Below are 72,089 nucleotides of genomic sequence, written 5' to 3'. Positions count from 1 at the left end.
GTCTTCCGTCTGCACCCGAGCTGGCTAAAGACTTTATCCGCCACATCTTCCGTCTCCATGGTCTGCCCCTCCACATCGTGTCGGATCGTGGGGTTCAGTTCACCTCTCGCTTCTGGAGAGCCACATGTAAGCTGCTGGACATTACCCTGGATTTCTCCTCCGCTTACCACCCTCAGTCTAATGGTCAAGTGGAGCGGATCAATCAGATCTTGTCCAGCTACCTCCGGCACTTCGTTGATGCTCACCACTCGGACTGGGTGGATCTCCTACCATGGGCCGAGTTCTCTTATAACAACCATGAGAGCGAGTCCTCTTCCAAATCCCCGTTCTTTATAGTCGGTGGCCAACATCCCCGGATTCCACTTCCTGTCTCCGTTTCTGTGGACAACCCTGCTGCGGAGTCTCTTGTCAGCGAATTTTCTACTATTTGGGAGAGCACCAGGTCCGCTCTTCTTCTCTCCTCTGAGCGGATGAAGAGATATGCTGATAAGAGACGTCTGGATCCGCCCCAATTTCGTCCGGGAGACAAGGTTTGGCTCTCATCCAAACATGTGCGGCTCAAAGTACCCTCCTACAAGTTGGGTCCTCGATTCATCGGCCCCTTCGAAGTCCTCAGGCAAATTAACCCTGTGGCCTACAAATTAAAACTCCCGGCCACCCTACGGATCCCCAACTCCTTCCACGTATCTCTCCTCAAACCCGTTGTCTTTAACTTTTTTTCCAAAAATCCAGGTGCCCCTCCTGCTCCGGTTTCCGCTGATGACATCTTTGAGGTAGAGAGTATTCTGGCCTCCAAGAGGGTAAGAGGAAAAACCTTTTTTCTGGTAGATTGGAAGGGGTTTGGTCCTGAGGAGAGAACTTGGGAACCCAGGGAGAACATCAACGCCCCGCTTCTCCTTGAGAAATTTCTTTCTGGCCAAAAAAAGAGGGGGCCTAAAGGGGGGGTACTGTAGCATCGGCATCTCTGCCCCGTTCTAGGCAGAGACGCCGTCCCTCTCACCTCCCCGCTCCTGGCGCGGCGTCCTCCAGCGCTTCTCCCCCCGCTGCTTCCGGCACGCGCTCCTTCCCCGGCAGTGTGCTTAGGGCGCGCGCGCTCCCCCTCTCTTAAAGGGACCGCGCGCGCCGTCCTAAGGAGTCCCCGGCCAATTGCCGGAGGACCTCCCATATAAAAGGCACCTCCTCCAAAATGGAGGTGCCCGAGCAATGTTGTAGCACTGTTCACTACTCTGCTTCAGCCCTCAGGTCCCGTTGCCAGATACCTGCCAGATTCCTGCCAGTCTGCTGTCTAATTCCTGCCTGATATCCTGCTACCTGCCTGCTAGCCTGAGGTCCGACGGTCTGCCTTCCAACTTCTGTCAGTCTGTCTAAGGACCAGCTTGCCCGCTCACCTGGGAGCGCACATCTTCTACCTGCCTGCTTGCCTGAGGTCCGACGGTCTGCCTTCCAACTCCTGTCAGTCTGTCTAAGAACCAGCTTGCCCGCTCACCTGGGAGCGCTCATCTGCTGCCTGTCTGCTAGCCTACCAGGAGGCTCTGCCGTCACGTGCTGTGACCACCCGCCTGTCCAGAGACTCCTGCCCGCTCACCTGGGAGCGCTCATCTGCTACCTGTCTGTTGGTCTTCCTGGAGGCTCCGCCGTCACATGCTGTGACCACCCGATTATCCAGAGACTCTCGCCTGCTCACCTGGGAGCTCACGTCTATCATCTGCCGCCACAGGTCGTACCAATCCTTTACCCAGAGACTGCCCCGGTCACTTGCCGTGACCTCCTGCCCGTTCATCCAGAGACTGCCCCGGTCACTTGCCGTGACCTCCTGCCCGTTCATCCAGAGACTGCCCCGGTCACTTGCCGTGACCTCCTGCCCGTTCATTCAGAGACTGTCCCAGTCACCTGCTGTGACTGCCTGCCCGTCTACCCTGGTCGCCACCCGCTCCCTTACAAGGACCGCCCCCTTGTATAGTAGCTCAGAGGTTCCGCCTCCCAGACCCGTTACACTTATCTGGACATATGGTGTGTGACACATCATCAGACACATGCATACAGTGCTGAAAAGACATGGGAACAGCATGGGGAAGACCCCTGGAAGCATCTCTGACTCGGAGGTCACTGCCTAAAAGTGTGCCCATCATAAGTGATCCTTGACGCAGGCGAAGATGCCTCCCGCCATGCACCAGTCATTGCAGACTTGCAAAAATCACCGTCCAAGTTCTTGTCCCAGTGCAGCGTTCAGTTGTCCCTACCCTATTCCTTGGAATGCAAGCTCAAGTATGAAGCCAGCCACCCACCCACAGGCTGCAATACTATACTGCCAAATTTTTGACAGCTGCTTGCACTTGAAATGTGGCCTTTTAGGCTCGTGGAGTCAGAAGCTGTCCACAACCTTATGGCAGCGGCGAGCAGGTATCTATACTCGGTCCCCAGCCGCCACTATTTGTCCCGGTGTCGTCTCCACCTTCCACAAGCATGGGTCCTACAACATTACCCGTGCCTTCCCCAGTGAACTTACTGGGAAGGACCGCCTACCCACAAACACGTGGTCAAGTGAATGTGGCCAGGGATGGTAAGGAGCCAGTCCACAGCTTTTTTTGATGAGAGTTGTATTTCACCACAGCCATATTCTTTAGCTTGATGAAAGGACTTGGGAAACCATATCTACTCCAGCTGTCATTTCTCCCTTGAAGTCCTCTAAAGCTGCTTTCGCTTGAAATGTGGCCTTTTTGGCTCGTGGAGGCGGAAGCTTTTCACAACCTCATGCCGGCGGCGGTCAGGTGTCCATACTCGGTCCCCAGCCGCCACTATTTCTCCTGGTATCGTCTCCGCCTTCCACAAGCACGGGTCCCACAACATTACCCGTGCACTCCCCAGTGCACTTACTGGAAAGGACCGCCTAACCACAAACACGTGGACAGGTGAATGTGGCCAAGGATGGTACAGAGCCAGTCCACATTAAAAATGCAGCCATAGAGTGTCCAGGAACCTTCCCACACACTTTTCTTAGCCAGGACTGCTTCTCGGCAGGGTTGGACGGTCCTACAAGAGAATCCTCTGGCGTGCCCTGGCTTCTACATCAGGAGAGTTCATGATAGCGCTAACTTTGCAGCTGCTATGGGGCTCTTGAGCGGGGGAGAAAGGTGAGCCCTCAGAATCAAATCCTCTGGTGGGCCCAATGTTTTTCAATTTTGAAACAGCATCTCAGTGGGAGTTGTATTTCACCACAGCCATATTCTTTAGCTCGGTGAAAGGACTGGCATAGAGGGAAACCGTATCTATTCCGGCTGCCATTTCTCCGTCACTAGGTTTCGCCCATTGTCACACATGACCATGCCTGGCTGTATGTTCAGCGGTGAGAGCCACAGATCAGACTGCTGTGTTACAGCTTTCAACAACTCTGCAGCGCTGGGCGGTTTGTCACCTAAGCATTAAGCATGTTATCTTCAGCATAATCTGTTGCCGCTTGGCCAAGGCATTGCTGCAGTGCTTTCAGACTGTGACTGATGTGGTCATTTTGGAGATGGAGGAAGGGGTGCAGGAGCTGAACAATGTGATTACACTGTGGTTACATTAGCGACTCTGTTTTTTATACTAAAGAAAGATCCTACTGTTTTGATTTTTTTACGTTATTTTTTAAGACAAATGCATTCACCGGGAAATTTAATTTTAACATTTTACAACCTTATCTGGCCATGTGGTGTGTGACACATCATCAAACACATCCTGTTTCATTTATGATGGATGGACTCTGAAAGTCATAAAGCCTATTTTTATAGGGCCATCAGGCGGCCCTTACTATTCTTAAAGGGCCAGCAGTCGGCCCTCGCTATTGTTAGAGAGCCATCAGCCGGCTATGCTTTTTTGTTCCTATTATTAACGAGTGGGTCTCCTATACTGTTATTGCATATGCAGTGACTGCAAGGGCTGCCAAAAATTCGGACGCAACCCAATACCCATTTGAAGAGACATAGAGGAGGATCTCAGTAAAAAAAAATGTTCCCATTATAAAGTAGCACGTCTCCTATACTGGTAATGCCCATGCTGTGACTGCAAGGGCTGCCAAAATTTTGGAAAAACCCCACTAACAATTTAAAAACACATAGAGCAGGGCCACAGTAATGACATGTTTACATTACAAAGGAGCTGGTGTGCTATACAGTTATAGGCTAAGCAGTGAGTCCAAGAGCTGACAAAATTTAGAAAAAACCCCACTAACAATTTAAAGACACATAGAGCAGGGCCACAGTAATGACATGTTTCCATTACAAAGGAGCGGGTGTGCTATACAGTTTTAGGGTATGCAGTGAGTCCAGCAGCTGACAAAATTTAGGAAAAACACCACTAACAATTTAAAGACACGTAGAGCAGGGCCACAGTAATGTGACATGTTTCCATTACAAAGGAGCGGGTGTGCTATATAGTTATAGGGCATGTAGTGAGTCCAACGGCTGCCAAAAATTAGGAAAAATCCCACTAACAATTTAAAGACTCATAGAGCAGGGCCAAAGTAATATGACATGTTTCCATTACAAAGGAGCGGGTGTGCTATACAGTAATAGGGTATGCAGTGAGTCCAACGGCTGACAAAATTTAGGAAAAAACCCACTAACAATTTAAAGACTCATAGAGCAGGGCCACAGTAATATGACATGCTTCCATTACAAAGGAGAGGGTGTGCTATACAGTTATAGGGTATGCAGTGAGTCCATTGGCTGACAAAAATTAGGAAAAACCCCACTAACAATTTAAAGACACATAGAGCAGGGCCACAGTAATAACATGTTTCCATTACAAAGGAGCGGGTGTGCTATACAGTTATAGGGTATGCAGTGAGTCCATTGGCTGACACAAATTAGGAAAAACCCCACTAACAATTTAAAGACACATAGAGCAGGGCCACAGTAATAACATGTTTCCATTACAAAGGAGCGGGAGTGCTATACAGTTATAGGGTATGCAGTGAGTCCAACATCTGACAAAATTTAGTAAAAACCCCACTAACAACTTAAAGACACATAGAGCAAGGCCACAGTAATATGACATGTTTCCATTACAAAGGAGCGGGTGTGCTATACAGTTTTAGGGTATGCAGTGAGTCCAACAGCTGACAAAAATTTAGGAAAACCCCACTAACAATTTAAAGACACATAGAGAAGGGCCACAGTAATATGACATGTTTCCATTACAAACGAGCGGTGTGCTATAGAGTAATAGTGTATGCAGTGAGTCCAACAGTTTGGCCCCCATGAGTTGCCCTTCCTTGACATTTTGATACGGATAGGAAGGGATGGAGAGATAGGGACTAGTACATATAGGAAAAAGACTGCCTCGAATTCTTTCCTCAGGTGGGAAAGCAACCATCCAGTCCCCCTTAAGAGGGGCATACCGAAGGGGCAATTCATGAGGGTCCGGAGGAACTGTTCGGAAGATGCCATTTTTAAAGCCCAGGCTACTGACCTCTGCAAAAGGTTCTATGAGAGGGGTTATCCAAAGAAGGTAATAGCTGAGGCCTATGAGGGGACTTTGGCCAGGGACCGCTCCTCCCTGTTACACCCATCTCCAAATTTGGATAAGGATAATACTTTCTGCAGACTTAACACTACATTCACCAACCAGTCATATACGGTTCGTAGGATACTACAAAAACATTGGCCGATTTTATTAATGGACGAGGACATTGGTGACGTGGTGGACTCTAGACCCATGATAACCTACAAAAAGGGCAGATCCCTTAGGGACAGACTGGTCCACAGTCACTATATGGGCCATTTGGGAAACAAATGGTTGAAAAGTCCCACAACTGGTTGTTTTAGGTGCAGTGGATGCGTATCATGTAAAGTTATCACGCAAGGAAAAGACTTCACAAGCAATGTCACCGGGAAAACATTTGTTGTCAAACATTTCATTAACTGTAGATCCAAGGGAATTATCTATATGGCTAAATGTGTCTGTGGAATGGAATATGTAGGGAAAACAAGGAGGGAATTGAGGAGAAGAGTGGGGGAACATCAAAGGGATATTGTCCTGAAAAGAGACACCCCCCTGGCGAAACATGTGAATAACGTACACCCGTACAGCAGGGATACAATACGATTTATGGGAATTGATAAAGTCATGGCCCCACCAAGAGGGGGCGACTGGGACAAACTGATTCTGCAAAGAGAGACGAAGTGGATCTTTAGACTGCGTACAATGGCTCCTCACGGCCTCAATGAGCAGTTGTCCTATAGGTCATTCCTATAAGTGCAGGGTGAACTAGGGAGAGGAGTGTAGGGACAGCCGTCGAGGAGTGGGGGCGCCATCTGCGCAGGTCTTTAGGGTGCCAACCTCCACTGTAAGGTAGGGTGACTTTGTTAGCTACTTAATAGGGCTTTTTATAGGTCCCCTGTCCCCTTACATTTATGTTTCTCTCTCTCTCCTTTTCTGTGATTTGCGGTCCCTCATAGTTCCCCTCATGGGTCCCCTCATACTCCTTCTTATATATGTTTTCATACCTCCCCTTTTTTCCATAATTTCATTTTCATCTCCATATATTTTTTATCTTCATTACCCTATTTGGGTTTCAAGTGCGCTCTTTGGGCTCGGCCGTGGCACCCACTGTGCGGTTTTGACCTATGAAGTATCTCCAGCTCCTGAACCACTGGGGCAGAACAGACGCGGTTAGTATATACCGCCGCATATATGGTATGTTCCTGGATGAGTGTCAGCTACTGTATGGTCTGGATACTCGCCCTGGTTTGGGGTATTTGGGGATGGGAGGGCTTCTTGGCACCATCCAACACAAGATGTTAGTTGGCTACCTTGTGTACCCCTTAATCGTCGCTCCGTAGTGTGCGGTTTCTTCCTTGTATGTGATGCACACACCGGAAGTGACGCTTGCGTGTCACAGCCGGCATCTGCGTTCCACATACCGGATGTCAGTTGACCGGAACCGGAAGTGACACGATCGCGAACATAGCGCGACCAGGATTTAAAAGAGGACTTATCAAAGTGTCGGATTGCGCTGTCTGATGAATGAGCTGCGCGATTTTGGGCAGCGTGCATACCGCATGTCTTCTCTCGTTTTCCCCTGATGACGAGCTAAGGCTAAGAAACGCGTCGGGAGCGGTATTTTGTGATGGGCTGGTGACCTTATGAGTTTTGGTCTGCCCCATCATATGGAGCTACTCTGAAGTCTGAGAGTGTGAACGGATATCAAAACTGGTGAGGATGTTCCATTTCTATATATAATAAGGTTAAATGGTCACCATTGATAGGGCTAATGTTTCCATGTTCTCACACTTCTGAGGCATAACCAGTTAGTATAGTGTACCGTAGGCTCCATTTTCTCTTATTGCCATTTTTCCCTTGGTTGTGTCAGAGATATAATATGCTTATATGACATATATCTTTATCTTTGGAAGCAACAATATATGGAAGTTCTTTGGCTATTGTATATCACAGACAGTTCATCTGTGTGTTTTTATGTCCTTGTATTTTTGCACATATTTTATCTTATGGTAATAAATGTTAAGTTTTAAGTTTCTACAACACTACACCTGCTTGCATATGCAGTGAGTCCAAAGGCTGACAAAATTTAGGAAAAACCCCACTAACAACTTAAAGACACATAGAGCAGGGCCACAGTAATATGACATGTTTCCATTACAAAGGAGCGGGTGTGCTATACAGTTATAGGGTATGCAGTGAGTCCAACAACTGACAAAATTTAGAATAAAGCTCACTAACAATTTAAAGACACATAAAGCAGGGCCACAGTAATATGTCATGTTTCCATTTCAAGGGAGCGGCCGTGCTATATAGTTATAGGGTATCCAGTGAGTCCAAAGGCAGAAAAAATTTAGGAAAACCTCACTAACAATTTAAAAACATATAGAGCAGGGCCACAGTAATATGACATGTTTCCATTACAAAGGAGCGGATGTACTATACACTTATAGGGTATGCAGTGAGTCCAACAGCTCACAAAATTTAGGGAAAACCCCACTAACAACTTAATGACACATAGAGCAGGGCCACAGTAATATGACATGTTTCCATTACAAAGGAGCGGGTGTGCTATACAGTAATAGGGTATGCAGTGAGTCCAGCAGCTGACAAAATTTAGGAAAAACCCCACTAACAATTTAAAGACACGTAGAGCAGAGTCACAGTAATATGACATGTTTCCATTACAAAGGAGCGGGTGTGCTATACAGTTATAGGGTATGCAGTGAGTCCAACGGCTGACAAAATTTAGGAAAAAACCCACTAACAATTTAAAGACTCATAGAGCAGGGCCAAAGTAATATGACATGTTTCCATTACAAAGGAGCGGGTGTGCTATACAGTTATAGGGTATGCAGTGAGTCCAAAGGCAGACAAAATTTAGGAAAAAACCCACTAACAATTTAAAGACTCATAGAGCAGGGCCAAAGTAATAACATGTTTCCATTACAAAGGAGCGGGTGTGCTCTACAGTTATAGTGTATGCAGTGAGTCCATTGGCTGACAAAAATTAGGAAAAACCCCACTAACAATTTAAAGACACATAGAGCAGGGCCACAGTAATAACATGTTTCCATTACAAAGGAGCGGGTGTGCTATACAGTTATAGGGTATGCAGTGAGTCCATTGGCTGACAAAAATTAGGAAAAACCCCACTAACAATTTAAACACACATAGAGCAGGGCCACAGTAATAACATGTTTCCATTACAAAGGAGCGGGTGTGCTATACAGTTGTAGGGTATGAAGTGAGTCCAACATCTGACAAAATTTAGGAAAAACCCCACTACCAACTTAAAGACACATAGAGCAGGGCCACAGTAATATGACATGTTTCCATTACAAAGGAGCTGGTGTGCTATACAGGTTTAGGGTATGCAGTGAGTACAGCTGCTGACAAAATTTAGGAAAAACCCAACTAACCATTTAAAGACACGTAGAGCAGGGCCACAGTAATATGACATGTTTCCATTACAAAGGAGTGGGTGTGCTATACAGTTATATGGTATGCAGTGAGTCTAACGGCTGACAAAATTTAGGATAAACCACACTAACAATTTAAAGACACATAAAGCAGGGCCACAGTAATATGTCATGTTTCCATTACAAAGGAGCGGCCGTGCTATATAGTTATAGGGTATGCAGTGAGTCCAACGGCAGAAAAAAATTAGGAAAACCCCACTAACAATTTAAAGACACATAGAGCAGGGCCACAGTAATGACATGTTTCCATTACAAAGGAGCGGGTGTGCTATACAGTTTTAGGGTATGCAGTGAGTCCAGCAGCTGACAAAATTTAGGAAAAACCCCACTAACAATTTAAAGACACGTAGAGCAGGGCCACAGTAATATGACATGTTTCCATTACAAAGGAACGGGTGTGCTATACACTTATAGGGTATGCAGTGAGTCCAGCAGCTGACAAAATTTAGGAAAAACCCCACTAACAATTTAAAGACACGTAGAGCAGGGCCACAGTAATATGACTTATTTCCATTACAATGGAACGGGTGTGCTATATAGTTATAGGGTATGTAGTGAGTCCAACGGCTTCCAAAAATTAGGAAAAAACCCCCTAACAATTTAAAGACACATAGAGCAGGGCCACAGTAATGACATGTTTCCATTACAAAGGAGCGGGTGTGCTATACAGTTTTAGGGTATGTAGTGAGTCCAACAGCTGCCAAAATTTACGAAAAACCCCACTAACAATTTAAAGACACATAGAGCAGGGCCACAGTAATATGACATGTTTCCATTACAAAGGAGCGGGTGTGCTATACACTTATAGGGTATGCAGTGAGTCCAGCAGCTGACAAAATTTAGGAAAAACCCCACTAACCATTTAAAGACACATAGAGCAGGGCCACAGTAATATGACGTTTCCATTACAAAGGAGTGGGTGTGCTATACAGTTATAGGGTATGCAGTGAGTCTAACGGCTGAAAAAATTTAGGATAAACCTCACTAACAATTTAAAGACACATAAAGCAGGGCCACAGTAATATGTCATGTTTCCATTACAAAGGAGCGGCAGTGCTATATAGTGATAGGGTATGCAGTGAGTCCAGCAGCTGACAAAATTTAGGAAAAACCCCACTAACAATTTAAAGACACGTAGAGCAGGGCCACAGTAATATGACATGTTTCCATTACAAAGGAGCTGGTGTGCTATATAGTTATAGGGTATGTAGTGAGTCCAACGGCTGCCAAAAATTAGGAAAAACCCCACTAACAATTTAAAGACACATAGAGCAGGGCCACAGTAATGACATGTTTCCATTACAAAGGAGCGGGTGCGCTATACAGTTAAAGGGTATGCAGTGAGTCCAACGGCTGACAAAATTTAGGAAAAACCCACAAACAATTTAAAGACTCATAGAGCAGGGCCAAAGTAATATGACATGTTTCCATTACAAAGGAGCAGGTGTGCTATACAGTTATAGGGTATGCAGTGAGTCCAACGGCTGACAAACTTTAGGAAAAAACCCACTAACAATTTAAAGACTCATAGAGCAGGGCCACAGTAATATGACATGTTTCCATTACAAAGGAGCGGGTGTGCTATACAGTCATAGGGTATGCAGTGAGTCCATTGGCTGACAAAAATTAGGAAAAACCCCACTAATAATTTAAAGACACATAGAGCAGGGCCACAGTAATAACATGTTTCCATTACAAAGGAGCGGGTGTGCTATACAGTTATAGGGTATGCAGTGAGTCCAACATCTGAAAAAATTTAGGAAAAACCCCACTAACAACTTAAAGACACATAGAGCAGGGCCACAGTAATATGACATGTTTCCATTACAAAGGAGCGGGTGTGCTATACAGTTTTAGGGTATGCAGTGAGTACAGCAGCTGACAAAATTTAGGAAAAACCCCACTAACAATTTAAAGACACGTAGAGCAGGGCCACAGTAATATGACATGTTTCCATTACAAAGGAACGGGTGTGCTATACAAGTATAGGCAGGGCCGGCGTCAGCACCCGGCGCACCCGGGCAAATGCCGGGGCCCTGAGCAGGCAGAGGGGCCCACTGGCGGTCGCGCACCCCGCTGGGCTATGGGCGGAGGAGAGCGGTGTCAGCGCCCGCCCTTCTCCGCCGCTTGCTCAGGGCCCCGGCAGCCCGATACTTACCTCTCCCCGTGCCTCCGCAGATCCGCTGTCTTCCTGCTCTGCGCTCCCTGTGACGTCTCAGGTCAGAGGGCGCGGTGACGTCTTTTCACCGCGCCCTCCCCTGAGCCGTCACAGGGAGCGCTGAACGGGAAGACGCCGACAACGCTGGAGTTCGGAGCTGAGCAGCGAGCAGCGGGCAGCGGGCAGCGGCAGCAGGTGAGGAGAAGGGAGGTGAGTATTTGATTTTTTTTTTTTAATGTATGGAGGCATGGGGCATTATAAAGAGGGGGGGGACATCCTGCATGGGGCATTATATAGAGGGGGGGGCAGCCTGCATGGGGCATTATATAGAGGGGGGGGCAGCCTGCATGGGGCATTATATAGAGGGGGGGGACAGCCTGCATGGGGCATTATATAGAGGGGGGGGGCATCCTGCATGGGGCATTATATAGAGGGGGGGGCAGCCTGCATGGGGCATTATATAGAGGGGGGGGCAGCCTGCATGGGGCATTATATAGAGGGGGGGGGACAGCCTGCATGGGGCATTATATAGAGGGGGGGGGGCATCCTGCACGGGGCATTATATAGAGGGGGGGGACAGCCTGCATGGGGCATTATAAAGAGAAGGAGGGGGGCATCCTGCATGGGGCATTATAAAGGGGGGGACATCCTGCATGGGGCATTATATAGAGGAGCGGGGGGAACAGCCTGCATGGGGCATTATAAAGAGAAGGGGGGGGGCATCCTGCATGGGGCATTATAAAGTGGGGGGGACATCCTGCATGGGGCATTATATAGAGGAGGGGGGGGGAACAGCCTGCATGGGGCATTATAAAGAGAAGGGGGGGGCATCCTGCATGGGACATTATAAAGAGAGGGGGGGACATCCTGCATGGGGCATTATAAAGGGGGGGACGACATCCTGCATGGGGCATTATAAAGGGGGGCAGCCTGCATAGTGCATTATGTGGGGGGGAACAGCCTGCATGGAGCATTATAAGGGGGGGCTGCCTGTATGGGGCATTATGTGGGGGGTAACAGCCTGCATGGAGCATTAAAAGGGGGGGGCCTGTATGGGGCATTATGTGGGGGGTAAGAGCCTGCATGGAGCATTAAAAGGGGGGGGGCCTGTATGGGGCATTATGTGGGGGGTAACAGCCTGCATGGAGCATTATAAGGGGGGGACAGCCTGTATGGGGCATTATGTGGGGGGTAACAGCCTGCATGCAGCATTATATGGGGGCCAGTATCCTGTATGGAGAGTTATAAGGGGACCGGTATCCTGTATGGAGCGTTATAAGGGGACCGGTATCCTGTATGGAGCGTTATATGGGGGCCAGTATCCTGTATGGAGTTTTATAAGGGGACCAGTATCCTGTATGGAGCGTTATATGGGGGCCAGTATCCTGTATGGAGCTTTATAAGGGGACCAGTATCCTGTATGGAGCGTTATATGGGGGCCAGTATTCTGTGTGGAGCGTTATATGGGGGCCAGTATCCTGTATGAAGCGTTATATGAGGGCCAGTATTCCGTATGGAGCCATATATGGGGGCCAGTATTCTGTGTGGAGCGATTCACCGGTTTCTGAGCTATTGTGGAATTTACAATAGATATCACTCATGTAATGTAAGAAGTGAAATCTTTGCATTGTACTATATATATATATATATATATATATATATATATATATATATATTTCTCCGCTGTATCTCTGCATCATGAATCATGGTATGTGTTAAAGGGGCCCACTGAGACTCTTTCGCCCGGGGCCCAGAAAAACCTGGAGCCGGCCCTGAGTATAGGGTATGTAGTGAGTCCAGTGGCTGCCAAAAATTAGGAAAAACCCCATTAACAATTTAAAGACACATAGAGCAGGGCCACAGTAATGACATGTTTCCATTACAAAGGAGTGGGTGTGCTAAACAGTTATAGGGTATGCAGTGAGTCCAATGGCTGACAAAATTTAGGAAAAACCCCAATAACAATTTAAAGACACATAGAGCAGGGCCACAGTAATATGACATGTTTCCATTACAAAGGAGTGGGTGTGCTATACAGTTGTAGGGTATGCAGTGAGTCCAACATCTGACAAAATTTAGTAAAAACCCCACTAACAACTTAAAGACACATAGAGCAAGGCCACAGTAATATGACATGTTTCCATTACAAAGGAGCGGGTGTGCTATACAGTTTTAGGGTATGCAGTGAGTCCAACATCTGACAAAATTTAGTAAAAACCCCACTAACAACTTAAAGACACATAGAGCAAGGCCACAGTAATATGACATGTTTCCATTACAAAGGAGCGGGTGTGCTATACAGTTTTAGGGTATGCAGTGAGTCCAATAGCTGACAAAAATTTAGGAAAACCCCACTAACAATTTAAAGACACATAGAGAAGGGCCACAGTAATATGACATGTTTCCATTACAAAGGAGTGGGTGTGCTATACAGTTGTAGGGTATGCAGTGAGTCTAACATCTGACAAAATTTAGTAAAAACCCCACTAACAACTTAAAGACACATAGAGCAAGGCCACAGTAATATGACATGTTTCCATTACAAAGGAGCGGGTGTGCTATACAGTTTTAGGGTATGCAGTGAGTCCAATAGCTGACAAAAATTTAGGAAAACCCCACTAACAATTTAAAGACACATAGAGAAGGGCCACAGTAATATGACATGTTTCCATTACAAACAAGCGGTGTGCTATAGAGTAATAGGGTATGCAGTGAGTCCAAAGGCTGACAAAATTTAGGAAAAACCCCACTAACAACTTAAAGACACATAGAGCAGGGCCACAGTAATATGACATGTTTCCATTACAAAGGAGCGGGTGTGCTATACAGTTATAGGGTATGCAGTGAGTCCAAAGGCAGAAAAAATTTAGGAAAACCCCACTAACAATTTAAAAACATATAGAGCAGGGCCACAGTAATATGACATGTTTCCATTACAAAGGAGCGGGTGTACTATACACTTATAGGGTATGCAGTGAGTCCAACAGCTCACAAAATTTAGGGAAAACCCCACTAACAATTTAAAGGCACATAGAGAAGGGCCACAGTAATATGATATGTTTCCATTACAAAGGAGTGGGTGTGCTAAACAGTTTTAGGGTTTGCAGTGAGTCCAGCAGCTGACAAAATTTAGGAAAAACCCCACTAACAATTTAAAGACAAGTAGAGCAGGGTCACAGTAATATGACATGTTTCCATTACAAAGGAGCAGGTGTGCTATACAGTTATAGGGTATACAGTGAGTCCAACGGCTGACAAAATTTAGGAAAAAACCCACTAACAATTTAAAGACTCATAGAGCAGGGCCAAAGTAATATGACATGTTTCCATTACAAAGGAGCGGGTGTGCTATACAGTTATGGGGTATGCAGTGAGTCCAAAGGCAGACAAAATTTAGGAAAAAACCCACTAACAATTTAAAGACTCATAGAGCAGGGCCACAGTAATAACATGTTTCCATTACAAAGGAGCGGGTGTGCTCTACAGTTATAGGGTATGCAGTGAGTCCATTGGCTGACAAAAATTAGGAAAAACCCCACTACCAACTTAAAGACACATAGAGCAGGGCCACAGTAATATGACATGTTTCCATTACAAAAGAGCTGGTGTGCTATACAGGTTTAGGGTATGCAGTGAGTCCAGCAGCTGACAAAATTTAGGAAAAACCCCACTAACCATTTAAAGACACGTAGAGCAGGGCCACAGTAATATGACATGTTTCCATTACAAAGGAGTGGGTGTGCTATACAGTTATAGGGTATGCAGTGAGTCTAACGGCTGACAAAATTTAGGATAAACCACACTAACAATTTAAAGACACATAAAGCAGGGCCACAGTAATATGTCATGTTTCCATTACAAAGGAGCGGCCGTCCTATATAGTTATAGGGTATGCAGTGAGTCCAACGGCAGAAAAAAATTAGGAAAACCCCACTAACAATTTAAAGACACATAGAGCAGGGCCACAGTAATGACATGTTTCCATTACAAAGGAGCGGGTGTGCTATACAGTTTTAGGGTATGCAGTGAGTCCAGCAGCTGACAAAATTTAGGAAAAACCCCACTAACAATTTAAAGACACGTAGAGCAGGGCCACAGTAATATGACATGTTACCATTACAAAGGAACGGGTGTGCTATACAGTAATAGGGTATGCAGTGAGTCCAGCAGCTGACAAAATTTAGGAAAAACCCCACTAACCATTTAAAGACACATAGAGCAGGGCCACAGTAATATGACATGTTTCCATTACAAAGGAGTGGGTGTGCTATACAGTTATAGGGTATGCAGTGAGTCTAACGGCTGACAAAATTTAGGATAAACCTCACTAACAATTTAAAGACACATAAAGCAGGGCCCCATTAATATGTCATGTTTCCATTACAAAGGAGCAGCCGTGCTGTATAGTTATAGGGTATGCAATGAGTCCAACGGCAGAAAAAATTTTGGAAAACCCCACTAACAATTTAAAGACACATAGAGTAGGGCCACAGTAATGACATGTTTCCATTACAACGGAGCGGGTGTGCTATACAGTTATAGGGTATGCAGTGAGTCCATTGGCTGACAAAAATTTGGAAAAAACCCCAATAACAATTTAAAGACACATAGAGCAGGGCCACAGTAATAACATGTTTCCATTACAAAGGAGCGGGTGTGCTATACAGTTGTAGGGTATGAAGTGAGTCCAACATCTGACAAAATTTTGGAAAAACCCCACTACCAACTTAAAGACACATAGAGCAGGGCCACAGTAATATGAAATGTTTCCATTACAAAGGAGCGGGTGTGCTATACAGTTTTAGGGTATGCAGTGAGTTCAGCAGCTGCCAAAATTTAGGAAAAACCCCACTAACAATTTAAAGACACGTAGAGCAGGGCCACAGTAATATGACATGTTTCCATTACAAAGGAACGGGTGTGCTATACAATTATAGGGTATGTAGTGAGTCCAGTGGCTGCCAAAAATTAGGAAAAATCCCATTAACAATTTAAAGACACATAGAGCAGGGCCACAGTAATGACATGTTTCCATTACAAAGGAGTGGGTGTGCTATACAGATAAAGGGTATGCAGTGAGTCCAATGGCTGACAAAATTTAGGAAAAACCCCACTAACAATTTAAAGACACATAGAGCAGGGCCACAGTAATATGACATGTTTCCATTTCAAAGCAGCGGGTGTGCTATACACTTATAGGGTATGCAGTGAGTCCAGCAGCTGACAAAATTTAGGAAAAACCCCACTAACCATTTAAAGACACATAGAGCAGTGCCACAGTAATATGACATGTTTCCATTACAAAGGAACAGCCGTGCTGTATAGTTATAGGGTATGCAATGAGTCCAACGACAGAAAAATTTTTGGAAAACCCCACTAACAACTTAAAGACACATAGAGCAGGGCCACAGTAATGACATGTTTCCATTTCAAAGGAGCGGGTGTGCTATACAGTGTTAGGGTACGCAGTGAGTCCAGCAGCTGACAAAATTTAGAAAAAACCCCACTAACAATTTAAAGACACGTAGAGTAGGGCCACAGTAATATGACTTCTTTCCATTACAATGGAACGGGTGTGCTATACAGTTATAGGGTATGTAGTGAGTCCATCTGCTTCCAAAAATTAGGAAAAAACCCACTAACAATTTAAAGACACATAAAGCAGGGCCACAGTAATGACATGTTTCCATTACAAAGGAGCGGGTGTGCTATACAGTTTTAGGGTATGCAGTGAGTCCAACAGCTGACAAAATTTACGAAAAACCCCACTAACAATTTAAAGACACATAGAGCAGGGCCACAGTAATATGACATGTTTCCATTACAAAGGAGCGGGTGTGCTATACACTTATAGGGTATGCAGTGAGTCCAGCAGCTGACAAAATTTAGGAAAAATCCCACTAACCAATTAAAGACACATAGAGCAGGGCCACAGTAATATGATGTTTCCATTACAAAGGATTGGGTGTGCTATACAGTTATAGGGTATGCAGTGAGTCTAATGGCTGAAAAAATTTAGGATAAACCTCACTAACAATTTAAAGACACATAAAGCAGGGCCACAGTAATATGTCATGTTTCCATTACAAAGGAGCGGCAGTGCTATATAGTGATAGGGTATGCAGTGAGTCCAGCAGCTGACAAAATTTAGGAAAAACCCCACTAACAATTTAAAGACACGTAGAGCAGGGCCACAGTAATATGACATGTTTCCATTACAAAGGAGCTGGTGTGCTATATAGTTATAGGGTATGTAGTGAGTCCAATGGCTGCCAAAAATTAGGAAAAACCCCACTAACAATTTAAAGACACATAGAGCAGGGCCACAGTAATGACATGTTTCCATTACAAAGGAGCTGGTGTGCTATACAGTTAAAGGGTATGCAGTGAGTCCAACGGCTGACAAAATTTAGGAAAAACCCACTAACAATTTAAAGACTCATAGAGCAGGGCCAAAGTAATATGACATGTTTCCATTACAAAGGTGCAGGTGTCCTATACAGTTATAGGGTATGCAGTGAGTCCAACGGCTGACAAAATTTAGGAAAAAACCCACTAACAATTTAAAGACTCATAGAGCAGGGCCACAGTAATATGACATGTTTCCATTACAAAGGAGCGGGTGTGCTATACAGTTATAGGGTATGCTGTGAGTCCATTGGCTGACAAAAATTAGGAAAAACTCCACTAATAATTTAAAGACACATAGAGCAGGGCCACAGTAAGAACATGTTTCCATTACAAAGGAGCGGGTGTGCTATACAGTTATAGGGTATGCAGTGAGTCCAACATCTAAAAAAATTTAGGAAAAACCCCACTAACAACTTAAAGACACATAGAGCAGGGCCACAGTAATATGACATGTTTCCATTACAAAGGAGCGGGTGTGCTATACAGTTTTAGGGTATGAAGTGAGTCCAACAGCTGACAAAATTTAGGATAAACCTCACTAACAATTTAAAGACACATAAAGCAGGGCCACAGTAATATGTCATGTTTCCATTACAAAGGAGCGGGTGTGCTATACAGTTATAGGGTATGCAGTGAGTCCAGCAGCTGACAAAATTTAGGAAAAACCCCACTAACAATTTAAAGACACGTAGAGCAGGGCCACAGTAATATGACTTCTTTCCATTACAATGGAACGGGTGTGCTATGCAGTTATAGGGTATGTAGTGAGTCCATCTGCTTCCAAAAATTAGGAAAAAACCCACTAACAATTTAAAGACACATAAAGCAGGGCCACAGTAATGACATGTTTCCATTACAAAGGAGCGGGTGTGCTATACAGTTTTAGGGTATGCAGTGAGTCCAACAGCTGACAAAATTTACGAAAAACCCCACTAACAATTTAAAGACACATAGAGCAGGGCCACAGTAATATGACATGTTTCCATTACAAAGGAGCGGGTGTGCTATACACTTATAGGGTATGCAGTGAGTCCAGCAGCTGACAAAATTTAGGAAAAATCCCACTAACCATTTAAAGACACATAGAGCAGGGCCACAGTAATATGATGTTTCCATTACAAAGGAGTGGGTGTGCTATACAGTTATAGGGTATGCAGTGAGTCTAATGGCTGAAAAAATTTAGGATAAACCTCACTAACAATTTAAAGACACATAAAGCAGGGCCACAGTAATATGTCATGTTTCCATTACAAAGGAGCGGCAGTGCTATATAGTGATAGGGTATGCAGTGAGTCCAGCAGCTGACAAAATTTAGGAAAAACCCCACTAACAATTTAAAGACACGTAGAGCAGGGCCACAGTAATATGACATGTTTCCATTACAAAGGAGCTGGTGTGCTATATAGTTATAGGGTATGTAGTGAGTCCAATGGCTGCCAAAAATTAGGAAAAACCCCACTAACAATTTAAAGACACATAGAGCAGGGCCACAGTAATGACATGTCTCCATTACAAAGGAGCGGGTGTGCTATACAGTTAAAGGGTATGCAGTGAGTCCAACGGCTGACAAAATTTAGGAAAAACCCACTAACAATTTAAAGACTCATAGAGCAGGGCCAAAGTAATATGACATGTTTCCATTACAAAGGTGCAGGTGTCCTATACAGTTATAGGGTACGCAGTGAGTCCAACGGCTGACAAAATTTAGGAAAAAACCCACTAACAATTTAAAGACTCATAGAGCAGGGCCACAGTAATATGACATGTTTCCATTACAAAGGAGCGGGTGTGCTATACAGTTTTAGGGTATGAAGTGAGTCCAACAGCTGACAAAATTTAGGATAAACCTCACTAACAATTTAAAGACACATAAAGCAGGGCCACAGTAATATGTCATGTTTCCATTACAAAGGAGCGGGTGTGATATACAGTTATAGGGTATGCAGTGAGTCCAACATCTGACAAAATTTAGGAAAAACCCCACTAACAACTTAAAGACACATAGAGCAGGGCCACAGTAATATAACATGTTTCCATTACAAAGGAGCGGGTGTGCTATACAGTTTTAGGGTATGCAGTGAGTTCAACAGCTGACAAAATTTAGGAAAAACCCCACTAACAATTTAAAGACACATAGAGAAGGGCCACCGTAATATGACATGCTTCCATTACAAAGGAGCGGGTGTGCTATACAGTTATAGGGTATGCAGTGAGTCCAGCAGCTGACAAAATTTAGGAAAAACCCCACTAACCATTTAAAGACGCATAGAGCAGGGCCACAGTAATATGACATGTTTCCATTACAAAGGAGTGGGTGTGCTATACAGTTATAGGGTATGCAGTGAGTCTAACGGCTGACAAAATTTAGGATAAACCTCACTAACAATTTAAAGACACATAAAGCAGGGCCACAGTAATATGTCATGTTTCCATTACAAAGGAGCGGCCGTGCTATATAGTTATAGGGTATGCAGTGAGTCCAACGGAAGATAACATTTAGGAAAACCCCACTAACAATTTAAAGACACATAGAGCAGGGCCACAGTAATGACATATTTCCATTACAAAGGAGCGGGTGTGCTATACAGTTTTAGGGTATGCAGTGAGTCCAGCAGCTGACAAAATTTAGGAAAAACCCCACTAACATTTTAAAGACACGTAGATCAGGGCCAAAGTAATATGACATGTTTCCATTACAAAGGAACAGGTGTGCTATACAGTTATAGGGTATGTAGTGAGTCCAACGGCTGCCAAAAATTAGGAAAAACCCCACTAACAATTTAAAGACACATAGAGCAGGGCCACAGTAATGACATGTTTCCATTACAAAGGAGCGGGTGTGCTATACAGTTATAGGGTATGCAGTGAGTCCATTGGCTGACAAAATTTAGGAAAAACCCCACTAACAATTTAAAGACACATAGAGAAGGGCCACAGTAATATGACATGTTTCTATTACAAAGGAGCGGGTGTGCTATACAGTTATAGGGTATGCAGTGAGTCCAATGGCTGACAAAATTTAGGAAAAACCCCACTAACAATTTAAAGACACATAGAGCAGGTCCACAGTAATATGACATGTTTCCATTACAAAGGAGCGGGTGTGCTATACACTTATAGGGTATGCAGTAAGTCCAGCAGCTGACAAAATTTAGGAAAAACCCCACTAACCATTTAAAGACACATAGAGCAGGGCCACAGTAATATGACATGTTTCCATTACAAAGGAGTGGGTGTGCTATACAGTTATAGGGTATGCAGTGAGTCTAACGGCTGACAAAATTTAGGATAAACCTCACTAACAATTTAAAGACACGTAAAGCAGGGCCACAGTAATATGTCATGTTTCTATTACAAAGGAGCGGGTGTGCTATATAGTTTTAGGGTATGCAGTGAGTCCAGCAGCTGACAAAATTTAGGAAAAAAACCACAAACAATTTAAAGACACATAGAGCAGGGCCACAGTAATATGACATGTTTCCATTACAAAGGAGCGGGTGTGCTATACAGTTATAGGGTATGCAGTGAGTCCATTGGCTGACAAAAATTAGGAAAAACCCCACTAACAATTTAAAGACACATAGAGCAGGGCCACAGTAATAACATGTTTCCATTACAAAGGAGCGGGTGTGCTATACAGTTATAGGGTATGCAGTGAGTCCATTGGCTGACAAAAATTAGGAAAAACCCAACTAACAATTTAAAGACACATAGAGCAGGGCCACAGTAATAACATGTTTCCATTACAAAGGAGCGGGTGTGCTATACAGTTATAGGGTATGCAGTGAGTCCAACATCTGACAAAATTTTGGAAAAACCCCACTACCAACTTAAAGACACATAGAGCAGGGCCACAGTAATATGAAATGTTTCCATTACAAAGGAGCGGGTGTGCTATACAGTTTTAGGGTATGCAGTGAGTTCAGCAGCTGACAAAATTTAGGAAAAACCCCACTAACAATTTAAAGACACGTAGAGTAGGGCCACAGTAATATTACATGTTTCCATTACAAAGGAACGGGTGTGCTATACAATTATAGGGTATGTAGTGAGTCCAGTGGCTGCCAAAAATTAGGAAAAACCCCACTAACAATTTAAAGACACAAAGAGAAGGGCCACAGTAATATGACATGTTTCCATTACAAAGGAACGGGTGTGCTATACAGTTATAGGGTATGCAGTGAGTCCAATGGCTGACAAAATTTAGGAAAAACCCCACTAACAACTTAAAGAGACATAGAGCAGGGCCACAGTAATATGACATGTTTCCATTACAAAGGAGCCGGTGTGCTATACACTTATAGGGTATGCAGTGCGTCCAGCAGCTGACAAAATTTAGGAAAACCCCCACTAACCATTTAAAGACACATAGAGCAGGGCCACAGTAATATGACATGTTTCCATTACAAAGGAGCGGGTGGGCTATACAGGTATAGGGTATGCAGTGAGTCTAACGGTTGACAAAATTTAGGATAAACCTCACTAACAATTTAAAGGCACATAAAGCAGGGCCACAGTAATATGTCATGTTTCCATTACTAAGGAGCGGCCGTGCTATATAGTTATAGGGTATGTAGTGAGTCCAACGGCAGAAAAAATTTAGGAAAACCCCACTAACAATTTAAAGACTCATAGAGCAAGGCCATAGTAACGACAAATTCCCATTAGAAAGGAGAGGGTCTCCCATACTGTTTGCCTATGCAGTGAAGCAACGGCTGCCAAAAATTTGGAGGAACTCCAATTCCCCTTGCAAGAGACATAGAGGTCGGAGAGCCTCCTAAAACAATGTTCCCATTATTAGGAAGTGGGTCTCCCATAGTATTTGCCTATGCAGTGAATGCAAAAGCTGCCAAAAATTGGGAGGCACTCCAATGTCCCTTGGAAGAGACGTAGAGGGCCTCATGAAAAAATGTTCCCATTATTAGGAAGTGGGTCTCCCATAGTGTTGGCCTATGCAATGAATGCAAGGGCTGCCAAAAACTGTGAGGTACTCCAATGTCTCTTGGAAGAGAAGTGGAGGAGGGCCTCATAAAAAAAATGTTCCCATTAGAAAAGAAGCGGGTCTCCTATACTTGTAATGCCCATGCACTAAGTGTATCGGCTGACAAACATTTACCCCTGGAGGGTATATATGAACATACTGTATAAAAAAAATTTTTACGGGCATCATAAACACCCTTTAAAAAAATTATGTGGGTGTTGCATCACGACCACGGTCACCTTGGTGATATGGTGGTGGAGGATGAGGATGAGGAGAAGGAGGAGGACAAGGGCAAATAGCCATAATCAGGAAGCGTATACCCATGTGTGGGTGTGAAAAGGTGAATGGGAATACATCTCCCAAAAAAAGACACTGGGTTTGAGTTTATGTTACGCTGCTATCATTCGGTGGTGTTAAGTCTGGCCCAATCCAGCCCTTGTTCATTTTTATAAGAGTCAGCCTGTCAGCATTTTCAGTTGACAGGCGGTTGCGCTTATCAGTTATAATTCCACCAGCGGCACTAAAACCCCGCTCTGATAAAACGCTGGCGGCAGTGCAGGCCAGGACCTCCAAGGCATAGAGAGCCAGTTCATTCCACATATCCACCTTGGATACCCAATAATTATAAGGCACAGAGGAATCACGGAGGATGCTGGTACGGTCGGCAAGGTACTCCCTCAGCATCTTCCCAAACTTTGCACTCCTTGTGAGAGTACCCCGCGCCTCAGGGCCTGTGCGATGGGAGGGTCTGAGAAAACTCTCCCAGAACTTTGACAGTGTTCCCCTGCCTCTGCTGGATTGGAGTTGTGTCTCTCTCGCCTGTACTCCTTGGTTGTCCAACGAACTGTGACCTCTGCACCGTTTTCAGATGGGAATTTTTTTAATAGTTACGCAACAAGGGCCTTCTGGTACTGCCCCATTTTTGTAGACCTGTCCGCCTCAGGAATAAGAGATATAAAGTTCTCCTTGTAGCGTGGGTCTAGAAGTGTCACCTACTAGTAATGACTGTCACCCAAAATTTTGAGAACGGGATGGTCATGGGAAAGCAGCGTGACATAAACTCAGCCATGCGTGCCAGACTGCTAACAGGCAAGACTTCCGTGTCCTCACCAAGAGGACGAGTGACCATGCTCTCCGCCTCCTCTTCTCTGTCCTCAGGCCATCCACGCTGAACAGACAGTATGACAGTTGTGCAGGTAGTACTGCATGAAACTAGCTCCTGTTCTTCCTCCTCTTCCTCATTGTCACCCAATCCATGTAGGATTGAGATGAGGCTGGGCTGTGTGTAATCACCCTGTATGGTTCCTTGCTCCATCTCATCATGCTCCACCTGCAATGCATCCTTTTTCATTGTGAGCAGAGAGCGTTTCAGAAGACAGAGAAGCGGGATGGTGACGCTAATTATGGTGTCATCGCTGCTCACCATCTTGGTGGAGTTCTCAAAGTTTTGGAGGATGGTACATATGTCTGACATCCATGTCCACTCCTGAGGTCTTATGTGTGGAGTCTGAACTGAATACCAACGGCCTTGTTGATGTTGGTACTCAACAACTGCCCTCTTCTGCTCACAAATCCTTCCCAGCATCTGCAGTGTAGAGTTCCAACGCGTGGGGACATCACACACCAGTCTGTGAGCCAGAAGCTGCAAACGCTGCTGAAACACGGCAAGGGCGGCGGAAGCTGTAGCTGACTTTCTAAAATGGGCACACAGGCGGCTTACTTTAACAAGCAGATCCCACAGCTCTGGGTAGGCTTTGAGAAATCACTGAACCACGAGGTTAAGCACATGGGCCAGGCATGGTATGTGTGTGAGCTCGCCTAGCCTCAGAGCCGCCACCAGGTTTCGGCCATTGACACACACGACCATGCCTGGCTGTATGTTCAGCGGAGTGAGCCACAGATCTTCCTGCTCTTTCAGAGCTGTCCACAACTCTTCAGCATTGTGCGGTTTGTCACCTAAGCATATTAGCTTCAGCACAGCCTGTTGCTGCTTGGCCAAGGCAGTGCTGCAGTGCTTCCAGCTTGTGACTGATGTGGTCATTTCGGAGATGGAGGCCGAAGAGGAGGAGGATGCTGAGGAGTATGAGGTGCAGGAGCTGTACACTGTGGGGGCAACACTGATTGACCTAGGGCTTGCAATCCTTGGCGTCGGGAGGACGTGTTCCGTCCCAAGGTCTGCCTAGGTCCCGGGTTCCACTATGTTAACCCAGTGTGCTGTCAGTGAGATGTACTGTCCCTGCCCACAAGCACTTGTCCACGTGTCTGTGGTTAGGTGAACTTTCCCGATAACTGCGTTGTTGAGGGCACGGCTAATGTTTTGGGACACATGCTTGTGTAATGCTGGGATGGCACACTGGGAGAAATAGTGGCGGCTGGGGAACGCGTACCGAGGAACGGCCGCCGCCATCAGGTTGCGGAATGCTTCCGTCTCCACGAGCCTAAAAGGCAACATTTCAAGTGCAAGCAGTCGCAAAATGTGGGAATTTAGTAGTGTGGCCTGTGGGGCATTGGCTGCATATTTGCGCTTGGGACAAGGACGTGGACGTGCTTCCTGATGCTGCTACTTGAGAGTGTGCAATGACTGGTGCAGGGCAGGAGGCATCTTCGCATGTACCATGGACAGGGGATTGGCTTGCATGCACAACAGAGGAAGAAGCAGTGGTGCCACCCGCAGATACTCTTCCTGGACCCTGGGGTTCAGCCCACAAAGTCGGGTGCTTTGCTGTCATGTGCCTGATCATGCTGGTGGTGGTCAGGCTGGTCGTTTTGCCACCCCTGCTGATGCTGGCCTGGCAGGTGTTGCAAATAGCCTTTTTGGGGTTATCGGCAGTCTTTAAAAAACAACCAGACTCGGGAAGACCTAACAGTTGTTCTGGCAACTTCTTTTGTGTTGGTGTTATGGGGAGCGGTTGCCTGTCTTCTGTCTGCGGCCACCGCACTGCTTCTTCCTGCCTGTTGGGGTGCTCTGCCTCCCTCCCCCTGTGTGCTGCTCTCCTCGCTCTGCATGTCCTCCTGCCAGGTTGGGTCAGTTACTATATCATCCACCACCTTGTCTTCCACTTCCGCACCCTGGTCCTCCTCCTGACTTTCTGGCAATTGTGTCTCATCATTGTCCACCTCTTGTGACACTTTCCCACCGTCGCCTTCGTGTGACCGTGGCTGCTCAAATTTTTGGGCATCGCTACATGCGATCTCTTCTTGCCCCGCTTCAAGTGGACCGGGCGAGAGGCCCGAATCTATAAATGGAGAAGTGAACAGCTCTTTGGAGTGTCCAAGTGTGGAATCAGTTGTCTCTGGGCACTCGGCATGGTGGGAGGAAGGAGGTTCAGGGTGAGGAATATGCGGTCCAGACTCACAGCTACTGAGACTTGACTGTGTGGAAGACAGGGTGGTGGTGGCTAAGTGACTGGAAGGATTATCTGCTATCCAACCTATAACCTTTTCGCACTGCTCTTTGTTCAATAGTGGTGTTTTGCGGTCCCCTATTAATTGGGACAGGAAGGTCAAGCGAGAAGATGTGGGTGTTTGTTGTGGCACAATTTCAGCTTGCCCACGGCCTCGGCCTCTACATGCAACATTACCATCGCATCCAGTTCTCCATCCCTTGTCATGTGCCTTGCCCATTTTAAATGGAGGACAATATTTTTCACGCTCACTACAAATGGCGGAATTTGGAGCGAACTTATATGTGATCCGTGTGACGGACAAACCACAGTTTTAAATACCTGGCCTGTAGGTAGCTATTTTGAAAAGCAAAATTTATGTCAATAGCTTCATTGACACAATGAAACTAATTTTTAATGGAGGCCAGAAATGGCAGTATTTTCTGAAAACGTATACGTGATCCGTGTGATGGAGAAAATACAGTATTAAATACCTGGCCTGTAGGTAACTATTTGGAACAGCAAACTGGTGTCAATTGCTTCACTGACTCACTGAAACACATGTTTAATGGAGGCCAGAAATTGCAGTATTTTCTCAAAACGTATATGTGATCCTTGTGACGGAGAAAACACAGTATTAAATACCTGGCCTGTAGGTAACCATTTTGAACAGCAATCTGGTGTCAATTGCTTCACTGACACACGGAAACATATTTTTAATGGGGGTCAGAAATGGCAGTATTTTCTGAAAACGTATACAGTGGTGGCCAAAAGTATTGGCACCCCTGCAATTCTGTCAGATAATACTCAGTTTCTTCCTGAAAATGATTGCAATCACAAATTCTTTGGTATTATTATCTTCATTTAATTTGTCTTCAATGAAAAAAACACAAAAAGAATTGTCCTAAAGCCAAATTGGATATATTTCCACACCAAACCTAAAAAAGGGGGTGGACAAAAGTATTGGCACTGTTTGAAAAATCATGTGATGCTTCTCTAATTCGTGTAATTAACAGCACCTGTAACTTACCTGTGGCACCTAACAGGTGTTAGCAATAACTAAATCACACTTGCAGCCAGTTAACATGGATTAAAGTTGACTCAACCTCTGTCCTGTGTCCTTGTGTGTACCACATTGAGCATGGAGAAAAGAAAGAAGACCAAAGAACTGTCTGAGGACTTAAGAAACCAAATTGTGAGGAAACATGAGCAATCTCAAGGCTACAAGTCCATCTCCAAAGACCTGAATGTTCCTGTGTCTTCCGTGTGCAGTGTCATCAAGAAGTTTAAAGCCCATGGCACTGTGGCTAACCTCCCTAGATGTGGACGGAAAAGAAAAATTGACAAGAGATTTCAACGCAAGATTGTGCGGATGGTGGATAAAGAACCTCGACTAACATCCAAACAAGTTCAAGCTGCCCTGCAGTCCGAGGGTACAACAGTGTCAACCCGTACTATCCGTCGGCGTCTGAATGAAAAGGGACTGTATGGTAGGATACCCAGGAAGACCCCACTTCTTACCTCGAGACATAAAAAAGCCAGGCTGGAGTTTGCCAAAACTTACCTGAGAAAGCCTAAAAGTTTTGGAAGAATGTTCTCTGGTCAGATGAGACAAAAGTAGAGCTTTTTGGGAAAAAGCATCAACATAGAGTGTACAGGGAAAAAAAAGAGGCATTCAAAGAAAAGAACATGGTCCCTACAGTCAAACATGGTGGAGGTTTCCTGATGTTTTGGGGTTGCTTTGCAACCTCTGGCACTGGACTGCTTGACCGTGTGTATGGCATTATGAAGTCTGAAGACTACCAACAAATTTTGGAGCATAATGTAGGGCCCAGTTTGAGAAAGCTGGGTCTCCCTCACAGGTCATGGGTCTTCCAACAGGACAATGACCCAAAACACACTTCCAAAAGCACTATAAAATGGTTTGAGAGAAAGCACTGGAGACTTCTAAGGTGGCCATCAATGAGTCCAGACCTGAATCCCATAGAACACCTGTGGAGAGATCTCAAAATGGCAGTTTGGAGAAGGCACCCTTCAAATATCAGGGGCCTGGAGCAGTTTGCCAAAGAAGAATGGTCTACAATTCCAGCAGAGCATTGTAAGAAACTCATTGATGGTTACCGGAAGCGGTTGTTCTCAGTTATTTTGGCTAAAGGTTGTGCAACCAAGTATTAGGCTGAGGGTGCCAATACTTTTGTCTGGCCCATTTTTGGAGTTTTGTGTGAAATGATCAATGATTTGATTTTTGCTTCATTCTCTTTTGTGTTTTTTCCTTGCAAGCAAATTAAATGAAGATAATAATACCAAAGAATTTGTGATTGCAATCATTTTCAGGAAGAAACTGAGTATTATCTGACAGAATTGCAGGGATGCCAATACTTTTGGCCACCACTGTATGTGATCCGTGTGACGGAGAAAACACAGTTTTAAATACCTGGCCTGTAGGTAACTATTTTGAACAGCAAACTGGTGTCAAGAGCTTCACTGACACACTGAAACAAATGTTTAATGGAGGCCAGAAATGGCAGTATTTTCAGCGCTATTGTATGTGATCCGTGTGACGGACAAACCATAGTTTTAAATAGCTGGATTTTTAGCACTGTAATATGGAAAGGAACTGGCTGTATTCTGCAGTGCCAGCAAGCAAATGGTGCAGAAAAATGGTGTTCCCTGGATTGCTTTTTAAGGAAATAATGAGGATGAAGATCTAAAAAAAAATTATTCCTGGCCCCTGAGACCTGGGCCTATTTCTAGAAATATCTAACAGCAGCAGCAGCAGACAAAACTGGAATGGAGCCTCTTGTGCTACATGCACTGCAGTCTGCTATATACCCTGCCTGCCTGCCTATATACACTGCCTGCCTGATATCTCTGCAGATGGATTAGTCCTCAGAAGGACTGTTAGTTGAGATGGATATATGTAATATACTACTGTTCTACCTACACTAACTAGAAACAACCAAATTTCTCCCTAGCTCAGAAGCACCTCTCCCTACACTGTCTGATTCCGGAGTCACTGTGATGAGCATGGCGGCACTAGGTCTGATATAGACCTGATGATGCTGTGAGGCCAGCCAATCACTGTAATGCCACAACCAACATGGCTGCATCATTACAGTGTGTGGCAGACAATCCCTTCATGTTCATTGGCTCTGTAAAGAGCGCCAAATATGCAGGGAGGGGACCCGAGCTCCTGCCCAAGCAACCCGGAAATACTCACCGAGCATCTCGAGCAGTGAGATGCACGGGCGAGCACCGAGCAGTAGCGAGCATGTTCGCTCATCACTAGTTGTGATGAAAGCCGGCCGGTGGGTGCAGCTCTCTGGCGCCCCCTTACCTCTCAGGTCAGTCAAGGTACTGCACCTAGAGAAAGTAGTGCCAGGAAGCTGCAACCAGCGCAGGGAACACGGTAGTGTGTTATCCCTTCAACGTCACTAAACCGTAACGTCACTACACAGCACAACTCGCTAGCGCCCTCTTAGCCTCAGGTCAGTCAAGGAACTGCACCTAGGATAAGCGGTCGCCAGGGAGACTGTCCTGTAACCTACTGGGTATCGGGGCCCTCTGTAGTGAGGGCGGTATATATATCTTCCTTGGCCGCGCCAGGAATATATATATCTGAACCTCCGACCGTCACTACCAGCCTTCCCCAATCCCCAGTTGGTATGCTGCCACCAGTCCCTATTTTAGATATACGCCCAGTCCGTGAATGGGCCTATATCGGGTCAGGAACCAACCCTGGGTAGCGTTTTTGGCTTGAGCCGAGCTCACACGGACGTGCGTTCGTTATGCAGAATAAAAGGCAGGCCCACAATTACTTGAGGTAATTGATTATAATAATACACTAGATACACGATATACAACTAAATATACACAGGTATAAGGTCAGGCTAAACTATACAACAATGGAATACAACACACAGAATCACCACAGCATATCAGTTACCGGTTTCTTGATTTTCTTGTGACGCAGGGAGAGGATTCTGCGGTCGCAGGCACGGTTCTTTGTTACAGGCTGAGGCCTACCACCGCATGGTCAAACTGCTCCTCCCCTTGGTGGCCTCAGCTGGTGCTCAGATGTTCAGCACACCACTCTTGGGTCAAAAACTGACTTGTCTCTTGTCTGTCCCGCTATCTTACCTGCCCCGTCCCGCCCACTGCTGGTGAGGTCAGCTGGCTCAGTCTCCACCCTCAGGTCTAACTTCGATCAGAAGCCCAAATTCTATGGAACCCAATAACTTCTTCTGGGATGGTCTCATGATACCCCCAGGGGTTCCCATGGATTCGGGCCGCCGTAACCGACCTTTTGATATCAATTATGATACCATACGGTCCTCAGGAATGGCTCCGCGCTATATCTTGGCTTCCAGAGCACGTACAAACGTCTACCGCGGAGGCTTGTGTGCGCAATGGCTCCGGGACGCCGTGATATTTTTTTATTGGCCCATCCCACGCAACATGCGTGTACTATTCATGTTTCTATATCTTATGCCTCCATGCTTGTGACAGACAAAGAAACTAGTCCTATGGGACAAATGGTCAGGTACAGATAGACGAAGCACCCCCCCCTGCTGGCTGTGTTTCCTCTCGAAGTCTTTGAAGCTCCTAGCATTCAAGTGTTAAGTAGGCTTCTTATCTTACAGGAGCCTGGATGGGGGGAAACTATCTAGTTGACGTTTTAACAGAAGGTCCCAAGGGTGGGGGCTGCTGAAGTGTGGCCATCCCTGGATATGATTTATCATTACCAAGATGGCGGCTACAGGTTCCTCACACCTCCCCCTATACGAGGGCGCGAGGGGGTAGCACATTCCTGTGTTCCCCCGTGCGTCCTTCTGCACCCTCCCCTTGCCGGGATAACCCGTCAGCGTTACCGTGGTCACGGCCTCTTCTGTGGCGAATGGAGAAGTGGTACTGCTGGAGAGCGAGGCTCCAGCGTAGCAACCTGCCATTCGACCCAGAGACCGTGTGTAACCAGCTGAGGGGGTTGTGGTCCGTCTCCACGGTGAAATGGCTCCCGTACAAGTAGGGCTGCAGACGCTGCAGGGCCCATACAATTGCCAGGCATTCTTTTTCCACCGTGGAGTAAGCCACCTCCCGGGGCAGTAGCTTCCTGCTCAGGTACAAGACAGGATGTTCCTGGCCTGTCGTGTTGACCTGACTTAGCACAGCACCGAGGCCAAAGTCACTGGCGTCGGTCTGTACCACAAACGGCCGGTCGAAGTCGGCAGCTTGCAGTACAGGGGAGCTACTTAGGGCGGCCTTGAGTGCCCCGAAAGCTGTCTCGCAGGCGACTGTCCAGTCGACTGCGACGGGCAGCTTCTTCTTGGTGAGGTCCGTCAGGGGCTTGGCCAGGGTGCTATAGTGTGGGACGAACCTCCTATAGTACCCGGCGGTCCCCAAGAAGGACATCACCTGCTTTTTGGTCCTAGGAGTGGGCCAGGATGCGATGGCATCCACTTTCCCCGGTTCTGGCTTCAGAACCCCCCCGCCTACCCGGTGACCCAGGTAGAGGACCTCACTCATGCCCAGCTGGCACTTTTCCGGCTTGATGGTCAAGCCTGCCCGGTGGATCCGACCGAGCACCTGCCGCAGGTGCTCTAGGTGATCCTCCCAAGTGGGACTGAAGACTGCAATATCGTCCAAGTACGCAGCCGCGTACCCTTCAAGTCCCTCAAGCAGCGTATTGACCATCCGCTGAAAAGTGGCAGGGGCATTCTTCATGCCGAATGGCATCACTGTGGACTCGTACAGTCCAAAAGGGGTGATAAAGGCAGAGCGTTCCCTTGCCGCGGGGGTCAGAGGAATCTGCCAGTACCCCCGGCTCAGATCCATGATGGTCAGGTACTTAGCCCCGGCCATCCGATCGAGCAGGTCATCGATGCGTGGTATGGGGAACGCATCGGTGGCCGTTACAGCGTTGAGCCCCCGGTAGTCCACGCAGAACCGTGTAGTTCGGTCCTTCTTTGGTACGAGGACTACAGGCGAGGCCCACGCGCTGCTGGATGCCTGGATCACCCCCAGCTTCAGCATCTCGTCTATCTCTTGGCGCATGTTTCCCTGCACCTCGAAAGAGACCCGATATGCTGAACGCCGGATCGGCGGGTGATCGCCAGTGTCCACGTCGTGGACAGCCATCTCAGTCCTTCCGGGCAGGCTGCTGAACAGCCCCCGGAAGGGGTGCAGGGTGGTCCCCAGCTGGGACCGTTGGTCCTCCGTGAGCTGGTGGCCAACCCCCACATCCTCGATGGACCCACCCGCCTTGGCTTGGGTGAGCAGATCCAGGAGGGTTTCTACCTCTCCTTCCTCGGGAAGGTTGCACACTGGGTGGGCAGTCGCTTCCCGCTCGTGATGAGCCTTCATCATGTTCACGTGGAAGGCCTTCCTCCTTCCACGGGCGTGATCCAGGGTGACCAGATAGGTGACGGCATTGAGTTTCTGGTGCACGAAGTAGGGACCTTCCCAGGCTGCCTGAAGCTTGTTCTGTGGTACGGGGACCAGTACCCACACCTTTTGACCCACCTGGTAGGTCCTCTCACAAGCATTCTGGTCGTACCACCGCTTCTGGTCGGCCTGGGCCTGGGCCATATTGTCCTGCACCAGCTTTGCCAAGGCCATCATCCTGTCCCGGTGGCGCACGACATACTCGATGACCGACACCTCGGGGGTGGCCAAATCCCCTTCCCATGCTTCCTTCACCAGAGCCAGGGGGCCCCGTACCCGTCGCCCGTACAGGAGCTCAAAGGGGGAGAACCCCGTTGAGGCCTGCGGAACCTCCCGGTAAGCAAATAGGAGGTGTGGGAGGTAACGCTCCCAGTCTCTCCCGTGGGAGTCGACCAACATCTTAAGCATCTGCTTTAAGGTGCCATTGAACCGCTCACACAGGCCATTAGTCTGTGGGTGATACGGGCTGGCCACCAGATGTTGCACCTGCATTTGCTTACAGAGGGACTCCATCAGCCGCGACATGAACTGGGTCCCTCGGTCGGTGAGCATTTCTTGGGGGAAACCCACTCTGGAGAAGATCTCCAGTAAGGCGGTAGCCACCTTGTCGGCCCGAATGGACGACAAAGCTACCGCTTCCGGGTACCGGGTGGCATAGTCCACTACCGTGAGTATGAAGCATTTCCCGGAGTGGCTGGGAGTGGACAGAGGTCCAATAAGATCCACAGCGACCCTCGAGAAAGGCTCTTCGATGATTGGCAGAGTTACCAGTGGGGCTTTGGGGCGCGGCCCCGCCTTCCCCACCCTCTGACAGGTGTCACACGAACGGCAGTAGGCACCCACCGCGGCTCCCATCCCAGGCCAGTAGAAATGCTGAGCTATCCTGGCCTTGGTTTTAGCGATCCCTAGGTGTCCGGCCATCGGAATCTCGTGTGCGATCCGCAACAATTCCGCCCTGAACGGATAGGGTACCACTAACTGTCGGTCCCTGGGCCACGCCTCCGGTGAACCCTGCTGGACCGTTACCCGGTACAGCCGTCCCTGGTCCCAGACCACACGCTCGCAATCTGACTCCATGGGAGGCTGTGCCGCCTGTTCCTTGAGAGCTTTCAGGCTGACGTCTGCTTCCAACGCAGCCTGAAATTCCTGACTTGATGTGGCCAGAATCGACGAAACTGCCACATCCTCCGTCAGCCCCTCCGGGCATGTCACCTGGCCGCTGTCTGACCCGGCAGACACTTGGTCAGAAGTGGGGAAGCCGTCGGACCTCTGCAAGGCTCCTTGGGCTCCGGCGCTCCCACTCCTGGTGACAGCGGCTATGACCGCTGTGACCGTGGGTAGTGCCTGCTTCCCCTCTGTTTCTGACCAAGCCGCCCGATCAGGCAGGCTTCCTAGGCCTTTGGACATCTCGGATGTGGGGAACTCCTGCCCTGGGGTCTTACCTGGCGGCTCCTCTCTTGGGACACCCCCACCTCCCATGGCCTGTTCCTCCCCCTGCAGTGGGCCTATACTCAGCAGCCTGGATACCCCTGGGAGCCCTACACTGCCGGTAGCTGCCCCCCTCTCCATCCCTGAGCTTCCCTCTACAGAATCCTGCCCGCCCCCTCCCTCACCGGAGGACAAGAGGTCACGGCACGCCGGCTGAGCACCTCTGCGGGCATCCCCACACTCCCCACCTGCTTTCACTAACCCTGTTTGTGTTGTGTCTGTGCAGGTGTTACCCTCAGGTTTCACTCCCTCCTCCTCAGCAGGACACACACTACATACAACATGGTTGGCATTAGCAGCAGACAAATCAATACACTCTTGGGGGGCCGAACTTGGGGGTTCAGAGGGTACATACTGCGATACTAGACGCCCCAAGTCGGTCCCTAATAAAACATTTGCGGGAATATTTGGCGTTACTCCCACCTCCCGCATCCCCCTTCCGGCACCCCAGTCCAAATACACCATGGCAACGGGAAGTGCCGGCTCCACGCCTCCAACCCCGGAGACGGAAAGAGTCTTTCCTGGTACCAAGTCCTGGGGGGACACCACCTCAGGCCGTACCAGTGTTCGTTCAGCGCCCGTGTCCCGCAGTCCCATGACCGCAGAACGGCCTATGGTGACGGGTTGGATGTTGTCCAGGGACCTACCACCACCCCCTCCCACACACAAAACATTGGGCGCTCTCTGGGACTGGGATGGGGTCTTTTGGCGCTGGGGACACTCAGCCCTAAAGTGTCCTGGTTTGTTGCATAGATGACAACGTCTTAAGTCTGGTCCTTGCCTGGAGAGGGCAACAGGGGGATACACCCCTTGTGTTCTAGGGGCCGGGGAAACAGGGGCATGACTGGGCTTACCCCCTCTCCAGGTGCTGCTGGCAGACTTCTTCAGCTCAGGCGCCCTGTTATTGGCATACTCGTCTGCCAGGGCGGCTGTAGCAGAAGCCCCTGTTGGTTTTCGGTCACGGAGGAACTGTCGGAGGTCCTCTGGGCAGTTCCACAAGAACTGCTCCATGACGAACAGTTCCTGGACCTCCTGGCGGGTAGTAAGCGCTAGACCCGAGGTCCAGTGCTCTGCGGCTCTCAACAGCGCCCGCATATGATCGGTCCAGGTGTCCTTGGGGCCACGCAGCAGGCTCCGGAACTTCTGGCGGTACGACTCGGGAGTGAGGTTGTACTGCCGGATCAGGGCCCGCTTGATGCAGTCGTAGTTCTGTACCTCCCCGGCAGGTAAGTCCCCCAAGGCATCCAGGGACTTACCCCTCAAACGGGGGGTCAGGTATCTGGCCCACTGATCCCGGGCCAGATGGTGCTGAAGACAGGTCCGTTCAAATGCCACCAGAAAGGAGTCCAGGTCCCCATCCTTCTCCAGTAGAGGGAAGTCCTCAGCTCGGACTTTGGACGACTTGGTCTCCTGATGGGTTGGTTGCTCTAGCGGAAGCCCCCGCTGGGCCAGGTCCAGTTGGTGCTGGCGCTCCGCAGCTCGCTCTGCACGCTCCGCAACCTCCCGGCGCTCTGCAGCTTCACGCTCCGCAGCCTCCCGGCGCTCCGCAGCTTCGCGCTCCTCCTCCGCTGCCTTCTCTGATGCTGCCAGGAGGGTTTTGTAGACGGCATCGCCATGAGACTGGAGACTTGCCATAGCCGCTTGTAAAAGGGCTTGTGATCTGGACAGGCTGGGCTGGGTAGGTGGTGGGCAGCCCACTGCGGGACCGTATACTGGGGACTGGCTCCCTGAGGTGCCCGGGCTGGACTCCTCCTCGCCATGAGTAACAATGTCCTCCCCTCCTGCCACACGGACCGTAGCATTAGCCTCCTGCAGGGTCTTGCTCCTGGTGCCGTCTGCCATCTTGGTAACCGACACCGCTGCAACCCTGAGTTTGCACACACCTTGTTATACTTTTAGCCTGACCGTCTAACGTTGGGCTGACCTTAAGACTCCAGCAGTGGAAGTTACCACTGGCAGTCTTTAGTGCCTGGGAGTAGGGGTCCCACAACACTATTATTCTGCAATCCCACCGCTCTGCCACCAATGTGATGAAAGCCGGCCGGTGGGTGCAGCTCTCTGGCGCCCCCTTACCTCTCAGGTCAGTCAAGGTACTGCACCTAGAGAAAGTAGTGCCAGGAAGCTGCAACCAGCGCAGGGAACACGGTAGTGTGTTATCCCTTCAACGTCACTAAACCGTAACGTCACTACACAGCACAACTCGCTAGCGCCCTCTTAGCCTCAGGTCAGTCAAGGAACTGCACCTAGGATAAGCGGTCGCCAGGGAGACTGTCCTGTAACCTACTGGGTATCGGGGCCCTCTGTAGTGAGGGCGGTATATATATCTTCCTTGGCCGCGCCAGGAATATATATATCTGAACCTCCGACCGTCACTACCAGCCTTCCCCAATCCCCAGTTGGTATGCTGCCACCAGTCCCTATTTTAGATATACGCCCAGTCCGTGAATGGGCCTATATCGGGTCAGGAACCAACCCTGGGTAGCGTTTTTGGCTTGAGCCGAGCTCACACGGACGTGCGTTCGTTATGCAGAATAAAAGGCAGGCCCACAATTACTTGAGGTAATTGATTATAATAATACACTAGATACACGATATACAACTAAATATACACAGGTATAAGGTCAGGCTAAACTATACAACAATGGAATACAACACACAGAATCACCACAGCATATCAGTTACCGGTTTCTTGATTTTCTTGTGACGCAGGGAGAGGATTCTGCGGTCGCAGGCACGGTTCTTTGTTACAGGCTGAGGCCTACCACCGCATGGTCAAACTGCTCCTCCCCTTGGTGGCCTCAGCTGGTGCTCAGATGTTCAGCACACCACTCTTGGGTCAAAAACTGACTTGTCTCTTGTCTGTCCCGCTATCTTACCTGCCCCGTCCCGCCCACTGCTGGTGAGGTCAGCTGGCTCAGTCTCCACCCTCAGGTCTAACTTCGATCAGAAGCCCAAATTCTATGGAACCCAATAACTTCTTCTGGGATGGTCTCATGATACCCCCAGGGGTTCCCATGGATTCGGGCCGCCGTAACCGACCTTTTGATATCAATTATGATACCATACGGTCCTCAGGAATGGCTCCGCGCTATATCTTGGCTTCCAGAGCACGTACAAACGTCTACCGCGGAGGCTTGTGTGCGCAATGGCTCCGGGACGCCGTGATATTTTTTTATTGGCCCATCCCACGCAACATGCGTGTACTATTCATGTTTCTATATCTTATGCCTCCATGCTTGTGACAGACAAAGAAACTAGTCCTATGGGACAAATGGTCAGGTACAGATAGACGAAGCACCCCCCCCTGCTGGCTGTGTTTCCTCTCGAAGTCTTTGAAGCTCCTAGCATTCAAGTGTTAAGTAGGCTTCTTATCTTACAGGAGCCTGGATGGGGGGAAACTATCTAGTTGACGTTTTAACAGAAGGTCCCAAGGGTGGGGGCTGCTGAAGTGTGGCCATCCCTGGATATGATTTATCATTACCAAGATGGCGGCTACAGGTTCCTCACACTAGTCATTACCTAATCACAGAGATTGGCACTCTATAGTTAATGACAAGTGGGTCCCTTGCTTATTGTCGTTTGGCCCTTCTACAGCCTACTCACACCCTCAATATACAGTTTGGCTCCAACAGAAATACTAATATAAACACTGATTGCGCACCATTTAGACCATAGAATTAAATGTGATGTCCAGATTTCCAAATGGTCTTTGAGATCACAAGTGAATCAGACCCTTATCAGGATTCTGCACAATAGTCCGCCAATACATGGTATACTTGCATTCAGCATGGTATACGTCATCAACGCATTTTCCTTCTAATAATAACATGTTCTTTAACCAGAGTCACAATGTAAATTACATACGAAAATGAAAAATTTTAAAAACTTTGTGTGCTGTTTTCTTCATTATTTGACTTTCATTTCCAGTATTTCAGGGTTATTAATAAAGTAAAGATGGTGAGACAATACTGTGAATCCATCTATCGGTCTATCTATATCCATTTGTTCATCAATCTTGTTCTAAATGTCTCCATAATACCTCAAGATTGACATTTCTATAATGCAAATGTTATGGGACTGTTAGGCCTCATTCAGTTATCAGTGATTTTTCTTATATGCAAAAAAATTTACCGATTTTTATCAAGGTTTTGTAAGTATGAAAGTATCATCAATTTTTCTTGTTTTCAAAATAAAAGCTGATGGAATTTTCTCAATCTTGTTCTATCAAATTGTGAGTGAAAAAACATTGGTGAGTTTGATCAAAATCGGACAAGTCTGTGTGTTTTGGTGCCCGATCTGCAAAAATACACACACATGTGAACAACCCTATAGACTAAAATATGTATGAATTGTATCTGATAAAAACACAGACAGAATTTGTTCATGAAAATCTGAAGTCTGAATGAGCCATTAGGTGGTAGTGTTAGTGTCACACAAAAGTTGTAATCCTCTGCAAGTTATTAGTGGTTTCTGTGTAGCAGGTGACTTTTGCCATTTGTAAATCTATGCAATCTATTAATGCACTTCTAAATGGTAATTTAGCAGAGATAAAAGCAATAATAAGCTACACAGTGTAAAACATAAAACACAAACAATCTGTACTACATTGCATTAATATTAATGGAGTCAGTGGGTGGCGTTCGTATAGCATATTCAAACTACACCGGCCTATTTGTCAGGACAACTCATGACACAGAATGCATCCATTAGGCCCCTTTTACCCATGATTTGCCATTTACACCAGTTTAAAGTGTGCCCTTATGGAATATATTTGGAGGCATGAGCTTGCAAATCGTTTTTCAACAATGCAAAAAAGCAACGTTGTATACAATTTTAACGTGAAGCTATTACCAGAAAATGACCTATTGTTTAAATCAGGTTTTTTTGTGTTACATGTATTTTTTTTTTACAGATCACACACAAACTGTATAAAAAATAAAAAAAAATAGAAATCCTGCAGTTTTTACACTGGTGCTTATTTAGACTCTAACCTCCTATTGTTTCAGGAAATAACACATGTATATAGCCACATGTATAACCCAGAATCAATCTTTGGTATTGAAGTGTCTAATGAGCCTGTTCAAAGGTCATTGTGAAGGGAGGGAGGGAGAGCAGGGTCAGGTGTGACATCGCCTATTATTGGCGGCTTCTGTGTTACTAGTTTAGTATAGAGGTGTTACCTGTTATTGTAATCCTGCCTCTGGTGATAAGAAAACTCCTGTAAACTATTCCTGAAAGGACAGAAGTATGAGTCTTAAAAAGCTCTATTGGCCAGTGGAAAAATTGCAAGATTACTAATTTTGTTTATTTTTTTAAACTTTGGCAAAAATTTCTATAAAATACATGTAATGCAAAAACCTGATTTAACCACTAGGTTATTTTCTGACAATAGCTTTCCTTAAAGTGTTGACTGCGGTATCGCACAAAGGTATGTGTAGCACCCTGAGGATTCGGCTGCTACAGGGGTATTGCACCTCAACCCAGAGGTGTGATATTCCACTCCCGGGTAAGGATGGAGTGTGGAACTGAGCTCAGTTAGCTGCATGCACTACACACATCCCATTTCCGGGGAACAGACCGATGGTACTCCCACTAGAGAAATGTGCAGGTACGACAGTGTCTGTTCCTGGCTGGAGTGGGAGGGGGGTGGAACATCCCAGTAGTGTAGGGGCAGATAGGGGGAGCAGCCTGGGTAAAGCTAGGAGCTCATTGGGTGCTGGTCACCTGAGCTCACACATAGAGGGAGTATTTAAGGTGGGAACCATCTTAGATCAGGGTCAGTCAGTCTTTTGCAGAGTGAGGTCAGTCTGTTAGAGCAGAGGAGAAGAGCAGCTCCAAGGCCAAGAGAGAGAGAGAGGAGAAAGAAAGACCCAGAGGGGGAGAAAGAAGGAACTCCAAGAGCCCAAATTAGACCAGAGGGTGAAGAGTTGGCAACAGGGTACCGGATCCCAAGCTGGCAGAGGCTACAGTACACCTTAGCCAGGAACCGGAGGTCGTGGGCAGGACTGATCTGCCACGATCACCCACTAAATCCACCCGGAAGGCAGACCAGGAATAGGGTCAGGGAACCCAGAGACAAGGGTTTACCACCAAGAGGCCCGAGGGAGCCGGACATAGGTGGATCCCTGGTGGGGAAGGCCAGAGAAGAGGACAGGACAGAAAGGGAGCTCAGGACCACGCTCCAGAATCACCTGGGGGTTGGCCGAGTCCAGGACCTGGTGGACGCAGCACGGCTCGGGTGGTCACTTAAGGCCGGAGTGACCAGAACAACTGCAGTAAGTAAACAAACCCTGAACTGCACAGCCCGACTCTGAGTCTCATTTCCATCCTCGCTGCACCACCACAACCCCCATCCTCTGCAACTGACCCCCTGAGGCTATACCCCTCCCGTTGGGGGTTATACTACCTGAGCTGCACATACATCACCAGCCTCAGCGGACCCTGCTGCAGCGGCGGCCGTATTGACCGCAATTCAACGGGTGGCGTAGTCGACACAAAAGAACATCTAGTAACATCTATAAGGACTGCCACACACTGAGCTTGACACCCTGGGCATGGACCGGGTCACAGCCACTCGGAGACTACAACCCCCATCTGATCCGGCTCCGGGTATCCCTAACAGCACTGGCCCAGGGGGCGCGTCAACTTTGGCGTAGTCGGCAGGATCACGTGCCCGCAACAACCGGGTACTGCGTGCCTGAAGAGAAGTTCACCGTTACCTTAAAAAGAAGTCTCCCGCCGGTTCCGGAGGGTCCCCGCCATCGGGCCCCATCACAGGTCGTTTCCCGCCGGTTGTCCGCCATTTGCAGCTTTTTCCCGCCATTTCCAAAGATTTCCCGCCTTGGAAGAGCGGACGCCATTATGGGCGTGCCAGAGGGTGGCAAGAGGCCACCTCCCATCGTGGGCCAGGTCGAAGAATGGCGCCAAAAGCGGAAACCGCGCCCACCAACAGAGACTGTGATGCTGGAAGTGTCCATCAGCGTGAGAGAACTGCCCCTGGAACTGACAATCACAAAGTTGCCCCGGGACCACCCTCGATGTGGGCGGAGACAGAACAAGAGAGCAAAGATGGGTGTCGCCTGGAGCAGTCTGGAGAGAGCGCACCCGGAGACAAGACGTCTGGAGGAGAGTCCAGAGAGAGCCTACCCGGAGATGGAGGGAGAGTCAGGCAGCACCGACCCAGTGGTCAGGAGCCTGTTGCAGGTCGCCACTCCAGAAGGCCTGCTGGAGATCCTAGCACAGCTCCCCCGAGACCGGGAGTGTGCACAGACCGCGCTGGAGGGCCTCGCACGGAGGATGGCCCGGGTGCAGCGAGAGACGTTGGCGGAGTGGAGCCGAGAGATGGCCCAGCAGACCGAAACCCGACAGCGGAGCACGCCGCCCGAGACGAGGAGACAGACCACCTCTGAGGATGGCGCAGGAGGAATGAAGGCAGGAGACGGCGCCGAGAAGGGAGCTGAACGGACGGAGGCAGGTAAAGGGGACGTCTCTACCCCGAGCCGGGAAACCGCGTGCCTGCCCCAGCTCCCCGTCGCAGAGCCCGAAATTCCCCCTGCCGTGCCCGTCGCTGCATCGTCACCGCCGCCAACTAGGCCTCAACCGGGAACCGCGGCCGCGACCCCTGTGACGTCACACGCCTCGACCTCGAGCGTGGCCAAGCAGGAAATACCACCGGCCTGGTCGCAAGGCCTAGTACCCCCGGGCGCCGCAATACCAACAGCGCCCCCTACCTCCGCGGAGCCACCGGCCTGGTCGCAGGGCCGAATAACCCAGGGCGCCGCCGTTCTTACGGTGCCCTTTGCCTTTAAGGTGCCCCAGGCCTGGTCGCAAGGCCTGGTTAACCCGGGCGCCGCTACCATCAACGCGCCCTCAGCATCTAGAGTGCCGCACCTGGGTGAAGATCTATTCGCCCAGCATACGTGCCCGGATGGGCAGCCCTTCATATGGCCCCAGGAGTACATTCAGCTGGAACTCCAGAGAGCAAGGCCCATGTGCGAGCCCCTGATTCCGGCTCCGAAGCCCGTAAAGAGGACCTCGCCCCCGCTGGAGGAGGCACAGTTCGAGTGGGACCCCACTGGAGAAGACCTCATGGGGTTCACTCAGGAGACTCGGGCGGCCGCAGCGGAGCGTGCAGAGTGCTGCCGCCAGCAGCTCGAGGTCTTCGAGAGGGAGCGGAGAGAGAGGCGGGTCCGGGAACAACAAGCGCAGATAAGGAGCGCGGAGCAGAAGAGCCGGAGCAGGAGGAATCCCCGTGCAGCTCATGGTCCCCCTTCCACCGGGACTGTGATAAAATTCAACATGCAGCACGGATGGGGCTTTATCAGAGACCATCATACCCCCGGCGACGTCTTTGTGACCCGCAGAGACGTAGAAAGCCATCTGCCGGAGGGACACAGAGGTCGTGACCTGTATGTAGGGGACGAGGTCACCTTCACCCGGCACAAGTGTGCCAAAGGACCCTACGCCCTCCATGTGCATCGCCTGACGGAGGAGGAGCTGCGGTGTGAGGAGGAGCAAGAGGACCCGGACGGGTCTGAAGAATCTAAAGAAGGAGCAGGAGGACGCCGTCGTTGAAGTACGGTAGAGAGAGACTGTATAAAGTTGCCCGTCGGGGTACCAAGAACTGTTACTTATTTAAAATATGTTCCCCGTTGGGACCAGCCAAGAGTGAACTGTTAACCCCGTGTGTCCCTAGTTCCTAATACCTGGCCGAGGACTGAGAGCGGCCATAATTCCCTTGTATATAGTTGCGCTTCCTAAAGCGCCCCCTACCGGTTTTATAGGAAACTGTTTTATTCCAAGAGAGACTGTCGCACTTTACCCGGTCACAAGTTGCACCGTGACCGGAGGAAACAGAAACAAGAATGTTTATATGAAAAGTTTATTGATGCTGATAATATATGATGTTTTATATGTTTATGTTTTATGAAAAAAATGTATGTTTGTGGATGTTTATATCTTACAGCCCGAGGACGTGCTGTGATTTACCAGGGGGGAATGTAGCACCCTGAGGATTCGGCTGCTACAGGGGTATTGCACCTCAACCCAGAGGTGTGATATTCCACTCCCGGGTAAGGATGGAGTGTGGAACTGAGCTCAGTTAGCTGCATGCACTACACACATCCCATTTCCGGGGAACAGACCGATGGTACTCCCACGAGAGAAATGTGCAGGTACGACAGTGTCTGTTCCTGGCTGGAGTGGGAGGGGGGTGGAACATCCCAGTAGTGTAGGGGCAGATAGGGGGAGCAGCCTGGGTAAAGCTAGGAGCTCATTGGGTGCTGGTCACCTGAGCTCACACATAGAGGGAGTATTTAAGGTGGGAACCATCTTAGATCAGGGTCAGTCAGTCTTTTGCAGAGTGAGGTCAGTCTGTTAGAGCAGAGGAGAAGAGCAGCTCCAAGGCCAAGAGAGAGAGAGAGGAGAAAGAAAGACCCAGAGGGGGAGAAAGAAGGAACTCCAAGAGCCCAAATTAGACCAGAGGGTGAAGAGTTGGCAACAGGGTACCGGATCCCAAGCTGGCAGAGGCTACAGCACACCTTAGCCAGGAACCGGAGGTCGTGGGCAGGACTGATCTGCCACGATCACCCACTAAATCCACCCGGAAGGCAGACCAGGAATAGGGTCAGGGAACCCAGAGACAAGGGTTTACCACCAAGAGGCCCGAGGGAGCCGGACATAGGTGGATCCCTGGTGGGGAAGGCCAGAGAAGAGGACAGGACAGAAAGGGAGCTCAGGACCACGCTCCAGAATCACCTGGGGGTTGGCCGAGTCCAGGACCTGGTGGACGCAGCACGGCTCGGGTGGTCACTTAAGGCCGGAGTGACCAGAACAACTGCAGTAAGTAAACAAACCCTGAACTGCACAGCCCGACTCTGAGTCTCATTTCCATCCTCGCTGCACCACCACAACCCCCATCCTCTGCAACTGACCCCCTGAGGCTATACCCCTCCCGTTGGGGGTTATACTACCTGAGCTGCACATACATCACCAGCCTCAGCGGACCCTGCTGCAGCGGCGGCCGTATTGACCGCAATTCAACGGGTGGCGTAGTCGACACAAAAGAACATCTAGTAACATCTATAAGGACTGCCACACACTGAGCTTGACACCCTGGGCACGGACCGGGTCACAGCCACTCGGAGACTACAACCCCCATCTGATCCGGCTCCGGGTATCCCTAACAGCACTGGCCCAGGGGGCGCGTCATATGTATACCATGCCTCTATGTTTCTTTTTCATACAATCTTGAAGGCAACACATAACACTGCATTGTATACAGTGGTGTACATCAAAGTTATACATTTGGAAGATTTCCTTGACAAATGCTCGAAGTGTAAAGACCCAACGTTGTGTGCACAGAGCCTTACAAATATGTCTCGATTGCAGAAAAAGAGGAAAAGCAAAATAATAGAAGTAATACACTGCTCTCCATGAGTCACACAAACCATCTTTACAACTATTCTGTGAAAACCTCCTTATGAAATGTACACTAGGATTAATAATTCAGTTCTCAGCAAATGATTATTTCTTAAGCTGTCTCTTGTCTTAACCTGGCTGTTTTTCTCTTGTCACCTAAGCTTTTACTGTTTATCTCTTTTTTCATTAACTTATTCCATCTTGAACTGTGAGCGCTATAACAGCAGCCATGAGGTGCCTACAATGCATGCTTCTTCAGTTTTTATGAAACTGCAAATCCCATCATTCATTCTCCATAGTTCCGTAATAATCAAGTCAGGAGTGGACAGTCCACCTGTCCACCTCTCTGCTTGGTCTTTAACTCCTTCAACCCCCAAGCCTATTTTCACCTTCATGACCAGGCCAAATTTTACAATTCTGACCAGTGTAACTTTATGAGATAATAACTCTCGAACACTTCAACAGATCCCACTGATTCTGAGGTTGTTTTTTCATGACATATTGTACTTCGTGATCGTGGTAAAATTTGGTCAACATGACTTGCATTTATTTGTGAAAAAAATCAAAAATTTGGCGAAAATTTAGAAAATTTAGCAATTTTCAAACTTTCAATTTGTATGTCTTTTAAATCAGAGAGTTGTGTCATACAAAATAATTAATAAATAACATTTTCCACATGTCTACTTTACATCAGCACAATTTTTGAAACATAATTTTTTTTTGTTAGGAAGTTACAAGGGTTAAAAGTTGACCAGCGATTTCTTATTTTCACAACAAAATTTACAAAAACATTTTTTTAGGGACCACATCACTTATGAAGTAACTTTGAGGTGTCTTTTTTCACAAAAATTTACTTTAGTCCCCAGTTTTTTATTTTCACAAGGGTAACAGGAGAAAATGAACCAAAATTTTTTTTGCGTAATTTCTCCTGAGTACGTCAATACCCCATATGTGGGGGAAAACTACTGATTGGGCGCATGTCAGGACTCGGAAGGGAAGGAGCACCGTTTGACTTTTTGAAGGCAAAATTGGCTGGAATCGAGAGCGGATGCCATGTTGCATTTGGAGAGCCCATGATGTGCTAAAACAATGGAAACCTCCCCATAAGTGACCCCATTTTGGAAACTAGATCCCCAAGGAATTTATCTAGATGTGTTGTGAGCACCTTGAACCCCTAAGTGCTTCACAGAAATTGATAGTGTTGAGCCGTGCACTGATCCGTGCATTTGTGTCACGGATCAGTGCTTGGCTGCTGCAGGACACACGCATAGAGGTGGTGCAAAGGGGGGGATAGACAGGGATAAAAAAGGTCTGGAAAACAGCGAGCACAAGTGACGATCAGTGATTTGCATCACTGATCAGCACTCAGCACTTCATTGCCTGAAACACTGAAAATTCTGTGATTGGCTGTTCAGAATTGAACAGCCAATCACAGCGATCATATTAGCGATTTCGAGGTGCCCTGCTGTAAGATTAAGCAGGCACCTTAATGCGATCACCGTGGTACCGCATTAAATATATGATGTATCCATACGTCCAAGGTCGGTAAGTACTCACCAACCTAGACATATGGATACGTCCAAGGTCGTGAAGGGACCATGTGCACACATTGAGTATTTGGTGAGTTTTTTACCTTAGTATTAATAAGCCAAAACTAGGAGTAGGGAAATACTCCAGAAGTGTTGATGTGTTTCTGTTATACTTGTCCTCTGATTGTTCCACTCCTGGTTTTGGCTTAGAAATGCTGAGATAAAAAAACTCACCAAATACTCAACATGTGCACGTGGCCTAAAGGCCAGGTTTTCCCAATATAAAGTACTGCCACCATCTTTACCCCCTGTATTACAGTATTCTAGGAAGGTGTATATGAGTCTCCAACCCCCTTTGCATAACCCTAAAACTATCTTGTATAGTGCCTCCATACAGTGAGGTCTGGTCCGATGGGCGTCTCTGCTAATAATCCAGCGTCCTCCTGCCCTGCTTCATATGGATGACGGTGTTTGCAACCAGCGAGGAGGGACCTGATCAAGGCCAAAGACACCCATCAGACTGGAACATGCTATATGGGGGCATTATATAAGATATTTTGGGGGCTATGCAAAGGTGGTTGGACACTCATATACACCTTCCTAGAATACTGTAAAACAGGCGGTAAAGGTGGTGGCAGTACTTTATATTGGTAAAACCTGATGACAGGTTCTATATAACTGACTGTTAACATAAAAGGTTGTTGCCTGGCAACAAAAGATTGGGGGAGAAAGTAAGGAAGATACAAATGATCAAAGAAGAGGTAAGGAGTACATGAAGAGAAAGAACACAAGGAACGGAACAAGAATGTGTTTGTAATTGCAGAGAAGGTTGCTGGAGTAGGAGAAGACAAGGAAGAAAAGGTGGGCCCTTAGGTCATGAACAATTTGGTTTATGGTTAGTATAATTAGCGTAACTGTAATTATTACAATTGAAGGGAAATAGGGGTGCATTACTTTTGCAAGCGAACAAATTTGCTGTATCTTGAAAAAAAAAAAAACAAGAACCATATGTAGCACGTATTTGGGCATGATACACTGCCAGAAATTGTTGATACACAACTCAGGTCTATTTGCGAACTATGATGGAAGTAGCACGACAATGGAGAACTAGTCACCCTAGATCACAGTAGAGTGAAGCAAAAGAAGCAATTCCCCTCTATAGTGTTCTGTAAGAAATGTGCTTTTCTAAAGCACAAGCTTTCTAATACCTACAGACAAATCGGCAGGAATTTCACATTTCTGGGGACCTATTGTAAATTCAACCTTCTGAACATATGTTGTCTTATAACAGCAGGGAAAGAAGAAGCGTCCATCTCGTACTCTCCCAGATGGCTGAAGTTGGAGGTAGTTATAGTGGGGCATTAGAGACAAGCAAGATGCGCTTTCCATTGCTGGAAGGGGACAAGGAGAGTAGAGGGGCCTGAGACCATATCAGAGAGCTTTATTCCAGGCATGTGTCGCTTACTAGGCTTTGTGCTGTTGTTTCAATACAACCAGTGCTTTATCAGCAGGAGATTATCATTGCCTGACTAAGTCTCACATGCCAGCTAGTCAGGTTAATTTGTGTAAGCCTTCCCTCACTGCTGATTGGCAGTTTGCTATGTACAGTGCACAAAGGAAGCTACAAATCAGGGGTATGGGTAGGGGTTATACTCAGAATTCAGAGCACTGCTACATTTACAGTAGAGAAAACAAGGATTGTATCAAAACTACACCAAGCAGCCCAGTGAGTGATACATTGCTGGAATCAAGTTCAATGCCCCTATGTCATGATTCTTTCAGAATACATAGCAAAAACCTCTGATAGGTTGCCTTTAAAGAGCAAAAGGCCAGTATTTATATGTATGGAGGAACTGCTGAAGTGTCACCAATGTGGGAGAAAGAGTGAGTCTCCTCACCTGATGACTCTTGATGGAGTGGAGATGGAGCTCCTCAGGTATAGCCACTTAGTATCTGGCTACCAGAGAAGGGCTGGTTCAGATAGAAATGGCTACTGTGACAGAGTGGTAAAGCAGTGAGAGATTGCATGGAGAAGACAGAGTCAAACGCCACACTTGAGTACCATTGCTCCTGAAGCAAGAAAGTCTACTGAGGGAGAGGAAGATACAGACAGTAAGTAGTTGAATAGTTGTGGCCATTAGCGACTGACCTGCAGTCTTTAGGGAAGTGTAAATTGTGTATTTACTGTATGTTTTAGACCAGTGGGATTGTCTCTATCAGTCCTTAACTTAATCATCTAAGTCTGTAGGTTAACCTGTAGGGGTCCTACGGCCATAACCAAAGCTTGTGTTCCAGGGATACAGATTAGCTCACTAGGAACATTGTGCTGTAGAGAAGAGGTGCCTTAGCGCAGCTTGCATTAAAATGCTGAGTCGTCCCAGCAGCTTTGACGGGAGCATGTGCTCGAACACGTAGACATGTGGGCCTTTGAAACCAATTTGCTCCATTTAGTGTGGCTGCTACAAGGCGAGGGTGAATGTATATATCCTCCCACCTCATTGTAAAAGTAATGAGGTGCATATTAATGTCTACTGTGTGAGGTAGGATAGACCTCTTCACTCTTTTATCTAAAATCATTTTATATAGTTGAAAGACTGACTGTAGTTGGTCAAGGGTTTTATTTTTAGGAAATATCTACTCCCTTCCGAAAATGTGCAGGAGATCGTTGAGGATCCTGGTCCTAAGACTCCCCCACTGATTTCACACAAAAAACACTACACAGTGCTGCTCAACAGGCAGAGGTTCTGAACTTCTGTATGGGGGTCAGTACAGCACGGTTTATGGGCTGAATAGAAACTATATGGACCTGTGCAGAGAGTGAAGTATGAGCTCATGTCCTTCCTACTGAGCCCATACATCACTCAGAGCATGCACCCATGCAGGAGCTCCAGTAACAAATACTGCTTGCTATGCAGCATGGCATTTTATTGAGTGACCAGTGGGGGTTTCAGGCTCTAGATTTTAAATAACTAATAAAGTTTAAATTCTTTAAAGTTTTGGACTCTCCTTTTCAGAGCATCAGAATCTATAACTGTACAAGTTTTTGTGAGCTCAAAAGTGAAGGTAAGCTTCCACCTGACACTTATTTTGGCGCCATCCTTTCACTTACTCAACTTCTACAAATACTGTAGGTTGAAATTAGTATTTCTGTAACCAATAATGGTATTTTTGTGTTGCCCTCTGTCAGTGTCCGAAGGGCTCTTCAATAACTCAAACACTGGCACCTTGTGGTCACCTAACCACTGAAGATGTCTGACTGGTAGGATTATGTGGATATTTGATGTATTATCTCATACCAGAGCAGCTTCATTTCCAATACCAAGTACCCTCATACCTACCACAATATCACTAACATCATTACCTTTAGATCACCACCAATGAAAATATCTGAATGAAAGAATGATATATTGACGACCAATATAAGCTGCAAGTGTTAGGGTGAACACTTTGATATGTTCACTAGTTGCTCCTCAACACAAGGATGCCACCATTGTCAGGCTTAAGGACACCAAATATGTGTTCTCAACAGCTCCTGGAGTGGAGACATCTTCTAAACGTAAAAATGAGTAGTAGAAAAAGAAGATTGATGTTTTAAAATTAGACTGCGCTACTGTAGAAAGGAGGCAGTTCCATAGTGGAATTGTTAGAACCCTCCTGTTTGTTTTTTGCATCTTGTGTTTTGCGGTCACGTGACCATCTGCCTTTATATTCCAGCTCCGCCCTTTTGGCTGTGCTGGACCCCAGTGTTTGACTGTTTCTCTAGCCAGGTGCTTCTGTGCCTTTTTCTGTCAGTTCGCTTGGTCCTTCTGGTACCTCTAGTACCTTTTTGTCAGTTTGTCTTTTTGTGTTCTGCAACAACTTCTCTGTTTAGGACGTGTCCCATTTTTTGTCCCAGTCCTTAGTTCTTTTAGGGACTCCTCCCTTTGTGCTATAGGTTTTCGTTCAGACTAGGCGGGTCTGTTCACTAGCAACAGGCAGCTCGCTACATCGTAGGGATTCAGCTTAGTCTTACGTAGGGACAGCTTTCCCCTATCTTTCCTTAGTTCATGTTGCAGATTATAACAGTAAGTCCAGCCCAAAAAACTAAAAGGAAAGAAATTCGGGGATCAGTATGGTTTCCATCCAGGATTTGGCTCAACGCCTGTAGGGATTGTCTCTGGAGGTGGCCAAGCTTCAGCAACACGTGAGTAGCTGTTCTGGAGCGCATTTTATCGAACCCAAGGTAGGACTGCCTGATGCTTTTTATGGTAAACAGCAAGATTTTTTTTTCCTTAAAAAATGCTTGTTTGTTATATTTTCGTTTGAGACCAAGGTCCTCTGGGAATGAATCACAGCGCATTGGTTTTATTATGTCACTTTTGAGCAATGAACCACAGGGGTGGGCCTTTTCTCTCCAACCTAATGATCCGTGTTTAAGGTCTGTTGAAGAATTTTTTTCTGCTATGGGGCTATTATATGATGATCCTGATCGAATCTCATCTGCTGAGGCAGAACACAGGCGTTTGAATCAGGGGTCAGGTGATGTTGAAAATTATTGCACACACTTCAGGAGATGGGCCTCAGAAGTTAAATGGAATGATCCTGCGCTGAAATGTTTATTTCTTGCTGGACTGAGTGAAAGGGTTAAGGATCTGCTAATTGCATTCCCTGCACCTGAGACTCTGCAGGATGCCGTGCAATTAGCTGTTCGTGTGGACAGGAGGCTGAGGTGCAGGCTGAATGAGGTAAAGACTCCTGTTATGTCAGTTCCTAGTCCCCAGAAAATCTGCTCAGATGGCGGAGAACCGATGGAGGTTGGGGCGATGTCACTCCGCTCTCAGGAAAGAGACCGGAGGTTCGCCGAGGGATTGTGTCTTTATTGAGGTAAAACTGACCATTTCATTAAGTATTGTGAGCTTCGTTTAAGTAAAGGGAAAAAAAAGGTCAGTTACGCCCGTATAGCTTGTTTACGCTCTGCAGGAGTATTTCTTTCTGGGAGTACTACTTTGCAGGGAGATTTGATTGAATTTCAGGTATTTGTGGATTGTGGTTCAACACTTAATGTAATTGATAAAGGGTTTTTGGAAAACCTTAAATTGAAATCCAAACCTTTGTCATCACCTATTTCTGTGATTGCAATTGATAACACTCCCTTGAAATGTATTACTCAAAAGGTTGCTGCATTTCCCCTCACTATCAATGGAGTTCACCAAGAAATTTTGGACTTGGTTGTTTTAGATAACTTACCCTCTCCGGTTGTTCTAGGATTGTCTTGGTTAAAACTGCACAATCCTTTACTGGACTGGTCTACTAGTGTGATTAAGTCTTGGAGTCCGAAGTGCTATGATAAATGTTGTAATGGTCGCATTGCGGCTGTGGAAAAAGGGGAATTACCAGTACCTATTCAAGATTTTTGGAGGGATTTTTCGGAGGAGGTTTTTACCTCCTCATAGGGATTATGATTGCGCCATTGAGTTTGCTCCGGGAGCTGCTCTTCCCAATAGTCGCTTGTTTAATCTGACTATCCCTGAAAGAAAGGCCTTGGAGGAATACATACAGACTAGCCTGGCTGCAGGTCACATAAGACCTTATAAGTCGCCTGTGGCAATTGTATTTTTCTTTGTTAAAAAAAAGGACGGGGTTTTACGTCCATGTCTAGATTTTCGTGAACTTAATAAGATTACTGTACACAATTCCTACCCATTGCCGTTAATTCCTGACTTGTTTAACCAGTTAGTGGGGGCCAAGTGGTTCTCTAAAATTGATCTCCGGGGGACATACAATTTGTTACGAGTGAAGGAGGGTGATGAATGGAAAACTGCTTTTAACACTCTGGTAGGTCATTTTGAAAATCTGGTGATGCCTTTTGGTCTTACCAATGCACCTGCATTTTTTTCAGAACCTTATTAATGACATCCTGAGACCTTTGATTGGTAAGAATGTGGTTGTGTATTTGGATGACATTTTGATTTATTCACCAGATCTAGAGTCCCATTGGCAGAGTGTACTTGAAGTTTTGCAGTTATTGAGTGATAATTCACTCTTTGCTAAGCTGGAGAAATGTGAGTTTGCTGTTCAGAAAATTCATTTTTTGGGCTACATTGTCTCCTGCGAGGGCTTTGAGATGGACCCTGTGAAGGTTCAGGCTGTGCAGGAATGGCCTAGGCCTATTGGTTTGAAATCTATACAGAGATTTTTGGGTTTTGCCAATTATTACAGGAAATTCATTAAGAATTTTTCTGTAATTATTAAACCTCTAACCGATCTCACCAGGAAAGGTGAGAATACGGCCCAGTGGACTACTGAGGCCATTGAAGCGTTTGAGTATCTCAAAAAGAGATTCAGTTCTGCCCCTATCCTTATGCAGCCTGATGAGACCAAGCCTTTTTTGGTCGAGGTCGATGCTTCATCGGTGGGGGTTGGAGCAGTTTTGTCTCAGGAGAACAAGGTGGAGTACATCCTTGTGCCTTCTTTTCGAAAAAAATTTCGGAAACCGAACTGAATTATAATATTGGAAATCGGGAGTTGCTGGCTATTAAACTTGCGTTTGAACATTGGCGTTATTTTTTGGAAGGTGCTAGATTTCCTATTCAGGTTTTCACAGATCATAAGATTTTGATCTATCTGGATGCTGCCAAGCGATTGAATGCCCGTCAAGCTAGGTGGGCACTTTTTTTTCTCGGTTTAATTTTTCTATTACCTATATCCCTGGTACTAAGAATGTTAAAGCCGATGCTTTATCTCGCAGCTTCTCTCCTACAGTCGGTGCTGAGGAGGAGGAGAGCATTTTACAGAATGGAGTTGTGGTGGCGGCATTGGACTCCGTTTTGGAGAATGGGATTCTGAAAGCTCAAGATGATGCTCCATCTAACACTCCCCATGGGAGGTTGTTCGTGCATACAGCCTATAGGAGAGATTTGTTTGTGGATTGTCATGAGTCTCGGTTGGCAGGTCATCCAGGAATTTCGGAGACTAAGATGCTTTGTAGCATCGGCGTCTCTGCCTCCTGCCAGGCAGAGACGCCGTCCCTCTCACCTCTCCGCTCACCGCGCGGCGTCCTCCTGCGCTCCTCTTCCTGCTGCTGCCGGCGCGCGCAGCATCTCGGGCACTGTACTTAGAGCGCTCCCTCTCTCTTAAAGGGGCCGCGCGCGCCGTCCTAAGGAGTCCTCGGCCAATAGCCGAGGGTCCTCCCATATATAAGGCACCTCCGACAAAATAGAGGTGCCCGAGCAATAGTTGTTGCACAGTATACTTACCTCTGCTTCAGCCCTCAGGTCCAGTTGTCAGCCTGACTACTGTTCTAGTCCGCCAGCCTGACTACTCTCCAGCCCGACAGTCTGTCTTCCCTTCTACCCACCAGTCTGTCTATGGGCAAGTCCGCCTGCTTACCAGGAAGCACCTGCCAGTTACCTGCCTGCTACCTTCCGAGTCTGCTAAGCCCACTCACCTGGGAGCACTCGCCTGTTACCTGCTTGTTACCTGATAGCCTACCTGGAGGCTCCTGCTGTCACTTGCCGTGACCACCTGTCAGCTAACCCAGAGACCTCTGCCTCCTCTGATGTCACTTGCCGTGACCACCTGTCTGCTAACCTAGAGACTTCTGCCTGCTCTGCCGTCACGTGCCGTGACCACCTGTCTGCTAACCCAGAGACTTCTGCCTGCTTGTTGTGCCCATCTGTTATACCGGTCAGTCCCAGTCATCTGACCCGTGGGAGCCACCTGCTCTCTTACAAGGTCGTCCCCAGAGTAGCACCTGGTCACTCTGCTCGGTCCCTCCCTGGTCACGGAGTCGTTAGCCGCCGTACGACCAGGGTCGGTCTGAGTTGATACTTAGTCACGCCCCTCTGGGTCCCTCCTTGTACCGCGGCACAGAGGTTCCACCACCCGGATCCGTAACAGTTTGCTCGGGCCATGGAACCCGGTGGCCCCCAAGCCCCCTCGCTTATGGACCTCTATGAGGAGGTTTCCCGTCAGAGATCCCAACAGGAAACCATTCTGAACTACCTGCGGAATGTCAACTCCCGACTGGACACGCTGTCTGTCCCACCTGTATCCACCTCGAGTCGTGTGACTTCCGTTCCGGCAGAACCACTGCCCACCTATACCACGGCATCCAGCCCTGGACCCCGGATCTCGGCACCTCCACGTTTTGCAGGCAACCCCACCTTAGATCGAGGTTTCATAAACCAGTACACCCTGCACTTCGAACTCTTGGCACATCAGTTCATCTCCGACCGGGCCAATGTGGCATTCATCATGTCCCATCTCACTGGGGAGGCACTGGCATGGCTAAATCCCTTTTGGGAGAGAGGGGATCCCCTGGTGTCCGACCTATCGTCTTTCCTCGCTGATTTCCGGAATGTCTTCGATGAACCAGGTCGAAAATCCTCTTCAGCCTCCTCTCTGCTACGTCTCCGCCAAGAGAGTCTCACCATGGGCCAATATGCCATACGGTTCCGTACCCTCGCTTCTGAGCTTGCCTGGGACAACGAGGCTCTGGTGTCCATCTTCTGGGAGGGTCTTTCCAGTCGGATTATGGATGAATTAGCTGGTCGGGACATTCCTACCACCCTGGATGACCTAGTGTCACTAGCTACTCGGATTGACATCCGTTTCCAAGAACGTACCAAAGAGACTACCCGGGAGAGAAATTTTCCTCGCCTTGCTCCTACTTTCCAGAGACCTGTCTCTCAACCAGTCACTCCACGGGTGCACTCGCCCTAACCTATGCAGATCGACCAGACCAAGATGGTCAAATCTCGCCAAGAGTCACGCTGAGCCATGGGGAGCTGTTTCTATTGTGGCAGTAAGGAGCACTTCATCCGTTCCTGCCCGGAAAGGCCGGGAAACTACAGTGTCTAGGACCACTCTTGGAGAGGTCGTCCTAGGCAAAAATAAGCCCTCTCCGTCCCTGACTTTGTCTGTCTCTATCTTCTGGGGAGAGAATCGTCACTTTGAAATTGCTCACCTGGATTCTGGAGCTGCTGGAAACCTCATTTCCCAGTCCCTGGTAGAGAGATACCGGATTCCCACCAAACCTCTGGCTGAACCATTGTCAGTTGCCTCCGTGGATGGAAGACTCCTTTTTGCGACCATCCTGCTCGTCACTGAACCCATAACCCTGCAGGTGGGTATGCTCCACTCTGAGAAAATCTCCTTCCATGTGCTACCCGGACTATCCCACTCCCTATTGCTAGGTCTACCCTGGCTCCAGACGCATGAACCTGTGCTGAATTGGCAATCCGGTGAAGTACTACGGTGGGGTCAGGACTGCCACAGGACCTGCCTGGTTCCGGTTCGCCCGGCTCGTCCACCACCTACCGCAGCTAATTTACCCGGTATTCTGGCTCCTTACTGGTCCTATGTGGATGTCTTCGGTAAAAAGGAGACAGAGACACTGCCGCCCCATAGGCCATATGATTGCCCGATCGACCTGGTACCTGGCGCCACTCCACCCCGTGGGCGTATTTATCCGTTGTCGGCGGTCGAAACCGGGGCCTTGTCCGAATACATTGAGGAGAATCTGGCTAGGGGATTTATCCGGAAATCTACCTCCCCACGGTAAAAAACAAATACCCCCAGCCGCTCATCTCCGAGTTGTTTGATCGCCTCAAGGGCGCCAGGATCTTTTCCAAGTTGGATCTACGTGGAGCATATAACCTGGTCCGTATTCGTCAAGGAGATGAGTGGAAGACGGCATTTAATACCCGGGACGGTCACTATGAATACCGTGTTATGCCCTTCGGCCTCTGCAATCCTCCAGCCGTCTTCCAAGAATTGGTCAATGACATCTTCCGTGATCTTCTGTACTCCTGCGTGGTGGTGTACCTGGACGATATCTTGGTCTTCTCTCCGGATCTTCTCACACACCGGAGAGATGTTCGTCAGGTCCTGCTTAGGCTTAGGCAGAACCACCTCTATGCAAAATATGAGAAATGCCTCTTCAAGCAGACCTCTCTTCCTTTCCTGGGCTATGTTATCTCCCAGACAGGCCTTCGAATGGATCCCGAGAAGCTCTCTGCTGTCCTAAAGTGGCCCCGTCCGGAGGGGTTGAAGGCAATTCAGCGATTCCTGGGCTTCGCCAACTACTATCGTCTCTTCATCCCGCACTTCTCTTCCCGGACTGCTCCCATATCTGCGCTCACCCGTAAGGGAGCAAATCCCAAGGAATGGTCGCCCGAAGCTGAGGAGGCCTTCCTTTCCTTAAAGCAAGCCTTCTCCTCTGCCCCAGTGCTGCACCGTCCGGACTGCAACAAACAGTTCTTCCTGGAGGTTGATACTTCCTCCTCCGGAGCCGGAGCGGTGCTCACCCAAAAGTCTTCATCCGGGAGAATGGTAACCTGTGGCTTCTTTTCCAAACTCTTCTCCTCGTCTGAGTGCAACTATTCCATAGGAGACCGAGAACTGCTAGCCATCAAATTGGCGCTGGAGGAGTGGCGTTACCTGCTTGAAGGGGCTCTATACCCAGTGATCATCTATACAGATCACAAAAATCTGGCATATCTCCAAAATGCCCAAAGACTCTATCCGCGTCAGGCCCGGTGGTCTTTGTTCTTTGCCAGCTTCGACTTTGTCCTACATTTCCGCCCGGCGGACAAAAATGGCAAAGCCGATGCCTTGTCCCAATCCTTCCTGTCCTCCGACCAAGAGGAGGAGCCTATGCACATCATCGATCCCTCCAAGGTTATGAATGTGGCTCCCTTGGATCTGACTCGTCTTCCACCCGGTAAGACGTTTGTAGCAGTACCAGATCGGAAGAAGGTTCTTCACTGGGGTCATTCATCTAAACTAGCCGGCCATGCTGGCCAGAAAAAGACCTTCCTGCTCATTACCCGACATTACTGGTGGCCTACCCTGCGCAAGGATGTGGTAGACTTCGTCTCAGCCTGTTCGTCTTGTGCCCGCAACAAAGTTCCCAGACATCTACCAGCCGGTCATCTCCTACCTCTTCCCGTACCTGATGCCCCGTGGCAACACATTGCTATGGACTTTATTACAGACCTCCCTGTCTCTGCCGGATGTACAGTCATTTGGGTGGTTGCCGACCGCTTTTCTAAAATGGCCCACTTCATCCCTCTGCCTGGTCACCCGTCTGCATCAGAGCAAGCTAAGGAGTTGTTCCTTCATATCTTCCGTCTCCATGGTCTACCCCTCCACATTGTGTCGGATTGAGGGGTTCAGTTCACCTCACGTTTCTGGAGAGCTACATGTAAGCTGCTGGATTTCACCCTGGATTTCTCCTCCGCTTACCATCCACAGTCCAATGGTCAAGTGGAGCGGATCAATCAGATCTTTACCGGCTACCTCCGGCACTTTGTTAATGCTCACCATACTGATTGTGTGGACCTCCTACCATGGGCCGAATTCTCCTACAACAACCATGAGAGCGAATCGACTTCCAAATCCAAATTCTTTATAGTCTATGGTCAACATCCCCGGATCCCGTTTCCCGTCTCCGCTTCTGTGGACAACCCTGTCTCTGGTCCGCGAATTTTCCACCATTTGGGAGAGAAATAGGTCCGCACTTCTTCAGTCCTCCGAGCGGATGAAGAGATTTGCTGACAAAAGACGTCTGGATCCGCCTCAATTTTGTCCGGGAGACAAGATTTGGCTCTTCTCCAAACATGTTCGGCTCAAAATACCCTCCTACAAGTTGGGTCCCCAGTTCATCGGTCCATTTGAGGTCCTTAAACAAATCAATCCAGTGGCCTACAAGTTAAAACTCCCAGCCACCTTACAGATTCCCAACTCCTTCCACGTATCTCTCCTCAAACCAGTTGTCTTTAATTATTTTTCCAACAATCCAGGTTCTTCCCCTGCTCCGGTTTCTGCTGAGGACATTTTTTCTGGCTACCAAAAGGGTAAGACGAAAAACCTTTTTTCTAGTGGATTGGAAGGGGTTTGGCCCGAGGAGAGAACTTGGGAACCCAGGGAGAACATCCATGCCCCACTTCTCCTTGAAAAATTTCTTTCTGGCCTAAAAAAGAGGGGGCGTAAAGGCAGAGACGCCGTCCCTCTCACCTCCCCGCTCCCCGCGCGGCGTCCTCCTGCGCTCCTCTTCCTGCTGCTGCCGGCGCGCTCAGCGTCCCGGGCACTGTGCTTAGGGCGCGCGTGCTCCCTCTCTCTTAAAGGGGTCGCGCGCGCCGTCCTAAGGAGTCCCCGGCCAATAGCCGAGGGTCCTCCCATATATAAGGCACCTCCTACAAAATGGAGGTGCCCGAGCAATAGTTGTTGCACAGTATAATTACCTCTGCTTCAGCCCTCAGGTCCAGTTGTCAGCCTGACTACTGTTCCAGTCTGCCAGCCTGACTACTCTCCAGCCCGACAGTCTGTCTTCCGTTCTACCCACCAGTCTGTCTATGGGCAAGTCCGCCTGCTTACCAGGAAGCACCTGCCAGTTACCTGCCTGCTACCTGCCGAGTCTGCTAAGCCCGCTCACCTGGGAGCACTCGCCTGTTACCTGCTTGTTACCTGATAGCCTACCTGGAGGCTCCTGCTGTCACTTGCCGTGACCACCTGTCAGCTAACCCAGAGACTTCTGCCTCCTCTGATGTCACTTGCCGTGACCACCTGTCTGCTAACCTAGAGACTTCTGCCTGCTCTGCCGTCACGTGCCGTGACCACCTGTCTGCTAACCCAGAGACTTCCGCCTGCTTGTTGTGCCCATCTGTTATACCGGTCAGTCCCAGTCATCTGACCCGTGGGAGCCACCTGCTCTCTTACAAGGTCGTCCCCAGAGTAGCACCTGGTCACTCTGCTCGGTCCCTCCCTGGTCACGGAGTCGTCAGCCGCCGTACGACCAGGGTCGGTCTAAGTTGATACTTAGTCACGCCCCTCTGGGTCCCTCCTTGCACCGCTGCACAGAGGTTCCACCACACGGATCCGTAACAGGCTTATCATTCGCAGTTTTTGGTAGCCGGGATGGCAGAGGGAGGTCATCAAGTGAGTGCGTCAGTGTACTGCGTGTGCTAGGTCAAAGGCTTCACATACTCCTGCTGCGAGGTTGCTTTGCCCTCTGGAGGTTCCTAGTGCGCCTTGGACGCATCTCACAATGGATTTTATTACTGATCTTCCGGTGTCCGAGGGTTTTACTGTCATCTGGGTGGTCGTGGACCGTTTTAGTAAGATGTGTCATTTGGTTCCATTCATTAAGTTGCCCTGCACCAAGACACTCGCTAAGTCGTTTGTTAAGGAGATTGTCAAGCTCCATGGTGTTCCCACGGATATTGTTTGTGATAGAGGACCTCAGTTTGTGGCTCGCTTTTGGCATGCTTTTTGTGACAGGTTTGGAGTCCATTTGTCATTTTCGTCTGGTTATCATCCTGAGTCTAATAGACAGACTGAAAGAAGGAACCAGAATGTTGAACAGTTTTTGCGTTGTTTTGTGGCGGACAATCAAGAGGTGTGGTCTGAGTTTCTGCCTCTCGCAGAATTTGCTCTTAACCGCCATATATCCTCCTCTGCTGGGTGTTCTATTTTTTGTTGTACTGGGAGACATCCGTCTTTTGGTTCGTTCTCCAAATTGGGGTCGGCGGTGCCGGAGGAGGAGAATTTTTCCGGTGATTTGGAGAGAGTTTGGACTAATGTACGTTGCAACCTTCAAGAGGCTAACAAGAAGTCCAAGAAGTATTTTGACAGGAAACGTAAGGAGGTTTTGTTTACTGTGAGTGACATGGTTTGGTTGTCCTCGAACAACCTGCGGTTGAGGATTCCCTCTAAAAAACTGGGTCCTAAGTTTGTGGGTCCATTTAAAGTGCTTGAGGTTGTTAACCCGTCTGCTGTTAGGTTGGATGTCCCTACTTCCTGGAAGATTAATCCTGTGTTTCATGTTTCCTTGTTGAAAAAGGCTGATGTATCTGATAGGGACGCCAATGTCACAGTTGCTCCTGTGGTGGAAGACGCCGAATATGAAATTTCTCGTATCTTGAATTCTAGATGGCATAGAGGGAGATTACAGTATCTCGTCTCCTGGAAGGGTTTCGGTCCCGAAGACAACTCCTGGGTAAGGACGGATGATGTCTATGCTCCTAGGCTTGTTAAAGCTTTCCACAAGAGGTTTCCGGATAGGCCTGGGCCTGGAGGATCCGGAGGATCCTCATAAAAGGGGGGGTACTGTTAGAACCCTCCTGTTAGTTTTTTTCCATCTTGTGTTTTCGGTCATGTGACCATCTGCCTTTATATTCCAGCTCCGCCCTTTTGGCTGTGCTGGACCCCAGTGTTTGACTGTTTCTCTAGCCAGGTGCTTCTGTGCCTTTTTCTGTCAGTTCGCTTGGTCCTTCTGGGACCTCTAGTACCTTTTTGTCAGTTTGTCTTTTTGTGTTCTGCAACAACTTCTCTGTTTAGGAGGTGTCCCATTTTTTGTCCCAGTCCTTAGTTCTTTTAGGGACTCCTCCCTTTATGCTATCGGTCTTCGTTCAGACTAGCCGAGGACTAAGGAGGGTCTGTTCGCTAGGAACAGGCAGCCCGCTACATCGTAGGGATTCAGCTTAGTCTTACTGTAGGGACATCTTTCCCCTATCTTTCCTTAGTTCATGTTGCAGATCATAACAGGAATAGTAATGTAGTACTTTTTATTCTTACGCGTTTCGTGCTCGCACCGAGCTCTTTTTCAAAGACAAACTACATAGCACAGACTGAGGTCTTCTTTGAAATCGTCAATTTCCTTTTTCTACTAATTGATATGCAAAGGAGGGTTCACCTTCATTTGCCGACGGGACGTCAGCAGCTGTAATACTCATGGGCAATTATTGGAGTTGTGACAATCAAAACCCTTTTAGGTGAGAAACTCCATAACTCCTTACTCATCTGTACCTTTCAATATCACCCTAGGTGCGCTTGTTTCCCCTCTTTTTTTCTCTATAAAAATGAGTCACTCAAAATAAAGTTCTTTGGTAGGTTACCATTCTCTTTATTCTAGGGATGGCAGTGGTGCAAGATAATGGAAACGTACATAACTTTATAACAGGTCAACGAACGCTTTAATGGGCCTTCAGTATACAGGCTAGTCTATACAAAAAATTAAGCAGTTGCTCATAGCAACAGATTCTAGCTTATATTTTTCCGGAACTTGATGGAAATGAAAGGCTGCGGCCTACTTAGTTGGTACATAAATAAATACATCCTTCAATATTGAAATTGCAACAACAAGACGAAAATATCTTTCATTTTGGAAATCACAGGATGGATAGACATGTTAATGATATGCCAATGATGAAAAAAATGGAAAAAAAAGTTCATAACATCTCAATTTATTCAGTATCGGTGTTAAGAGTCATGTGCAAAAATGCACATACTTATACACCTTGGCTACTATAAATGAGGTTATTAATGGCTGTCTGAGAATTGTTCTGACAGTTTTCAACATGACAATGCCAGGCCGCAAGTTGCTTGTGGTACTGTGAGGCCTACATGGCCTAAATATTCTACCATGTCCTGCAGCGTCTCCAGACTTTTCTCCCATTGAGCATCTCTGGGATGTCATATGTTGGCAATTACAAAGGGAGCTGCCAGCAGCAGATCTTGATGATTCGGGTGTCCAACATTCCTCAGACAACCATTAATAGCCTCATTGGTAGCAGCAAAGGTGTGTAAGTGTGTGTATTTTTGCACATTGTGTTCATATTCGATATTTAATAAATCAAGATGTTTTGAAAAGTAAGTTTCAATTTTTTCATTATTTGCATATCATTACCATGTCTATCCATTCTGTGATTTCCATAATTCTGTCACTTTTCCTTTTTGGTGTTGCAATTTTAATGTTGAAGAGTAAATATGCATTCATATTGAAATCTTTTACTTTTGGGTGGTCATTTTACAGAGATTGAACTGAACATTTCTCTGGATTGGTGACATGACACAAATCCCATATAGTAACAACATATACAACGTTATAGTCATACACATAGACTTATACTTGTCACTTGTAGTTGACTCAATTTATAGACTAGATAAAAGCAGAGACGTCGTGACAGCACCACTATTTCTTAATAATCTTTTAAGTCCACCAGGTCTCCATGTATAATGCATTGCATGAGAACCAATGGTCAGTGTAAGCAAACACTCAAGACAGAGCCATGCTTGTAGATTACTGTCATTTGTTAGGAGCTAAAAGAGAGCTCACAAGGACCTATTGAGAGCGCCTGGCTTCAAGTACAGACAGATGGAGAGCACAGGGGTTACCACAGCCAGGCCTGAGAATGACCTCTCTGCTAGAAAATGAAATCAGTCTGACCCCGTTGTTAGGCCTTAAATTATAGCCACAGTCCCCCAAATAATGCATCTTTAATACATTGCTGCCCTCTTTTTATCAGGCTCCCTACCTTGAGGGGGTTTTGTTCCCTAACTACTAATGTTAAATTGGAGCTCTTTATACTTGCATTTGTGACCTCAATGGTCATCTTGCAGCATCTTTAATTGAGGACACTTCAAAACATAAACCCAAATCCTGGAGAAAAAAAAAATCCTGCATTCTTTCTGCAAGAACAAAAGAAGACAAGCGAGAAAGGAAGAAAAGAAGAAATCTTTTTAAATTAGAAGGATTAAGATGCTCGCTGCAATCTACTTCTCCCACAAATTAACACCAAGGCAGAGGAACCATTGTCTCCTGGTTGTTCACCCGTTGTCCATTGATTGTGAAGTCTGGACGCACATTCTACATCTAGCAATTTTCTTTATTAACAGAATGGCAGAAATCGTGTCATGCAAAGTATATATGTGTGAGTTGCAGAGATCGCGCCAGGATTAAATGGCAATACCGCCGTGCCTGCCATCCGTGTGCTTCACTAACATGTAAGCAAAGATTTTCAATAATGGTAAACGGAGACAAAAACAGCAAAATAGATGCAAACGAGGACAGAGTCAGAGCTAGTGAGTTAAAACGTCTGCTCGTCGTAACGAGAATTGCTGGGTGGGGGTGTCACAAAACAGGCATTTGAACCCTACAGCACTTCATGGGAATTATCTATACAGCAGGTGGTAAGGTCTCTTACATACAGACACAATGGTGACAAGCAGCAATTATTATGGTCACAAATCCTTATTATTTGGAGGACTAAATATTAAGCTTTACCCATAAAAATAAGAGGCATTAAATAAAGTGACATGTTGTATAGTCTCACTTGACTACATTAAGTGATTTGGAAATAAAATTATTAAATATAGTAATATTATATGAAGAAAGTATACTAAACATGTCACTTCTATTTATCATTTATATATACATTTATATCTAATCATGCTCCTAATTAGACTATCTTATATTATTATCATCATTATTACTCATTTTATAGGCCATGTGAAACACAGGGTTATCACTACATAACAATCAGGTAACAATACATTAAGAGGTTAAAAATGGTTATTTACAATAAATGGCTACGTACAGTGGCATGTAAAAATTTGGGCACCCTTGGTCAAAATTACTGTTATGGTGAACAGTTAAGCAAGTTGAAGAGGAAATGATCTCTAAAAAGCCTAAAGTTAAAGATGACACATTTGATTTGAATTTTAGGCAAAAAAAATTTTTTTTCAATTTAAAAATTACAAAAAGGAAAATGGACCACCCTTGGAGATTTGTGTGCTCAGATAACTTTGACCAAGGTTTCAGACCTTAATTAGCCAGTTAGGGTTATGGCTTGTTCACTATCATCATTAGGCCAGGTGATGCCAATTTCCCAGCTTTATAACAACTCAGCCTCCTCTAACCTTGTGTGAAAAAAACAGCAGCCTTGGGTTCTTCTAAGCAGCTATCTAGCACTCTGAAAATGAAAATGGTGGAGGCCCACAAAACAGGAGAAGGCTATAAGAATATAGAAATAAGTTTTCAAGTTGCCCTTTCCTCAATTCGAAAAGTAATTAAGAAATGGCAGATAACAGAACAGTGGAGGTCAAGATAAGGTCTGGAAGACCAAGCAAAATTTCAGTGAAAGCTGCTTGAATGATTGCTAGAGAGACAAATCAGAACCCCCGCTTGACTGCAAAAGACGTTCAGAAAGATTTAGCAGACTCTGGAGTTGTGGTACATCGTTCTACTGTTCAGAGACACCAGCACAAATATGGAAGAGTCATCATAAGAAAACCTCTCCTGCGTCCTCACCATAAAATTCAGCGTCAGAAGTATGTCAAAGAACATCTAAACAAGCCCTACGCATTTTTGAAACAAGTCCTGTGGACCAATGAGGTTAAAATATAACTCTTTGGCCACAATGATCAAAGGTACAGTACAGACCAAAAGTTTGGACACACCTTCTCATTTAAAGATTTTTCTGTATTTTCATGACTTTGAAAATTGTACATTCACACTGAAGGCATCAAAACTATGAATTAACACGTGGAATTATATACTTAACAAAAAAGTGTGAAACAACTGAAAATATGTCTTATATTCTAGGTTCTTCAAAGTAGCCACCTTTTGCTTTGATCACTGCTTTGCACACTCTTGGCATTCTCTTGATAAGCTTCAAGAGGTAGTCACCGGAAATGGTCTTCCAACAATCTTGAAGGAGTTCCCAGAGATGCTTAGCACTTGTTGGCCCTTTTGCCTTCACTCTGCGGTCCAGCTCACCCCAAACCATCTCAATTGGGTTCAGGTCTGGTGACAGTAGAGGCCAGATCATCTGGTGTAGTACCACATCACTCTCCATCTTGGTCAAATAGCCCTTACACAGCCTGGAGGTGTGTTTGGGGTCATTGTCCTGTTGAAAAATAAATGATGGTCCAACTAAACGCAAACCGGATGGAATAGCATGCCGCTTCAAGATGCTGTGGTAGCCATGCTGGTTCAGTATGCCTTCAATTTTGAATAAATCCCCAACAGTGTCACCAGCAAAGCACCCCCACGCCATCACACCTCCTCCTCCATGCTTCACGGTGGGAACCAGACATGTAGAGTCCATCCGTTCACCTTTTCTGCGTCGCACAAGATACGGTGGTTGGAACCAAAGATCTCAAATTTGGACTCATCAGACCAAAGCACAGATTTCCACTGGTCTAATGTCCATTCCTTGTGTTCTTTAGCCCAAACAAGTCTCTTCTGCTTGTTGCCTGTCCTTAGCAGTGGTTTCCAAGCAGCTATTTTACCATGAAGGCCTGCTGCAAAAAGTCTCCTCTTAACAGTTGTTGAAGAGATGTATCTGCTGCTAGAACTCTGTGTGGCATTGACCTGGTCTCTAATCTGAGCTGCTGTTAACCTGTGATTTCTGAGGCTGGTGACTCGGATAAACTTATCCTCAGAAGCAGAGGTGACTCTTGGTCTTCCTTTCCTGGGGCGGTCCTCATGTGAGCCAGTTTCCTTGTAGCGCTTGATGGTTTTTGCAACTGCACTTGGGGACACTTTCAAAGTTTTCCCAATTTTTCACACTGACTGACCTTCATTTCTTAAAGTAATGATGGCCACTCGTTTTTCTTTACTTAGCTGCTTTTTTCTTGCCATAACACAAATTCCAACAGTCTGTTCAGTAGGACTATCAGCTGTGTATCCACCAGACTTCTGCACAACACAACTGATGGTCCCAACCCCATTTATAAGGCAAGAAATCCCACTTATTAAACCTGACAGGGCACACCTGTGAAGTGAAAACCATTTCCGGTGACTACCTCTTGAAGCTCATCAAGAGAATGCCAAGAGTGTGCAAAGCAGTCATCAAAGCAAAAGGTGGCTACTTTGAAGAACCTAGAATATAAGACATATTTTCAGTTGTTTCACACTTTTTTGTTAAGTATATAATTCCACATGTGTTAATTCATAGTTTTGATAGTCATGAAAATACAGAAAAATCTTTAAATGAGAAGGTGTGTCCAAACTTTTGGTCTGTACTGTATGTGTGGAGAAAAAAGGGAACAGAATTTCAGGAAAAGGACATCTCTCCAACCATTAAGTATGGGGTTGGATCAATCATGCTTTGGGCTTGTGTTATAGCCAATGGCATGGAGAACATTTCATGGGAAGACGGAAGAAGAGAGGCAAATCAGAACCCCTACTTGACAGTAAAAGACATTCAGAAAGATTTAGCAAACTCTGGTGTTGCACTACATTGTTCTACTGTTCAGAGACACCTTTACAAATATGGCCTTCATGGAAGAGTCATCAGAAGAAAACTCTCCTGCGTCCTCACCATAAAATTCAGCATCAAAAGTATGCAAAAGAACATCTACACAAGCCTGATGCATTTTGGAAATAAGTCTTGTGGACCGATGAGGTTAAGAAAGAACTCTTTGGCCACAATGATCAAAGGTTTGTGTGGAGACAAAAGGGCACAGAATTTCAGGAAAAGAACATCTCTCCAACCATTAAGCAAAGGGGTGGATCAATCATGCTTTGGGGTTGTGTTGCAGCCAATGGCATGGGGAACATTTCACAGATAGAGGGAAGAATGGATTCAATGAAATTTCAACAAATTCTTGATGCAAACATAACACCGTCTGTAAAAAAGCTGAAGTTGAAAAGGAGATGGCTTCTACAAATGGATAATTCCAAACACACATAAAAATCCACAATAGACTAACTCTACCACACTAGGGGGGCCCTGACTTTCAATTATCTCAAGGGTATCTCTGATGGTGAGGAGGCCTGAGCCGCCAGCATCTCCTTAACTCTTGCGCAGGCCGTGAAAGTGACCCCCTCTCAGACCTCTCTTTAGAGGTCTGTCATCTCTAAACTGAGATGATCAGTGTCTGCGGGATGACAGGCTGGATGGCAGCGTTCTGCTGCGGTCCAGCCTGTCATCTCGATGTAGCAGAGCTGAAGCTGTCATGGGAACCATGGAAAGGTAAGGATGATGTTGCTTTATTATTTTTCTTTTATTTCAGGAGATCTTGGCTTCAGCTGGAATGGGCGTGACGGTAAGTATGGTTTAATTTAGAACAATAAAGAATTGTGTGTTTATTTCAATTAAAGGACTTTTTTCTGGGTGTTGTGTTTTTTTTAAATACTTTACTAGAAATTCATGGTGGTCATGTCTAATATTGGCGTGACCCCATGAATTTTGGGCTTAGGGCCAGCTGATAATGCCAAGCTGGCCCTAACCCCTTTATTACCCAGTGAGCCACCGCATCAGGGCCCTGGATGAGTTGGGTACAGCGCCAGAAGATGGCGCTTCTATGAACGCGCCATTTTCCGGGGTGGCTGCGGACTGCAATTTGCAGCGGGGGTGGCCCAGAAAGCTTGGGCCTCCCTGCGCTGCGGATTCCAGCCCCCAGCTGCCTAGTTGTACCTGGCTGGACACAAAAACAGGGCGAAGCCCCACGTCAATTTTCTTTAAATTATTTCATGAAATAATTAAGAAAAAAAGGGCTTCCCTATATTGTTGTGTCCGGCCAGGTACAAATAGGCAGCTGGTGGTTGGGGGCAGTCCGTTCCTGCCTGCTGCACCTGACTGGACACAAATATAGTGCGAAGCCCCACGTCAATTTTTTTTTAATTATTTCATGAATTTCCTGAAATAATTTAAAAAAATTGAAGTGGGGCTTCGCACTATATTTGTGTCCAGCCAGGTAGAGCAGGCAGGAATGGGCTGCCCCCAACCACCAGCTGCCTATTTGTACCTGGCCGGACACAACAATAAAGGGAAGGCCTTTTTTTCTTAATTATTTCATGAATTTCATGAAATAATTAAAAAAAATTGAAGTGGGGCTTCGCACTATATTTGTGTCCAGCCAGGTACAGCAGGCAGGAACGGGCTGCCCCCAACCACCAGCTGACTATTTGTACCTGGCCGGACACAACAATATAGGGAAGGCCTTTTTTTCTTAATTATTCCATGAATTTCATGAAATAATTAAAAAAAAAATACGTGGGGCTTCGCCCTATTTTTGTGTCCAGCCAGGTACAACTAGGCAGCTGGGGGCTGGAATCTGCAGCGCAGGGAGGCCCAAGCTTTCTGGGCCCCCCCGCTGCAAATTGCAGTCCGCAGCCACCCCGGAAAATGGCGCGTTCATAGAAGCGCCATCTTCTGGCGCTGTACCCAACTCATCCAGGGCCCTGGTGCGGTGGCTCACTGGGTAATAAAGGGGTTAGGGCCAGCTTGGTATTATCAGCTGGCCCCAAGCCCAAAATTCATGGGGTCACGCCAGTATTAGACATGACCGCCATGAATTTCTAGTAAAGTATTTAAAAAAACACAACACCCAGAATAAAGTCCTTTAATTGAAATAAACACACAATTCTTTATTGTTCGAAATTAAACTATACTTACCATCACGCCCATTCCAGCTGAAGCCAACGATCTCCTGCAATAAAAGAAAAATAATAAACCAACCTCATCCTTACCTTTCCATGGTTCCCACGACAGCTTCAGCTCTGCTACATCGAGATGACAGGCTGGACCGCAGCAGAACGCTGCCATCCAGCCTGTCATCCCGCAGACACGGAGAAGTGCAGGCATGCTTGCGCTCCACATTGTCTCTCTGTGACGGCATAAAGATGAGCCGAGGTCATGTCCAATGAACTCGGCTCACCTCATGCACGTCACTGACAGCGTGGGAAAATTCTCACGCTGAAGTGCTGAGTGCAGGAGAATTCTCCCACGCTGTCAGTGACGTGCATGAGGTGAGCTCATGTCCAATGAACTCAGCTCACCTCATGCACCTCACTGACAGCGTGGGAAAATTCTCCTGCACTCAGCGCTTCAGCGTGAGAATTCTCCCACGCTGTAAGTGACGTGCATGAGGTGAGCCGAGTTCATTGGACATGACCTCGGCTCATCTTTATGCCGTCACAGAGAGACAATGTGGAGCGCAAGCAAGCCTGCTCTTCTCAGTGTCTGCGGGATGACAGGCTGGATGGCGGCGTTCTGCTGCGGTCCAGCCTGTCATCTCGATGTAGCAGAGCTGAAGCTGTCGTGGGAACCATGGAAAGGTAAGGATGAGGTTGCTTTATTATTTTATTTTTATTACAGGAGATCGTTGGCTTCAGCTGCAATGGGCGTGACGGTAAGTATGGTTTAATTTAGAACAATAAAGAATTGTGTCTTTATTTCAATTAAAGGACTTTATTCTGGGTGTTTGTGTTTTTTTTAACTTTGACTATGGCGTTAGTAATGGGGGTGTCTTATAGACGCCTCTCCATTACTAACCTGGGCTTGATGTCAGCTGGCATTATAAGCTGACATCAACCCCAGCCCTATTACCCCCTGCCACCGCACCAGGGCAGCATGGAAGAGCGAGGCTAAGTGCCAGAATTGGCGCATCCTATGAATGCGCCATTTCTGGGGCGGCTGACGGCTGGTGTTTCTAGCCTGGGAGGGGGCCAATATTCATGGCTCCCTTCCTGGGCTATTAATATCAGCCTCCAGCTGTCTGCCTAGCCTTTGCTAGCTATTAAATTAGGGGGGACCCCACGTCATTTTTTGGGGGGGGTCCCCCATTTTAATAGCTAGTAAAGGCTATGTATTCAGCTGGGGGCTGATATTAGTAGCCTGGGAAGCTCCGTGGGTATTACCCCCTTCCCAGGCTTCAAACATCTGCCCCAGCTGTCTGCTTAACCTCCGCTAGAGCCTAAAATTAAGGGGAACCCCACGCCAATTTTTTTAATAATAAATCCTTTATTTTAATACTAAATGACAAGTACAGTAACCAACACTGTCACTGTACTTCTTATATATGTGACTGACATGTTTCTATCTATCTAATCTATGTGTGAAGCTCTATTCTGTCTGTTATAAATTGTCGGGTACCGCTGCTGAATTGCCGGCCGGCTTTTTTAAAGAGACGGTGCATGAAAACACTATTATTTTTTTTGATAAATCCTTTACGCTAAATGACAAGTACAGTAAGCAGCACTTTCACTGTACTTCGTATATATGTGGCTGACATGTTTATATCTATCTAATCTATGTGTGATGCTCTATTCTTTCGGTTCTAAATTGTCGGGTACCGGTGTATGCCGCTGCTGAATTGCCGGCTTTTCATGTTTCACTGTGAGCACTGTTCCCATCGATTTGGGCAATCACTGTAATGCCACAACCACCATGGCTGTGGCATTACAGTGAGTGGCAGACAATCCCTGCATGATTGGTGCTCTAAATAGCACCAGACATGCAGGACACGCTTTTGGTGCACGAACAGTTATCGAACATAACCTCGAACAGCCGAATTTTTTGCAAATCGTTCGGGTTCGTCGAACAACTCGAACACCGCCCAAAACAGCTCGAATTTGAGATTGGCGAACAGTTCTAGTCGAACAACGCTCATCTCTACAGCTAAGTAAACCTCCAAGCTCCTATACACAACGCTCCTCCTTCACTCTAAAAGTCAGGTAGAAGAACTGATCACTGACATTCCAGAAAGTCAGAGCTGAGTCTATATAGAAGGAAAGAGTAGTTAATCCATCAGCTGAGAGACCAGAATCTCAGGAAAACCCAGCAACCCAGTGTAACTCCCGCACTGCTGGCAGTAAGCAATAAGTTAATAAACTGGAGAGGAGCTTCGGCCCAGTGTGTGTGAACTATGCCCAGAAAGCTGAAGTTCTCTGGACCCTCTCTGTTTAGGTAACCCTGTGACAGTACCCCCCCTTCTACGAGGGACATCCGGAACCTCAGGGCCAGGTTTCTCAGGATGGGCCGCATGAAAGGATCGCACCAACCTGACAGCATGGACATCTGCCACTTGTACCCTCCTCTCCTCAGGACCGTAACCTCTCCAGTGTACCAAATACTGAAGGGACCGACTAACAAATCGAGAATCTATGACACTAGAAATCTGGAACTCAAGATCCCCATCCACAAGAACAGGAGAGGGGGGTGGAGGTGATGGATTGGGAGAGACCACAAATCTTTTGAGTAAGGAACGGTAGAAAACATTATGGATCCTAAATGAGTGTGTCAAAGCCAGCTGGAATGCAACAGGATTGACGACGGCCTCAATCTATATGGACCAATAAACCTGGGGCCCAGTTTCCACGAGGGAACCCTCAGTTTAATATTTTTAAACGACAACCACACACAATCGCCCACACATAGGTTCGGACCTGTCACACGTCTCAGTTCAGCCACATTCTTATATCTGGAACCCATCCTCTTCAACTTATTGAGAACCCCTTGCCATATGGAAGCGATAAAGGAAGAAAACCGTTCCTCTTCAGGAGCATCAGAGAAACCCCTCCTATTAAAAGCGCTAAATTGTGGATGAAAACCTTATGCCCCGAAAAACGGGGACTTAGCAGTAGACTCATGAGTACAGTTGTTTACTGCAAATTCTGCTAACGATAAGTATTTAACCCAGTCCATCTAATTCTCAGAGATGAAACACCTGAGATAAGTCTCAAGATTTTGATTTACACGTTCTATCTGACCATTGGATTGAGGATGAAAAGCCAAAGAAAATGACAAATGAATCCCCAGCCGGCTGCAGAAAGCCCTCCAAAACTTGGAAATAAACTGCACCCCCCGGTCCGAAACTATATCAGAAAGAATTCCATGTAATTTTACAATCTCCTTGATAAAGATCTGTGCTAGAGTCTTGGCATTAGGTAATGTGGAGAGCTCAATGAAATGTGACATTTTGCTAAACCTGTCTACTACAACTAGAATAACTATTTCCCTCAGAAACGGGTAAATCAGTGATAAAATCTATTGACAAATGGGTCCAAGGTCTATTGGGAATCTCAAGAGGTTGGAGAGAGCCCGACGGGCGAGTATGAGGAGTCTTGGAATACGCACACACACACACACACACTACAGGCAGGGACATATTCCTATACATCCTGATGTACCCCAGACCATCAAAAACCCAGAGTGACAAGGTCCGTGGTCACCTTACTTCCAGGGTGTCCGGCCAAAACCAAGTCATGATGTTCATTGATGACCCTGAGCCGAAGATTCGCAGGAACAAAAAGTTTACCCGAAGAACAGGCTGTTGGGGCGTCCCCATGAGCCTCCACCACCTCTTTCTTGAGGTCAAAAGTTACCATAGCAACAACTACTCCTTTCTGAAGTATAGGAACTGGTTCACAATTATCCCCACCCCCTGGAAAACAATGGGATAACGCATCAGCCTTGACATTCTTGCTTCCTGGCCTATACGTTATGAAGAAATTTAACCTGGCGAAGAACAGAGACCACCTTGCCTGCCTGGGTTTAAGACGCTTCGCAGATTCTAAGTACAAGTTCTTGTGATCCATGATCACCATGACAGCGTGAAGTGTCCCCTCCAAAAACTTTACAAATGCTCATTTAATTGCTAACAGCTCCCTGTTACCAATATCATAATTCCTTTCAGTAGGAGACAATTTCTTTGAGAAGAACTCACACGGATGCCACTTACGTGGAGAAGTCCCCTGTGACAATACAGCCCCGATCCCCACCTCAGAGGCATCCACCTCTACCACAAATGGCTGTGTGATGTCAG

This window comes from Phyllobates terribilis, unplaced genomic scaffold (assembly GCF_046119375.1).
Source record: "Phyllobates terribilis strain yellow unplaced genomic scaffold, ASM4611937v1 Scaffold_3__8_contigs__length_932513732, whole genome shotgun sequence".
Lineage (NCBI taxonomy): Eukaryota > Metazoa > Chordata > Amphibia > Anura > Dendrobatidae > Phyllobates > Phyllobates terribilis.
The sequence above is the reverse complement of the archived record's forward strand: the minus strand, read 5'-3'. Positions refer to the sequence as shown.